This window comes from Calypte anna, chromosome 1, assembly GCF_003957555.1.
Source record: "Calypte anna isolate BGI_N300 chromosome 1, bCalAnn1_v1.p, whole genome shotgun sequence".
Classification (NCBI taxonomy): Eukaryota; Metazoa; Chordata; class Aves; order Apodiformes; family Trochilidae; genus Calypte; species Calypte anna.
Genome location: NC_044244.1, coordinates 92,494,946 through 92,567,034, shown reverse-complemented (window position 1 = coordinate 92,567,034; position 72,089 = coordinate 92,494,946). Strand labels below are relative to the sequence as shown.

Below are 72,089 nucleotides of genomic sequence, written 5' to 3'. Positions count from 1 at the left end.
GACTACAATGTCATAGTTTTGTGTTGTGGTCACTTATGTTTGGTTTTAGTTAAATGAAATCAAATATTTTGTTTAGGAATTAACAATTTCATCTGCTCACCTGAAACAACACTTCTGGTTTGGCAAGGTACTTGATTGCTGTACTCAGTTATGATTTCAGTATAACTCAGCTGTTGATTACAGCCAAGTGAGATGATTCAATTTTCTTGCTGATATACTGAATTCTTGTTATAGCAGGAAACAAACATTTTCTTGGTAAGCTAAACTCATTTTTTACAGTGATGAATGACTCACTGAGAAATCACTCTTGACAGTGGCTGCAGCCATTTTTAAACATAATTTTTCTAAGGAAGGAAGACTGTGTTTAGTTGTTTTATTTTATGGTACAGGCTAGCACATCTATGAGAATTATTAACATTTTACATCTTCTAGAAGAGAACTTTGGCATTCATACTAATATCACAGGATCTCATTTTATTTCCCATGGTAGCTAGCTGGATATTTTGATCTCTTACTAGGTAGATAAAGCACATTTCTTCCAAGGTGAATTTACCAGTTCACAAAAGAAAAAGCATTCTCACACTTCATTAAATCAGTCTTAATTACCTTGTACATACAACAGGCCCTTTCACTCTAAGGGGATGTAAGTAAATCATTAGTCCTAAAAATTGTAGGGTGAATGACAAAAGTTGTCTGAAACTGAAAATTCTCTACACTGTCTGCAATATCAATATTTCTTCTCACAAGCTAAAATTCTGGAGGATTGTTTAGTATTGCATCTTTTATACTGCAGTAGTTTCCACTCCGACACTTTATGGGCCAAGTCTTGACTCTCAGATGAGTAGTCTATGGCCCTAAAATGTAAAACTAAGAGCAGAGATGCTGATGGATCTTGATTTGTCCTATTACTCTCCTTACACTGTTTCTTATGCGTGTGCCAGTAGGTGCTAGGCCTGCACAGAGGAAAGCAGCTCTAAACAAATTCAGAGGTCCTTTTCATGCAAACACAGGCATCACTGTATAATCTATACCATGAGTGTTTCCATACCTATTCGTAGGATCAAGGTTGTAGAGTCTGGCCATGAGTACAGGAGTAATGGCCAATTTGAAATAATTCAGTTTTTGAGAGGAGCTTAACCAGACTACTTCAAATTTGAGAGGAGCTTAACCAGACTACTTCAAATCAGAGGTGAAAATCTAAGACTTGCCAGTTACCACTGTGCATGTAACCACAAGTGCAGCACTGGTGAAAGTTGCAATACCTCCAAATCTGAAGAATTAAAACACTCTCAATTTTTTTAGATGGGTTTCAATCACTTCACCAAATATGAGTGAGTTACTGCAGGAAGTGGCAAGAGGAGGGTGGTCACGAAATCAGGACAAGTAGAGAGGAAGAGACTGAGCACAGGACAGGAAAAGAGGAGGTTTAGGTTGAATGAGAAGAAGGCAGCTAAAGATGGGAGCTAGAAGTAAGAAGATAGAGTTATGTATGTCACAGAGAGTTAAAGGGTAGGTGGGACTGGGATTTAGACTGGAAACCAGAGGGTTGGAGAGGCTTTGCCAACAGACTTGTCCTCTGCAACAAAGCCTGAAAGGGCACCTTTCCCCTGTTGTCAACAGAAACACAATTTTAAAGCTCAGGTTTCAACCTTCTCAAAGATAATTGACAGAGAAACCTACCTATTTTGTAGCATAAATGCTTGGTGCCATTTATTCTATTAGCTCCAGAGGCTCCACAAACATCTGCCACCAAAACTAATTTGTTTGCCTTGCTGTTGTAGAAGCCAATACACTAGATGATGTAATTTCACCTTGTCATTTCTCAAAAACTAGCAAATAATTTAAAAAAAGCTGTATTCCAAGAACATGAAGAAGGCAGAACAGCATACTCAGAGATTTAAGCAGGTTCAGATTATTTCCTTGAGCAACCACACAGATAACCAGGAAGTATATTATTATGCATTGCCATAATTTGCACAAGTGCTTCTGCTATCCTTGCCTAAACTAGCAATGCTGTTTCAACACAGGTCTTCAGTATTTTGTCTTCTCCATAGTTTTTTCCCCAATAGTTATCTGATGCTAACTACTCACCATCTCTGAAGGCAGAATAATTAATTGCTTCACCGTTTTTTTATGGCTGCCAACTTGTAGAAACAAGGTGTTACTTTTCCTGACACTGATATGTGGGACAAGGGTTCCTTTTCCCTTATTTACTTCAGAACTGGGGCTCAAACTAAGGTTCAGAATTATCTACCAGTACAGACCATTTGTCTGAGACATTTGCAATCTCACATTTTTAGCCTACTTAACGATACCAAGTGTGAAACCCAGCTCCCCTTGACTGTGTCTGGGAGTACTCAGTAGGTTCACATAGGTGCATAGAAGATGAGAAATATAAGTTTGGAAGGCATCAAAGTTTGGCCTATCACTATGTATAAAGTCTCTGGTAGAGGCAGGAGTGGAGTTCCATTCTGCAAGGAAAAGTTAAATATTTCAACCATAGCCACAATGTAAGTACCTCAACTATGAGATTATCCTTGCTGGTTTTGATATTCTCTGCTTCATTCACTGCACTGATCTCTTCTTAGAGAAAAGCCTAGTAGTGTGTGCTGGTTGGGGCTTCTGAAAAAAGAAAAAAAAAATTAAAACATATACAATTTTAATTCTGCTATGCCTGCTCTTACAAATACTCGTTTGCCATCCAACTCATCCATTATTTTCTTTTCTGCTCATCTAAATGTGGAAGAATGCAAAACTGTTTCTGCTTATGTAGATTATGCATATATCTTATTTCTTTAATTAAGCATGGTTCTGATGAATCTTCAAGAACCTAAAATGTAATGTTGGACTAATATACACGTTATCGGTGTGACTACACCACAGGTGTCACATGCTATGCCTGATACTTGTGGGTTTTTTCTTTTGCTCTTATGCTTTGTATTTTATTCTGTTCTCATTTAAAATACCAAAACTTCTACGGAAGCTCCTCTTACTCCAGAGCATCCTGACTTTCACAGTCCACCTCATTTTTACTTTCTCATGTAGTTTATATGTTCATGAACTTTTGGCAACAAATTTTTCTCTTGACCACACTCAGTGTGTGGCATAGTGCTGAGTGTACATTTCTCAAGCCACATAAAAAAATCCACTGCCATCTACATCAAGCACTACAGTCTAATGGCACGTGAAGGAGAGCCCAGCAGGTTTGCAATGGGTATTACAGATGCTTTACCTCATCTAAGCCCAGCAGACCCCCACATCATTGGCTTCTACTGTAACCACTTCTGTGTAGATATTACTCCAGCCTCTGCAATGGCAGTACCTTTGGATCTTAGGGGAGATGTCTTCAACATTTTTCCAGTTTGCTCGAACTGTCGTGCTCTGTATTCTGCTTAAGTGTCTCTCTGTCACAGTTTCCAAATCTGAGAACAGGAAAATTTCTCACTGCTGAGCTAGAGGAAAGACACAGACAAGAATTTGTGCAGGAGAAAGCCAAAATGCAACTGTTGTAGCAATAGCAGACTTCTCCAAAGCAGCCAACAAGTCCATTCTAGCAACAGTATGCAATTCTTTGCCTTATTCAGAGTTTTCTCCTGTGTGATTGTACGTCAAGATTGGCGAGGACAATCTTTGTGTGGGAGTTTTGTGGAGGTTTTGAATTAAATCTTTTAAATTCCTTTTTTTTTCGCATTATATTTATTTTCCAGAAGAGTAGGTGGGGAGACAGTCAAGCTGGATGGAAAAGGTGCTACTGACTCATAAGGATGAGAAATAGCCAGCCCTAAGAAGGCATTCTGGATTTATGCTTGCTGATTCATAACTTCCTACATACATGTGGGGAAAAAAAGTGCGGATTCTGCCCTGAGCTATAATCTGCAGGAAACCCTCCCTTCACAAAATGAGACAGTAGTTTCAAAACTGTAGGAGGACTTAACTTCAAGTCCCAGAAGTTGTTCCCATGAAAAATGTTTAGAATAATGGCCTGAAAACACTATCTCCAGCCTCTAAGACCTAACTTCTCTGCTTTTGCAGAGAAGTCCAAAACTAATTAAAGCTCAAATTTCCCACTTAAATCATCAGGTAAAAAAATGTATTACTAAACCAAATAACAGAAGATATTCAAATAGGAAAGGCACTAAGAGTTTTGTAGAGAACTGCAAAGTTCATTTCCATGCAAGTGTTATGAAATCAGTTGTCTTATGTCCCAAGTAATCAAAGAAGAAGATAAAAGAACAAAACCAAGAAGAATAACAGGAAGAAGAGAATTAAGTTCAACAAGTATTTTGTTTCAAGGGTATTCCATGTCTATTTATATCCAAACAGTATATTGATTAATTTCATCTTCATATGGCTGCATGGAGCCTGAAGAGGGAAGATTTAGTAAGGAGGGGAAAAAAAAAAGGTTTTGGAAAAAAATTGAAAAGACCCCTGTTTTCACTTCTGAAAACTAAATTTGTATTGCAGATTATGTGAACTATGAGTATCTGCACAGCTCATCTTCCATTACTTCTTATTCCTTGAATACAACTTCACAATGGAAATATCCAGCTTAAGTCCTCTTTCAGTGGTGTGCAAAATATCCCCAAGCTGGAAATAAAACCAAGGTATTCCAAATTTCTAGCAACATGGGCAAAATTTCAGATGCTATGCCTAGCAATATATCCATGTCCACTCGAACTGAAGTTCTTCGTTAAAGTTGTCTTATTACTGAAAATATGTGTTCAGGGAAGTATGATAATCAGACAGTTTGGTGTTCTGAAGTCAGTTTCAACTGTGTAATATATGCCCATGGGAATAGGGAAAGTTAAATCTAGATTGTCTTAAATGCTATGAAATTATTGTACCGTTTTCCAAGACTCTTACATTCAGTTTTGAGCTTTCTTGTATTTCTGATTCAGGTCAGAAGGATGATCAGAAAAAGAAAATAACAATAGCAATGAGAGAAAGAGTTGCATTTAAGTAGCCAAGATACTGAAGAGATTTTATGTAGCTTGTTCTGGCAGATTCAAAGCAATTACTGCATAACTAAACCAGAATAATCCTTGACTATGGAAAACTCTATGAAGCAATAATGTGAGCAACAGAAAACATTTGACACTGGTGGAATTATAGGGATGAATGAAGCAGAATTTGGTTTAGATGATTTAAATACAGTGCTGCTGTGGCAAGCAATTACACAGGGCACAGTGCAGTCTGCAGGCAAATTCACGGTCCTGTACCAGTTTATTTTACTCAGAAAATACTGTTTTTACAACTGTCCTTCTTGGCAAGCTTTGCTGGCTCCTAGAGAGTGAACAGACGAGTATCAGGGCGATAATGGCTTCCAGCCAGCAGAAGTTGTAGTCAGTGGAGGTATCCTGACCCAAAGGGCCTATTGTGGGCTGAGGCATGTCCTGACACACCAGCTGGTGTGACACTCTGAAGACAATTCACTATTTTCACTGTAGTGAAAACACTACAGTTAGAATTGCTATCCACCTCCTTGCTAACACTTGCCCCTTTTCCTTTACCTTGCACCAAGCTTGGATGTCCTAAGGCCTAATGAAACCCATGTTTTGTGGGCAGGCACTGGTCATTGCCATCTTATAGGGACACAGGGAGAAGCCAACACACACCTCACCTGGACATGGGCACACACTAGGAACTTCCATGGGACATGTGCACCAACCGGGAACCTCATGGGGACATGAGCACCCTGTCAGGATGTGGGCCCCTCCATGGGGCACCTCACAACCCCGGATGCCTTTTCTCTCCTGACTGATATACGCCCATGGAGGGAGAGCAGTGCTCCCTTGCACCACTGCTTGGAAGTGAGTGGGGGCTTCGGGGATGGAGAAGTATCCTGCCAGGCTTTACTTCCTCAGGAAGAACTCCAGCCTCACAGTACTGCTCTGGGCAGCACACTGGGCTGTGGAAACTTCCAGTAGGACCTCCATTATTCTGGGAGGTCCTGGAGGGTTTCAGCTCTGTGGTTTGCTGTGACCCTGGGGGGTGGGACAGATGACTGCTGTGGGCCTACTGAGGCTTTCTTGCCCATGCTGGATTTCGCTTTTTTATTGAACGTTTTCTTAACCAAGGCTGCTGTTGTTCCCTGCTCCTCACAGCCTGGTGCCTTCCTGTGCAACTTATCCCTATGACTCACCTGTCCCTGGTGTCACTTCACATTTTTCCAGGGGCTTACTGCAATCCCAGCAATGCGAAGCAGCCACACCATTTGCCAGGCCTTGCAAAGGAGCCAGGTCTCCATGTCTAGGCAAGGTAGCCATAAAGATGGCCCAAAGGGTAGGGCAGGTAGGAGGCCATACTCTCCGCACCAGTGAGCGGTTGCTCAGGTCCCCAGGAATGATATCTCTCTTGATCTCGTATATCTCTTGATATGTGATATCTATATGATAACTCTTGACCCTGATCCAGCTATTGGTGCTGTGAAGGCCAATGCTGCTGCACCTTTTGGAGGCCATGCTTTCCGTGGCAATGGGCATTTGCTTCAGGTTTTCAGGAAGCAAGTGTGCCCTGACCCTGATCCAGCCATGGAGGATGGAAAGGCCAAGGACACCGAGGAACAGAGAAACCATTCAGAGAGCCATGGGAGATTCAGGGGGTGGACAGAGGGCCCAGCAGGGGAGCAGGACTGAGCCTTATATTTTTTAAGTTGTGTTCCAGACTTCTCGGTGAGGAGCTATGCCCAGAGATCCTTCCAAGAGTTCAGCACTGTGCTCCAGCTGGGCAGCTGTGACACAATTCTGCTCACAGTCCTATTGGGAGCAAGTGACAGCACATGTTAAAAAGAAAGCCAAACATTCACCCATGGTCTGAAAAAGAATCTTTGAAAAAACCTTAACTGTTGAAAAATTAGGAGCGTGATTAGTCTAGAATTTTTCGGGATGGACACGACCCATGGTGTCCTAGGCAGGCACCAGTCACTGCCACCTTGCTGGGACACAGGTATCCTGTCAGGATGTGGACTGCTTCTCCTGGGACACAGGCACCCAGTGTACCTGACAGCCATAACCCAGCCAGGATGGCTGTGAAGGGCAGTGTTGGAAACCTGTTACCCTGCGATAGCGGGAAACTGAACCAGGCTGTGTGAACTCTGTCCCCTACTCTTAACCTCTTAGTGTGCCATATTATGGGGCAGGTGGCCATTAAAGGCAAGCAAGCTTGTCATGTGCCCATTTTTCCTTTAAAAGGGTCCTGGGTGCCTGGGAACGTAAAAGAGTCTTAGATCAGAGATGTTTCTGCTGGATGGAAAGCCTGTGATCCTGCAGTGGTTGGTGTCATGTAGGCTGGTTCATCTGAAGCTTAAGTGAGTTTTTTATTTGTACTTTGAAATCAAGTTCTGATTAATTTGTTAAAATTACTTTATCTGCAGAGAATCTCCAAGATTAGTTTTACAAAATAAACAACAATCTGTAGAGGGTTCATACCAAAATAAATTTTGATTGCAACAACCATTTTTTGTGTCATTGTTCTACCAAGGATCCCCAAAAAATCTGCGTGTCCCCATAGCTTTGGGTGGAAAAATTATTTGGTGTAGTCAGCAGGATCCTTATGTTAGAATGATGACAGATTCTCCTCATAAATGGTATCTTTTGCAAAAGGGTTTTCTGGAAAATGGATGGCAAGATCCTAGGTGAGATAAGGAGTGACTTAAGGCAGTAAGTCATGATCCAAAAGCTATATGGAATGAATTCATTAACTGGGAGGGTATGTGTAAAATAAAGACAGAAGGGAAGAAGGGATGTGCTGGCTGTTAGCTGCAATATGGAAAAATGAGAACTAGCAGGCTGAGAATTAAGAATAAATTAGTGGAAGAATAAATTTTCAACTAACTACTGAGAACTAAATCTAATGTACTAAAGCTTCTCATTTGGGAAAAGGGTATTCTGGAAAAACAATTAAAATGGGAACAGAGCATAGAGAATGAAAAAAACCACTGTGAAATGGTGGTGAAAGGTAGCAGTCTAAACCCATTAAAGTCTGTGAAGCTATATATAATTGTGACTGAGATGGAGACATTTGGAATAGGCCAGATAGATCTGATAAGGAAACAAGTATAGTAAGTGACTTTGTACCAGCACAGCCCCTGATCAAACAAGAAATAACTGCTGAGGAGCTACTTGGAGATGAACCACAGAGATGGAATACACTAGAGTTCATATTTTAATATAGATGATCTGTGAAGAATTCAGATAATGTGTCAAGAGCAACCTGGGGAATCAGTAGTTGAACGGTTATACCAACTTTGCTGTGGTAGGGCAGGAAGAGTGTTAATTTGTGAGAAATGCAAAAGATCTAGACCTAGGTCCTGGAATTTTCCTCACCCTCTGAGAAGATTCCACTCAAAGCTTATGGACTATATCAATTAGATGGGCATGAAAGGTCTGTTATCTAGACATAGGTGAGGAATCATGTTCTTTGGGGAGTGCCCAGGTATATCACAGAGAACATTGTTAAAAATGGCTGTTGTAAGATTGCCTTGAGTCAAAGTCCAAAGTGATGAACATAGTCCTTGAGACATGTATACTCTGTCCCGATTTAGAGATCTGCTGGGAAGGGGGATGTGGCAACAGGAAAATTAGTATTTATGCAGATATATCAGAGGCTACCTGCAGAAATCTTCTTTCCAAAAGTGCTCTGACAGACCATTTTGCAAATGCAAGAACCAAGCCCTGGCAATTAAGACCCTGAATGGTGTCAGGTGTTAAATGTCTTAGCCTGACCCATAAGCTGAATTAGTGCTCCACAAGACCAATGGACTAATCCAGCCAAACAAAACAAGACTGTTAGCAGATATACCAATCACAGTGAGAGCAAGCAAGCCACACAAAACGAGTGTTGGCATGCCTCTCTAGGTCAGAGGTACACTCATAAATTTCTTGATGTATATAAATGACAGGATAAGAGGAAATGGCCTCAAGTTGCACCAGGGGAGCAACTGGATATTAAAAAAAATTTCCTCACAGAGAGGGTTATCAAGCATTGAAAGAGGCTGCCCAAGGAAGTGTTTGAATCACCATCCCTGGAGGTGTTTAAAAGATGTGTAGACATCGGGCTTAGGGACATGGCTTAGTGGTGGACTTGACAGTGTTAGGTTTACAGCTGGACAAGATGATCTTAAGCATCTTTTCCAACTTAACTCATTCTATGATTCTATGAAGTACAGAAGTGTCTTAGGGTCAAATTCTGGTTTTAATTGCATCTGTGTAAAACTGTTACTCACACACTGCCTGCAAGCTACATGAATCAGAAGGTCATGTTTGGCCATTGGGAACAGGAATATAGAGCTGTTATCATCCCCCTGAAAGATTACTCTGAAGCCCGCTACAAGTTCTGCTGGTGCTTTTGCAGGCCCCAAGGGACTGCATTTTTTTCTGGAGTCTGATAGAGACTTGGCTCCTATCACCATCATAATGAGCAGTCTTTTCCCGTATGTAATGACTCTTGGAGCAACTAGAATGGAAACTTTGTTAACTGTGCTGAATAGCTTTATGAATGAACACAGGGAGAAGGATCTGTGGTACTACTTCTATTCTGCAGTTTATTAGAACAGTGTTGCCCTTTACAAAGAGGGAAGGTCGAGGGCAAAATGAGAAGTACAGATCAAGTCTGCAAGTTGTCACAATATCTAGGATTGTTCAAAGATGTTTTCCTTCAGGTACCTCGAGATAAGGAAGTATCTAGTTTACTTTCATCACTCCAGATGTCACCAAACTAGTTTTAATGTTCAGTGGTTAACATGAAAGATTTACAGTGTAAAGCTGTGCCAAAAAAACATTTGAAGAGCACAAGAGCTCCTTCAAAAATAGATATGGATCAATAATGGCAGAGTTCATTTAGACAACAATTTCTTTCATGTTAGGAAAAGGCCTGGTAGTTTCATTAGTAATAAAAGGAAGACTCCTTAAGAGTTTAAATCATGCTGTATTAGTGCTTATATTACTTGTAAGGAATTGATATTATGGCCTTCTTCTTGGCTTTATCCTTGTTGCTAGGTAACAGAGTTGTCTGTGACATGCTAATCTTTAAGGATCGAGATGTAAGAAAATTATATCCAACAAAGATATGTATGAATGATTGCTCTTTTTTCAACCCCTCTCTAGGATAAAGAGGAGATAGGAGAACACAAGCTTAACAGTTCTTGTAAAAACTCTGTTGAGTTTGCAGAGAACTCTACCTTCTCCCCTCTGCTGAAGTTTTAATATCAGGTGACTAGAGACTAAAGTTCTCACCCCTGAAATAGACTGAAGCCAGTGTAAAGGCAAATGACTATCCCTTTAGCTCTGCAGTGGTGGGTACTGGGCTCCTGGGTTCTTGCTGTTCTCCCAGCTACCTTTCCAACCCCAGGTGCCTTGTCCTGCCCGCCCATGGCCATTCCTTCAGGCTTGGTCCCTCTACCCCCTCAATCATGGAGCAAAAGGGAGTGCCAAGGTCAAACAGCACAGCTGCAATTTTGCTTCCTGGTATCCAGCTGCCAGAGCTCAGCTTTGAGATTTTTCAGGTGAGTCAGGTTGCAGTGGGTTTTTCTTTCTCCCACGTGCTCTGGTGGGCTGTCAGTCACCCATCAAAGCAGACTAAACAGTGGCAGAAGCAGGTTTTAATGTCATCAAGAGCAAGTCATTAACCTTAACTAGACAAGAGGAACAGCCTTCAGGGATTCATTGTTATCTCTGAAGGAGACAGAGGAAATGAAAATGTGACATGTCTCTGTGGGGTCTGTAGATCTCCAAGTTCATTTCTTTTAGTGCCTTGGGAAAGGAAAACAAAGATGGATTTCAGCTTTTAGTGCTTTGCTACTAAGATTAATGGTTTGTAGCACTCATAACAACTTTATTATTCCTGTAACAGTAAGAATTATTATCTAATGGTTTTTGCTTTGTGCTCCCCTTGTGCTCTCAGATTTGCTGTATCTCTCACACATCTGCTTGGTTGGAACAAGGATAATGAACAGTTTACTTGAAAAATTACAACTTTCTGCTGGCAAAGAGGAAATGCCTTTCTCAGGTAAAGGGATGAGCACAATGTTTTGAAAGCTAACTCTTCTTCTGTTGATGGCTGGGACCTGAGTCTGCCCCTTCTTCACATTGCTTACAAAGGTTTCTACTAAAAAAGGCAAACTGATTTCAGCAGCTATTTCACCACTTAACTTGCAAAGAGACATCAGTAAAGATACAAGACTGAGGCCATCTCTGAACAGTTCCTGTGTAATAATGAAATGTGTACTCTGTTGTGTCCTTGTAATTGGTTACAGGAGTCTTGTGTCATTTCTGTACCACAGACATAGCAATGTAGCTAAGAACTGTACTACAGTTACAGAGATTTTTCTAATTCAGATAAAAAGAAGGTGATGTTTGGGTTTTTTTGTCAGCTTTTTTTTTTTAGAACACCCTGTGTGTGAGGATTTATGGACATTTACAAGTAAACTAAAGAAACGGGGTAGGAAGGACTAAAGCCAGTCCTCCTATACATTTTTTATTTATATAATATACACAGACACTCTTAGCTAACTATCTAGAGGATGTAACTCATAAAGTGCCAAGGCACATTAAGTCAGGTATTAAAATGCCTGTGCTGTTTCCCAGAGGGAAATTCTAAACCCAGAGTTAGGCATTTACCTCTCTTAAGCAGCTGACATTCATTAAAATGAAACCGAGGTCTGATTAGGCAGTAGCATAAATACAGCCAACTAGAAATTGCACATAAATGTGTCTCAATTCAGTCCCTTTTCAGAAGCTGAGTTCCTACTTCAATACTTACAGCAAGCACCTCTCTCCTCTTGGGATCTGGAGATATCTTTACTTCTTTAAAGAGATGGAGGGAAAAAAAAATCACTATTTTTTTCTGTCTCCCTCCTGCAGTGTGAGCTGAAGATCCTTCATCCCACAAACTGTCACCTAGGAAGTAGGAAGCTGTGACGTGGATCTCTCCTACACTGCCACAGCCCAAACCTCACGACTCTTCTCAGCTTCTTTTTCTTCTGTAGACCCTAAAAAGGTTCATTTAAAATATGAAAACAGCTTTGCTCTCAAAAAGGTGCAGTCAGGGCACTGCTGGGGCTGTATTTCTGAAGCTGGATGAGCCAGATGCCGGGAGAAGAAAGTGGGTGTAGGGGTACTCCTGCCATGGCAACTGGAGACAGCCCTGTGAGGACCAAAGGACCTTTGAAGTCACAAAATCCAAGGGCTTTGCCATGTATCTTTTAAGTGTTAACCCAAGTCACTTGACCTGCAGACAGCAGGATGGCAATCTGGGATTTTAATTAACATCCTCCTAAACTCCAACCAGTTAGAGGGTAACCACTGAATTTGTCTCTTTGTTTTGCATCTAACAGGCACTTCTGGCAGGTTTGAGAGGATTTATTCAGGTTGTCATAAAATTTAAGTACTGCAATAAATTAGAAATACATTTTTATTGCTTTCAGATCAGGCCTAAAATATGCAAAATCTTCCCAATTTATAAAAAATTATAGCAATATTTTTATTTCTTCATAGTATAACCTAAAGGAAATTCCATATAAAATTTCTACATGGATCATTTTATACTGCTTCATTTAAAAAGTCTGAGCGTGTTCTGCTCTATTTGAATTATATTACATTTTAAAATGCCTATGTTGTCCATGCAGATAGATGAATAAATGTACACAGAGTGAATCACACATGCAGAAACCACTGCTTTTTTCCAGTTATAACTATATTTCTTCCTCAGGACTATTATATTCTTTTCATATAAAGCTAGTGCCCTTCCCTCAAAAAAAATTTTCTTTAGGTAGTCAGAATGATATGGAGTGAAATCCTGAATGATTTAACGTACTGCATAGTCACATTCAGTCTGATTCTCCATTGTACACTGCAAATGATGTAAAATGAAGGTGAATGAAAACATAGCCTGAGCTTTTCATGCTTGGTTTGTGGAGAATGATTGTTCAAAGTGAAAAGTCAAAGACAACAGGCTTTTGGCAGAATGAGAACTATGGGAAGGATTTTGCCTGTTATGCTCATTATGATAATGGTAAACATACACAGTCTCCATGACTGCAGCTGCTGATGGGATAAAAGTTGCAATGAATAATAAAGGTGATATTTTTGCATTATCTGGATCTGGAAGAAATTGGCCATTTAAAGGTCTGTAGTTTTGAAGTATAGAGCAGGAGTAGGCATGTTCCTGTAACACGCTTCAAGAGTTTACATCCATTATATTTCCCTTGTTTCAGTGATGATTTCCAATTCAGATCTGCAGTATCCTTGAGTAATACAGCCATTGTAAGCCTTTAAATTTATAAGTATGTTCACTTACCTATGTATCTGCTCAGATATATAAATATGTCTGTCTATATAATCTATCTAGAAGTATCTACCTGTGCAAAGATAGATAGCCACTGTTTTTAAAGGACAGCATGTACACTTGGCATCTATCATCAATCAGGTCTGAACCACACACATCTTCTCAAACTTTGAGACTCAACATGAGAAACCTTTTAGCTTGGAATATATGGAAACACTCATCATCATTTTGAGCATACTCTGTCACCAAAACTTTCTTTTAATTTGAAATTATCTATATTTATCACTAATATTTGCCACTTTTTAACAATTGATGTAACCCTTGTTTATACTCTCTGGTGCAAATACACACAGTGATATAACCACAGCTTGGCCTGCTTACATCTTACCTTCATCTTGCAAGATTCACTTCTTACTCCAGTGAAGCTGTTATACAATATTGTATTTCTCACTTATTTACAGGAACCCTGCAGTACTAGCTGATGGCATCATGTTCAGGGCATGCTGAACCAAATTATTCAAACTCCCATTCACAGTACAGAATGCCACATTCAGTCAAGCTGCTCTGTCATTTCTCAGGTTGTTAATTCAAATGGGAAAGAAAGAGGGGCAAAAGCAGCTACTCTTAATTCACATGGCTGCAACCAGAAGAACTGCAAATATTTTTATTTGCAGACACCACTTGTAAATGGACACTTTTGTGGCCCTTTCATCTCAGAAGACAGAGCTATACTGGAGAGACACCAGGTAACTAATTTTTGTTATACCAGGGGCTCAGAGGAAACACACAGTTGCTATACAATGCCTCCCCCCCAAAAATAACAAAAATCCTCTCCATAAAGCCCTTTGCAAGCACAGAACTTAAAGCTGCAACAGAGACTGTCACAAGGAAAATCACACTCACCTATCAATGCCACTAGAGCAAAGCCAGGCCTTTGGCTACCAGATCTCATCTTTTCAAACCTTCCTTATCCTTGTATAACTCTTCAATCAATCACATCCCTTCCCTGTGCCTACTCAATGTCCCCGTTTCCAAGTACAATTCTTGAGGGTTTTCCACCAATCTGTCTCTCCAATTTCAACTTCAATACAATTTTCTGTAATGCTTCAGTTCTTCTCTTGGGTGATCTGACAATAGCAAACACCGACACACCAGACCTGTGAATCACAGTGGAGAGATGAGAAGTTCATCTATACCTGCTTGGCTAATTTACTTCTTTCTAAAAGCAGGATGAGATAGTGATACTAATAAGAATTTGAACATCTGAATTATTTGAAGAGTAGAAGCTGTGCATAATTCAGTTTTTGGCTCTGAAAAAAGATGAAAGGAATTTCAGGGTTAGATCCTGACATGCACATTCACACCAATACATCACACATCTCATTGGTTTAGTTTCAGATTTAAGAGATTAAAAGGGCAGCCTTTAGCTTGAGAGATACAAAATCAGCCTCCGTTTCTGGTATGTGCACAAGATGTTGCAAAAATGAGTAAGTGTAATCGGGATGGAGGAGCTTTTCCTCTGAAAGAATTGTCTGGTTTTGGTTTTCTATGATTAATGGCAAATCCATAAACCTGACTTCTTATGCATCAAGTAAGAACAAGTCAGCATTTATATGTGATACTGGACAAAATAAAATCCAGCAAGAAACCAGAGGGTTTTTCATGTTCCTAAGGGGGAAATTATTTAAAACATTCTGGAAAGTAGTTCTACCTTTTCCTTTTCATTTGCTTTGACTGATTTTGAAGCTTTCATTCTCCTAATGATGACCAGAGGCAAAAGCAGGTGACAGAAGATTCTCATGTCAACCAGAGCAGGTTCTGCTGATCACAGAAGAGATACTTTAATTAAAGCCCTGTCACTAGTGTGGTTATTTGTCACACAGGAGCAATTTTCCTACATTGAAATATTTGTACAGTCCATTAGTGGATGTTCAGAAACGAACAAACAGCTCTGTATCTGAAGGCAGTTTTTACAGCAAACCTTGAGGTCAGTTCATTGTGAAATCTGAATGCACTCATCAATGGAGTAACAAATTTAAGTCAGACTGTTGTTCCCAGTGGAGAGAGATTTCTGGCTTGAAGGAAGACAAATATTATAAAACCAAAATAATCTGACCCTGGAAACATTTTTATAGCATGCCTGTGAAACTTCTAACTCCAGTTATAATTTTCTGATGAAGAATGAGATTGTTTCCACTTTCAGAAGTGTGAATCTTAAATTGATTCTGGGACTTTGGTAATGCTGCAACTAGGTTTTAAGTCTTCTTTGAATTTTAAAAAGTTATTCTCAGTAAAGTATTTGAAATCGCCAGTTCAGAAACAGTCAAAAGTTTCTGCCTTTGAGACTGTGGAATGCTACATTTATAAGACTTCCATATTAAGTCTGTGTAATACATTGTTCTAGTTACCATGACTACCTCTAATAAATGTTTGTATACCTCAGCAGTGTCTACATCCAGTTAAAACCCTTTATTGACATTCACTTCCTGCTGCATTTGGCACAATAAGATGAATCCAGGAACACTTATGATTTTAAAGGAAACAGATATCGCATGTTCACACTTTCAAGCTTATTTTTTCAAAATCCCAGGTGGTTAGAGTAGCACATACACAATTAGAGCATGCACAATGGTTTCAGTCATTTATGGAGCAGCCAGTAGGAGGGCTGATGCCTGATTTGTGCATACAAAGACATGCTCAGGCAAGCTTTAGTTCCCAGTTCAGTAGTGTTAGTTGTGTTAAAGTACAGGTTCCTATGCAACCTGGTTATAAGTCTTACCCTATGTCTAATTATTTTGCTTGAAGTTGTCACAGGTAATAGATAAAAGCTGAGACTGGACTTTAGGAAAAAGCTATACAATAAGGGCAGTGCAGCAGGCACTGCAAGAAGAGTACCAGAGTGAAGCTGCTCAGGGGAACTCAGGGGTCCACAGGGTTTCTATCCTTGGAGGTTTTGAGGACCTGGCTAAATTAAGTCATGGCTGACCATAAACTTTTTTGTATGGGAGGCAGTACACATTAACCACCACATCTCTTCTAAGAAACATTTTAATGACTTCTATCTGGTTTTTAAAGCTAGAGACCCTACTACATGACCTAGATGCTGTAAGTTTAACATTCCTACATATTCACATAACTGTATAGATGCATGCATGCTTACATATACAGAAATTTCAAGTAGATGTACAACTTCTAAGAACACTAACTACGCATGCATTTTCATTCATACATCTGCAGACAAGTAAGCTCCAACACAGGACCTGTAAATATCTGCTTGACATATGTGTTAGTATGATTTTTGCTTAGACTGTAGCTGTGACCTCCATTGGGGTTTGCAAGATGATTCAAGGAAGGGAGGGTTGCAAAACATAGAGTGCAGATGTCAGCAACAGCTCAGGTCCTCCAGGGTGGAGGCATGAGTGTAACCAGCTGCTGCACACATTTTGGCTGGCTCTTACCCTCCTGCCCAGGAAGGACTGAGGATATGCTGGCTCAGGAGATGGCAGAAAGATAAGCTAATAGTGTGTCACATTTTCTATGAGTCTGAGAAGTACTGATGTTATCTGCCTCTTGCAGCCCAAGACTTCTGAGTTTTAATCTTAAATGCACTGGATAGGTTCATTAGCATTGGACTCCAAGGCTCTCTACGGGTAGGCTGGTTTTGATGGCTAGACCAGGCTGTGAGTAAGGCACATTCTAAGAGGAGCTGCTCTTTTGATCAACCTCAATAAATCTTCGGATATCTGGAACACAATGAGAAGGGGAGTATGCCTCTGTGGAACAAGGCCAATCTTCCATTAAGTGAATTTTGCTGTGCTGGACGGATGCTAATTTGCAGTGTGTATATTTTGATGGAAAGAAGCCATCATTTTAATTGAAGAGCTGGTTTCAGTTTAAGTCTCTCAGGCACCGCAATGCCACTTGCAGAAAAATAAACCTTTGAGCCACAACTTCTTGTCCCTTAGCCAAAAGCAAATTCTTCTAGTAGTCCAATGAAATCTACTCTAAGAATAATACAAAACAGCAGGTTTAACTACTTTCAGAAATACTTACTAGTCTCAAAAGACACTTCAATTGTAGATTTAATCACCTGCGTATAAAGTTTACAGAAAAGGAAACAAATACTGAAGATCTGATGTGTTTAGCACACTCACTACCCACAAGACTGTTGGCCAAATTGTTTTTTTAAGGATCTGTTTTAGGGTCTCCTTATGTAGAAATATTCTAGCAGCCAAGCAAGCAGCAGTGGCAATGCATCATAAGCCTTTTTAAATACTGTCTAACGTTTACTTCTATGACTGAACTGCAGCACCAGATAGAAATATATTGTTAATATATTTGTAAAGTTCAAAATTTACCTAATATTAGTCTCATGGTTCTAAATACTATCTGCTCCTGTCTCTAAAGCCTTCCTCACAAATCCTTCTGTTTCCTGTTCTCTATTCTCAGACAAGATACCACTTGCAAAAGTGAATTTCCCCTCCCTGATGCACACCAAATCACACACCTTTTCATTCACCTTTCCCTGATCCCTGATATTTCTGGCTTGGTGCAGCTCTTCCTCTTTCCCAGACCTCAGTTTTCCAATACATTCCACCTACCTCAGCTGTCTTTTGGCAGAAGGGGGACAGTAGGAACTGGCAGCTGGCATGCACCAGCTCCCAGCAGATGTGCACTGCAGGGAAGGAAGGAAATTCTGCAGCAAATGGTGCAGATGGATCCTGACCCTATTGTGTTCTCTTGGCCCTGCCATTCAATGAACAAATCCTCTCCTTAGCCCTAAGCAACATTTTCTATGGCTGCTGCAAACCCAAGGCTAGTCAACAAGTCATTACAAAACCAGACACTAAGAGTTTGCTTTAAGTGTCAAACTTGCCACAGGTTTAGTCTGACATGAGGAACAGCTTCTGCACATATGAAGAAGTAACCCTTAGAAACAGAAACTTCCATTCATTGATGGGAAATTAATGAGTTACTTTAACAAGGTGTACTAGGTAGGAGGTATTCCAGACATAAATGCCTTATCATTTTTTTTTTTTTATATAAACACAGCTATCTTATTGCCACAGGTTCCCAGCAAGCAAGGTGCACAAGCATGTATTAAACATAACACAGAAAAAGGTATGCTAGGAAGCAAAAAACACAAATGAAAAAGTCTAAAAACTACTTTCAAAAAACATCAGAAAGTATTTTTATATTAAATAGTAGCATTACACACATAAAATTCCCCCTAACACAATTAATTAAATTATGTTTTCTATTCAGCCTTAACCTGCAGCTTCCTGTTTACTTGAATTTGTAGCATGTTGTTTATTTTCAGTCTTGTGTTTCTTTTTTTCTTTTTTTTTTCCAGGTTATTTCAATGACTTGTAAAACCAATAGGGAAGTTAATGAAGGCAGCAGATCTTGATTCCTCACAGAATTAGAAAACTGTGTCCATGGAAACAAAAAGAGAAGTAAAACCTGAGATTACCCTTTTCTTCTCTGCTGTATGGTGTGATGAGAAATAATCAGTGTAGTGGTATCTGAGGACAAATATTTTGTTGTAGCAACTCCAAGACAGGAGGTGCCAGGAAGCATCAGATGAGCTCCAAATGATGACACATGCTCAAAGGTAACACCTACCATTTTCTCAGCTACTGTGTCTTGGCATGCAGCTTTGCAATGAGTACCCTTAAGCTACTGGTCTTATATTTGTATTGGTTTTATAGCTCTTGGTTCTGTATAAAAACAGAAGTTAATTTTGATAGTGGGTCATGGAAATATGCCATGATGTTTCTTTAAACCATGAGTTTACCAAAACTTTAACGTTGCTAATGTCCCAAACATGGTTTGAGTTGTTATATCCCCTCCCACAACTACTTATATTTTGTTCGTTATTGTAATCTAGAAAGTTATAACACATTTTCTTTACCTGGGTTGACTTTTTTCCCTAAGTCTGTTTTTCTTCCCAGATTTTTTAATTGTCTATTGAGAACTGTGTGTACATATTTGTTCTCACTCTCAGAAGAATGCTATATTCATACTACATATATTTTAAGTATTTCTTTAAAGAAACACCATCTTAACAGGATATCTCTCCTCTCTTTATTTATCTCTGACATCACTCCCAGATGCCTTTTACCATTTTCTTTACTCTTCATTTAGAAATGTTGGCATCCCATCCTCTTACTTTCCAAGGGAATACAGACCTGCTTTCCATAACCCTTTTTAATAGACTAGCTTTCCTGTATCGCTCAGAACAGTATACTGATACTTCTCTGTTGCCACAGATATGCTAACCCCTTCTACTTTAATAGTTTGTGACAGCCCTTTAATTTAAAAATCTATGAATTTTTATATCCATTTGGGAAATCTGGAGGAATGATTTGGCAAATATAGCAACAGCTATGAAACATGAGTCACACTGAAGTAAAATATACACACACCCCACACACAGACACATGTATACTGGTCATGAACAGAGCAATTTGACTTCATTTTAGCGACCAAAAACTAAGTCTCAACACTTATCCAAGGTAGGGTTTGCTTTCAAAACTTTCAGTTCTTCTCAGCTGAGACTACAGGAACAAAAGCCCCAAACTACATTTTGACCAGTAGTAAGAAACTACATGCTCAGACTCCATGAGACTTCTGAAAAGCTGCTGGTTTTCTCTTTACTTTTGCAGCTAGTCAACACAGCTCCTTCCTTCCTTCCTTCCTTCCTCCTTCCTTCCTTCCTTCCTTCCTTCCTTCCTTCCTTCCTTCCTTCCTTCCTTCCTTCCTTCCTTCCTTCCTTCCTTCCTTCCTTCCTTCCTTCCTTCCTTCCTTCCTTCCTTCCTTCCTTCCTTCCTTCCTTCCTTCCTTCCTTCCTTCCTTCCTTCCTTCCTTCCTTCCTTCCTTCCTCCCTTCCTCCCTTCCTCCCTTCCTCCCTTCCTCCCTTCCTCCCTTCCTCCCTTCCTCCCTCCCTCCCTCCCTTCCTCCCTTCCTCCCTCCCTCCCTCCCTCCTCCCTCCCTCCCTCCCTCCCTCCCTCCCTTCCTTCCTTCCTTCCTTCCTTCCTTCCTTCCTTCCTTCCTTCCTTCCTTCCTTCCTTCCTTCCTTCCTTCCTTCCTTCCTTCCTTCCTTCCTTCCTTCCTTCCTTCCTTCCTTCCTTCCTTCCTTCCTTCCTTCCTTCCTTCCTTCCTTCCTTCCTTCCTTCCTTCCTTCCTTCCTTCCTTCCTTCCCTAGCAACACTAGTTTTTTAAAATACAGAGCCCAATTTATTCAGCTGTAATCCATTATTGCCACCCTGGTAGTGATCTGATGCCTGACTCTGAGAAGAATCTGACCAGACTAAGTGCATGTCCAGAAAATGGTGAGGAACACCAGTAAGGTCTTCTCTAAAAATCAGACTTCTCTCATTCATCTTCCAAACTGTCTAGAACTGAGCAGGAGATACTGAACTTTAGCAAAAGTGATGGTAATTTTCCATTCAATTTTGCTGGGTAGCTTGAGCTAACTTAGCTGGAAAAATGCCCCGTTACTTCGTCCTAGTCTCAAAACATCCCTAAAGCTGAGTCTAGAATTGGCAAGGCATCAGAAGCATCTTCTAAGTGCACCAAAAAAGCCTGTCTACCCCATGGCAGTGATTAATTTCCTTCGCAGAGACTTCAGCATACATCTTCTGCTGGAAGAAACAAATGAGACAGATATTTATGCTGTAGTATGAGCATATCTAGCTAAAAATGTTCCATAATCATACCTTTCTGAATTCTGAGTGACTTCATCTTTTAGATATCTTTGGGACATCTACAGGAAGGCTGATATCTGTCCTTTAATGGAGATTATCCAAACACTTCTTCACACTATTCCAGCATATTTCATTTCTAACCTCAGAGGGTCACTGTTTCCAGTGCAGTGTTATCCAGAGATACCCAGAGTGGATGCTAGACAATATTATCTCCCAAACTGGAAGTAGCAATGTTCTCCTTGGGCTCATTAGCCCTGATTAAGGGGTACAACACTGTGCTAACACCTGTGTCCTGCCAAGGTCCCCAGATAACTCACATGCAGAGCTAGCTCATGTACCTGTGTTATTTAGACAAAACCATGGTGCAGTTTTTTATTCACACTCCATGGGAAACTTTTTAGAGGTCCCCAATTATGAAGTCCTTGGCTTCCCTTTAAAAATCTTTCTGGCAATTCCTCCAATTAGTCATGCGTGACTTCATATTAAATAGCTATAATTAAATCATAATTTATCCTGTGCTTCAACTGTGATCTACATGAACAGCTTTGCTTTCCCTAATAGGATAGTTACTCAAGTCAATAGTTTCCTGGCTATTCCTTAGAAAAACTTGCATGGTAAAAGCAAGATTAACTTCTGGAGAGTGCTGAAACATCCCTCATTCCAAAGGACGATTAAAGTATTTGAACTTGTTTCTTTGCCTGAGGACAAGAACAAAAAGTCTTCCTGGCACAAGAGCTTTATTATCCCTCCTAGTTTTTGCTTTTTTTTCAGCTCTCTTCTGGTAACATCTCAATTTCTTTGAGTAATTCTGCTTCCTATGGAGGAAAAAAATCTTTCCTGTATCTACTCCTTTTCTTTACCTTATATGGTGAAAATTGCTGTCATGTTTTAGCAATGTCTTTACAAACAAACTGCCACCTTTTGGAAGTCTGATGGCCTCTTTCAGATGTTTCCTGTTTTTCCTATAATAAAAATGAGTGATTTGTTATTGGTTTCTGTGCAGTCTTGCTTTCTGTTAGCACCACCTGGTTTATAGCCATGCCACCATGTCACTGCTACAGTGACACTCTGCTTAGGTTGACTGCTGAAGGGAGAGACTGCTCCTACCTCAAGAAGTGCAAAGAGACCACACAGGGGATATCAAAAGCCATACACACTATGAACTTGATGGTGACTACTTGGGAAAGTCTACTCAAAGCATACCAAATACCCATGTATAGCCCTTTCCATGTGCTATTGCTTTTCTGTCTTTAAGGCCATATCAGAGAAGTTCCAATGTTTTTCTTTATCCTTTGACAATCTGGCCTGAATCTTCATTACAGCAATATGAAAACTGTCTTTCAAATATATCATTGATAATAATTGTCACCAAAGGTACCAAGTACGTAGAACATAGAGTTAAAAAAAAAAAAAAAAAGAAAGAAACTATGACTATTCTTCTACTTTATTTTTAACTTTTGATGTTATTTTTTTTATGTTCGTAGCTTTTTTAAATTTGTCTCAAATTACTCATCCTTCTCATACTTCATCCCCAGCTGCTGGATATGGGTCCTTTCCTAATTTTTTCCCTCCTTGGACAGTTCTGTGCTTTTAGAATTCCCTTTCATCTCTCCTCATCCTTGAAAAAATTAATTAACAGTATTAAGTTAAAGATTTGCTTAGGCATGATTATTCACCATAAGCTTGGATTATTGGGGTACTCTTGAACGAAGTCCATATTTTAACTTCCCTAATATCACTTTATTTAGCTGTTTAGCAACAACTCATCATGAAAAAATTGTTAGTTCAAATCACATTTCTTTGGTTTTTATAAGTTCTTTATTTTGAGATTGTGCATCTTTCGCTTTTCAGTCTGCTATTTTTTTATTTTTATTTTTGTTATTTATAAAAACTTTGGTTGAAGTTGTTTCTTTGGCAGGCAAGGAGAAGAACATTAAAGTATAAGAACTGATGTACTTTGGTTAATGAAAAGCCTGTCTATCCCAAACTACCAATGTTGACAATGGCTAGCAAAAGTTGTTTAAGAAATAGAAGAAGCATAAGCAGTTAATTCAGTGATCTTTCTCCGAGGTATGCAAGCTGCTCCTGACAGTCAGCTTATGGACTTCCTTGAGCCAGAGGTTCCATCCTAAATAGTTGGCAAGGGCTGCTCTTGGAAGAATTTGCCTGATCTGTTTTTGAACGCATATAAACCTCTGGTTTACAGAATATCCTATGACAATGGGTCCCACTATGTATGTATATGATGCTGTGTGAAAACAATTCCTTTTTTGTGTATGTTTTAAACAAAATCACTTCACTGGGTATGTTTCATTCCTAAATTGCTACAAATGTGGATCACGGTTCCAAGAGTTTCTTCTCTTCACCACATATGTCATTAGAACTTCTTCCATAGTCCCCAGCTCCTTTTTAAAATCAAACCCTCATCTATTTAATTTAGGTGAAAAATAGGAAGGAAGTGAAAAATAATTTCCAAAAGGCTCCTGGGAACACCTTGGGCAGATCTGCGGAGTATTCAGTTTGGGGACCAACACTCAGGTCCCAAGCACAGCCGCTCAGTTGTAAGAGAAGTGGTGGCTCTACATCACGCTCCAGCCATGTGCGTGGCTCTCTTTTGGATTTATGAAAATGTCTTTAAATGTCTGAAAAGTGTGGGGCTGTTTTACAGCTTACCCTGTCAGAGGACACAGCTGTAAACTGTAAGCTGTGCATTAGAGCCATTTAGCAAACATTTGTAAGGGGAGAGCACAGCACAGCATGGCAAGAGCCTTCAGATCCAGCACATCTGGAGCTGAACTGAGCTTTTGGGACATGCAGGTAAGCAGCCAGCACCTACTTAGTACTCTACCATGTCTCTGTTACCACATTGCTTCAGAAAAATGTGTAATTACTCCAGCAAGCAGTTTTACATGATATGTAGGCAGACTGTCTGTGCTACACTTTAACAGCCTCTAGCTATAAATAACATTATTAGGAAAGCACATTGCCTTAGATGGAGAGAACAGAGATAATCACCTTCCTAACTGTCTAGAAATATATTTAGATTTTATGTTTAAAGATTAAAAATAGACTCTATAAATGTATTCAGTTTTAGGCATTGGGTTAAGCTTCTTACTCAAATGATACTATTGACACAATAATGCCACCAGTTTATTTAACATTTTAAAATTCCTTAAAATGATGGTCCAAAATCTGAGACTTTGCAAGGCTCTTTAATATGAGAGGTGAAAATTAGGGCTGTGTCAGATTTGTCCCAGAAGTTAAAACACTGGTGGCTGACACAGCTATCCCTCAGCTATGTGTATGTACAACCCTCCCAATGGACATCTCTGCCCTGAACCCGGGACAGCTTAACCACCACAGATTTCAGCCTGAGTTTCCACCCAGTATTGCAGCTGGCTAATATAAAATACCAACCTGCAAATTCTGGCTGATTTTAGGGGGACATTGTATATGCCTCCTTACCACATCAGGGATGTGAGCTAAAGCCACATACCTGCTATTCACCTCTTGGGGCTACTTAACATGACCTGCACTGTTCCTCTTCTTGGAGCAAATCAGAAAAAAAAAAAACCCAGTGGTTTCAGCTTATCACTCACTCCCTTCTTACTCTCCTACCCTCAATCCTTACTTCTTTACATTGTAAAGACCCTCACCCTCAAGCCTGTGCCTCTCCACCACTTTGCACATTCCACCCCCTTCAAGCACCATTGGTCCATGGACATGCTGGCCTGCTGAAAATGCCATATCCCACCTGGCAAAGTCTAACCTGGAAAGCCTGGTGAGCATCCCCAGGAAGCTGTGTACAGCGTTCCACTTACCTTCTGACCCAAAAAAGTGGGTTTAACTTTGTGGCAAGCAAGTTTCCACTGAAGCCAGATGAATTCAGCCTCCCTGCCCTCTTGCAGCGTGTGGATGTTGGTAGCAGAACTTCCACAAGCATTGTTAGGATTCACAGAAAGGAGTGCACTGGGTGATTGTGGAGGACACCATTGGGACCATCAAAGGCTTTTACATTGTTTTTTTCAGTTGGGTCCCTTGAAAGTCCACACAGCCTCAGGGACAGCAGCATTGCCCCAAAACCTGTCAGCCTGACCTGTGACCAGCTGTAGGCTGCAGCAGGAAGTTAGGTGGCATTTCACCAAGTGGATATGTATATCTCTGTGAAAAAAACCAAATTGGCCAGACTTATTGAACTAATGAACTACCTAGCAAACTAGGCCAACAAGGTTGGACTTCCACTTTCTGTTTGTAGAGCTGTTAAATAAATACATGCATACCCTGAACCCCAGTGCCTTGGTGAATAATGACCAGAGACATGATTGTCCTGCCACCCATACAGGATATTCTTTCATACAGGTGATACCTGCTCCTTTTATACATTTTGTTTTAGTTGGTTTTTTTTTTTTGACAGAAAGGCAATCCCACACCCAGGCACACCCCATATGTTCTCAGCAAAGCTGTAAAACGAGCTCTCTGAGCCAGGAGTTACACATTGTGGGTAAATACCCCTGATAACAACCCACATCATCTCCAGAGGCTTACATTCTACAAGGTGCAGGACTTCACTGGCATGCACAGTCCTGCGTACGTGCCAAACACAGATGAGATCTCCAGTGTGAGATAAACTGATTTTATAGTTTATGAATAGTATAAATAAGGCTAAAAATTTGGTTTATCTTCATTATTTGGTTCACCTGAAATGAAATATTTGCACCTTCTGTTGATTATCATTTACTTGCCTCCATTCATCATCTGTTCACCTGGCTGGAATGACTCCTCCTTCATCTTCATGCCTCTCCAAACTTCATAATATCTGGCTGTTATTATGGTTGTTCATCTCACTTATTTCTCTAGAAGGAGAGAATGATAACAAATAGAGATGTGTAAATACAGAAACACTGAAGACCAAAAAAAAAAAAACCAAAAAAACCCCAACACACCTTTATGTTAATGGATATATGACATGTATATAATATTAACTGAGTAGCTGAAAATACAAGTGACATCCAAACTAAAACCAAACATCTTCATTATAAGACGGGCAGTAAACAGACAGCTGACTTCTAAAAGATATTCTGCTTCCTGCTGCTTTCCACATACGTAATGTTTATTTTAAATTTCACCCGGCTTATGCAAACTGGACAGCTCTACAAACTTCTGATTAGATTGTTTAACTTTCTGGTGAATGCGTGGCACAAATCCCTCTTTGTGACAAAACCCAGAGGTCACATGCAATGCAGGCTCTTGCCATAGAGATTTAGCTCCTCAATTTTAACTGTAGCAGCTTGAAGTCCTGGTGTAATGCTGAAGAAAGGGTCATCACCCTTGCTTACACACCAAATTCAGCCAGAGGATAATATTTTATATGTTTGCTTCTTTGATTCTCAAAATGACCACTTTGTGATTGCTAAACAGGGAAATTAGAAGCTTCATAATAAGAACTTTCAATAGATAAACCAATTTCTCCTCAGATGATGAGGCTGCAATCAGACTAAACGCTTCTAAAGTGAGCTACAGTCTTTTTGCATGAACACTTCTCATAGAATTTTCTTAAGATCAGCTTTAGTTGCTATTAACTCCCATGAGTATTCTTGATCTTATCTCCTTTCTCACTACGGGCATGACCCAGCTCTCAGCAAAATAGATGGGAATCTTCCCATTAATTTCAGTGGGAACTACAGTGATCCCTAAAGATCAATTAGCAATTAATTTTTTAGTTATGTGCAAAGCTCTGCCAAGAATGAAATTTACAACTGTTTTGTAAAGAAGCTACCAAGAAACTGGAAGTTTGTTTCCATTTATCCATCTGGTAATGCCGCAGAATGCATTATTAGTGCTAATGTGAGCACCAGCATCTAGATGGCAGTTTATTCACTGCCGTGAGAACTCTTGAAAAGAATATCCCATAAATTCTTAATGATAAGTACCTAAAATAAGTGTCACAGAGATGCACTGGATCAGAGCAGAAAACAAACACGGTAACATCTTCTGAGATCTTATCAGTAGTCTTTAATTATTATACCCGAGGAGAGTACAGTCCTTCATTTTAAAATAAATATTTTTCTAAAGGTTAAATTTACAGAGATCATAAAATGGTTTCCCAATTAGAGTAGATGTGTGGAAGCCAATGCAGGAAAAAAATTGCCTCACTGTTTTGCACTGACTCCCAGCTTAGAGAGTTAAGGCTGGATCCTAACATCCATTTAATCCATCTTTGTCCAGAACCAAATACCAAACTTCTTGTGGTTCTAATTAAAGCAGTGTCTAGATATCATTTTTAAGACATATTAGTTAGAGGTGTGGGGAAAAAACAAAGAAATCAAAGTGCAACATGTATTTAACCTTCAAGCTTATCTAGATATCTTTCTGTTATCACTGTCTTTCAGAATGACTGTAAGGTGGGTAAATCATTAGAGGAGTATCACTGGGAAATTATTAATTCAACAAAGAAAGAATTGGTAACATTGAAGGGGGAATTTCTGGCTAGAGGAAGACTACCAAAGGAGTTTCTAAAAAATCAGTCAGGGTCCATCCTGTTCAGTACTGTCATTGGAAAACTTGGCACAGAAAGAAAAATGAGATAATGAAAGAATTTGTCATCACAGTGAGGGAGAAGTCTATTTTAAGGGAGGAACTGGACAACTTTTAGGTCTAGAGTACCAGAAATGGCATAACATGAAACATCATGACTGCAAAATCTTTCAATTACTAAGATTTTTTGCTACAGCACACTACTTGGAAATAAATGAGTGAGTAATAACTGAGACCATCAGTTGCTCAAAGGATGATTATGATCCATTGATGTGAAATGACTGTGAGGAAGGCAAGAGCAATCCCCATAAATACTTTTTCCAGAAAAGGTAAACTATTAATGTCATTGTACTTGTGAAACCTCTTCTGTGTGTAGTCCTGATTGCTTATGTTCAAGAAAGATAAATGCACACTGAAAGAAATATAGTAAGCAAAGTAATGACAAGCAACTGAAAGTGCTTAACTTGCCTGGCAAAACAAGAACGGTGAGGTGATGTTTGCTTTACCTCAGGGGTAAAACAGAGGAGAGAAAATAAATAGTAGAGCTAGAGGTCAGTGTCAGGATGATTAAGGCCAATTGTAAACTGACCATGAGTGAGCATAGTCTAGAAATTAGGAAAAAACCTTGTAACCATCAAAACACTATGACCTGGAACAGCTTTTCACTTACAAGTGTGGAATCATACTTTTGCAGTGGAGCTTTGTGAGTCTGAAAAGATAATATAATGTGGCCACCTGAGATAGCAAAGATTTCCACTTCCATGCTGAAGTTTTGTACACACTGATTTCAGTCTTCACTTCCCTTTAGACCTCCTGGGGTGCTTTTGATGAGTAGATAGGTGAACCTGGGTCGTTCAGGGGCCTAGTTATACTTTTGCCACCAGGCTGATGACTGCAGCAAGTTCAACAACAGATTAGCTATCAGCCTCTGAACCAGAGGTAGGATGGATGTGATCTGTACCAGAATATTTTTCCCTGCTACTGCATCACACAGTGTGAAGTGCCTTGAAGAGACAGAACAATGTCTTTTTTTCATTCCCTTCCTGTTTGCCCCATATTTACCTTAATATATTTAGCCCATTACATTGACTAATGCGTAAGTATTCCCAAAGGAGAGAAGCAAGGTAATTCATATTCTTGACCTATTCTAGCTAGCAGTTAAATGTAGAATTATTTTCTGTCAACATTAAAAAGGCTTTCCACAGGTAGAAACTATAGTGATATCAGTTTTTCTTCAGTAAAACACTTCTTGGTACCATCAAGATTTCTGTTCAGATCTACAGTTCTGCTAGACATTTCTATGGATTAATTGCAAAAGAAAGAACTATCTTGGCACTCAAGCCCATTAATTTTGGCTCTCTGAATAAAGGACTGTGCTGTCCTGCAAAACAATGCATTCTGTTTCTCTTGTAAAAGGGGCCATGTAAGAATGGAGACAGGCAAATAGACAAGAGATCTTAAAGAAGGAAACCTCTGATGCACTGTGTGCTTCAGATCTTTATCATTGATTTAACTTGTTTGTGGCAAGGAGCTCTTGTTTATAGACCTGATGTTCCTCTGTTCTGAGTGGGTTGAGCTGTGCTGATTTGTAGAGTGAATGGTCTGACTATGTTTTTGAGTTATCTGCTTTGCCTAGTTGCCCTGTAAAGCCACCAAGTTTTTCCAGTGAGATACTCTCTGTGGCTTCTCAAATTTTTATTTACGTTCATTGTTCAGGTCTAAGCACCTATTAGAAATACAGGATGCTGCTTTACTTTTAGAGACATGAGACCTGAACATCCAGTACCAGCTGCTAGAGTTACAGACCTCAGACAAGTAATCTAAGTATCCCATTTACTGAGGCAGTTATTTTGGATCAGTAAAAAACACCAAGATAAAGGTTCTCTTTGAAATCACTTTTTCTTTGAGAGTTAAGGTCTCTAAGAGACACCTGCAAGGAAAGGTTTTGCAGTCCTCATGCCTTGCTGAACAAGTGGCAAATGGATGGATCTTCCTGTGAGTTGGATTTGAAATCTCATGCTAAGAAGGGCTTCTGATATTCTAAAGTAGAAATATAAGCTATCACACAAGAGCTGGACTCCTAAATCCCTCCCTTTTCTGCCAGGCTTTATGCTAGCACCTCAGAGTGTGAGGGGTCTCTCAAGGAACTTAGATGAAGGACCAGCTATTGCTGGTCTCAGATCAGACCTGCATGTTCATTTGCTCAAAAAACATATGTGTAACAAAGTACAGAGATACAAGCCCAGGCAACAGGAAAATCTCAGGTAGAAGTAAGCACATACTGAAGCTAGCAGCTTTTTTCACCAAAGGCTTTTCTATGATGACCTGAAGTTTAGGGTCCTTGCAGTTTTTTTCTACCAACAGGGTTTATATTGTGATTTTAGCTTTTGGGGAGAGAAACACTCTGTTGCTGCCTTAGGCTTAAAAACATCTGTGGTATATAGTCCTTGGCCCAGCCACAGGCATTAGCTGGGTTTTAATCCAAAAGCAAATATAAGCATTAGTTGTCAGCTTATGTCACACAAAAATACTCATCAAAAGTGCAAAAATAAAAAGTTTCTGGAGGCTGTTACCCTGGATATGCACTGTGTCAGATTTTGGACCCTGATGAATTCAAAGGTGTGTGATTGAGAATAGATCTTTGCTGTATGCATCTAAATGGTTTTGCTTTATATGCATTATCACCAGTTAAGTCACTTTAGGTAACTTAAGTATTGACAGTGAAAGTGAAGCTGAAGTGGTAAATGATGTGTAACACTGCTCTGTTACATACCCAAAAAGCTTCTTGGATTAAATGTTTGAACTCTGCCCATTGATAATGGTGATATTGTGATGTGTGTGTCTACCAGACACTGCAGTGACATTTCTTGCAAATAAACCAACCTGTCAATGAAGCATAAAGAAATCGCATTTAGAGGAACTTTGTTTTCACCCTAGTCACATCACATTTTGACAAAAAAATTAGCAGAAACAAGCTTTGCCCTGCTTGGCAGCTGCGTTCTCTGTGCTGGCTGTCGGCAGAGCTCCAAGGTGATCTCACCATCACCTTCTCTATAGCCTCATTTCCTGAGGAACTTGAGCTTCTCTGTTTGTGCTGTCTTTACATTTGTATTTCAGTGTGCCTGTCATTTGCCTCCTACCCTGGTAGCTTTTAAATATGACAGCTGCTGAAAATCACATCGGACAAAAAGGGAGAATTTCTGAAGGGAGTAGAATTCCTACCAGCCTTGTGAAAATCAACAGTTGAGTAGAGGAAAGCAACTAATTTCAAATAAGAGAAAAGAGAAAACCAGAAAAGTTTCTACATGAACTCCACAAGGTGTTGTGGCTGACCATTCACCATGCCTATATTTGCTTTCTGACTGGCATGTGTATGGGCCACAGCATCTGTGCTGCCTCAGCCTGTAGCTAAGGGACATGGGGTGAAATGAGGTGAAGAAAAAGTAGGGAGATAGAGGAAATAGGAGTAAATTAGAATTAATGGGAGGATGTGCATCAGATATGAGGGAACTGGAGAAGTCTTACAGGCTGTTGGGAGAAACTGTGATTATCATGGGAAGGTCAGATGAAAATCCATAGGAAGTTAATCTTCCTTGTCCTGCTTCTCATGAAACAAGATATGTGGCATATTTAGGACTGCACCACCTCAAAGCATAGTAACAAAAATGCAGACCTTCAGAGTACAGCGAAGCTATAAGTTCATCAGATCTTGTCTTTATTCCAGATTAGGACAAATTTGACAGGGGATGTAGATGTCCCTTCACAGTAACTGTGTTCAGAGTGAAAAGGGACTGGCAGCTAATCTTTCAATAAGGACCCTTTCTGAATAGCTTCACTGCTGAAAACTGAGTATTTGAATTTAAGCTAAGGAAATATTGTAGTGAACATGGGTTATTTTCAAGCACAAATGATGGGCTTGTCATGGATGTAACAGGCCCTCATCAAACATCAACAGACTTCTACACTGTTCCATATTTCATCTCCCTGTTTACTGGCAGCATCGGATCCTCTCATCATTCATGCTGCATGTATGCTCGCTCACTCCCAGGCTCCTTCCTGAAGCAAAATGACTAGTTTCCTTGGAGAGGAAGCCTGGACACAGTTGACAGAATAGTATGCTCCAGGCTTCACTCCAGACAGACAAAATGGACTTGGACTGCAGCAAGTTTAACTCCCTCCATCCATGAAGGTTGTCTGATGCTACTCCAATCTCCCCTAGATGCTGTCATGGAATGACACAAGCAGGCAATACTTACATTGAATCAGTAAATGACAAATGCTTAAAAATAAGCTCCCGGGGCCATAAAGAGCCAGAGGAGAACTGGAACAAAGACTATTACAAGTCCAGCCAAGCTGCCCTAAAGAGAGTAAGTAGATGAACAAGGTGAATGGGAGTCATCTTGCACCACTTGGCCTGAAGGAAGAAACTAACCCTTGGGACAGCTGCCCTGGTAGAACAGACACAGCCCCAGAGAAGCCGGAGCAGATACTCAAGCTCCCAACAGAAGGACTTTGCTTCCAGGCTTACGTCTGGAATTTGAACTATTCACATTGATTGATAGGTGCCACCTCTGCCATCAGCTTTTCCTGGGGAGATTCGGGTGGCTCCTCCAGCATTTCTCCTCAGAAGCTGGTTAAATTTTTCTCTCAAAATAGATAATGAGGTAATACTTTTATTTTCCTAGTTGCTTAAGGAGAGTGTTAGAAGAGTTAATCTGGGGATCAAAGGTCTTTGTTAGCAGGGAGTCTTCTGAATCCCATGTGTGCTGGTCACAAAAACAACACAGAAAGTGTACAGATCTGAAAATTACACACAGGGTAGAAACCAAATCAGCCACTACCTTCTAATGGCATTTAGTGTCCTCTAAGAGTTTGGGTCAGGTTTGGCTTTGCTGGTTTATGTAATTTGATGTGGGATTTAGCCAGCTGATGATTCTTTTTGTGTAAGTAAAACTTTCCAAAAGGATCTTAAACTCCAGTGACGAGTACAGTTATTTGTATGTCAACTGCAGCTTCTATTTATAGGTTGATGAAAATATCCCCCAATCAGTAACTCTCTAAGAGAAAGGCATTTCATAAAAATAGACTATCAAAAACAAAGAAGTGGGCATATTTTAGGTTAACAAAAATATTGATATTCCAAACTTTTCTTGTAACCCTTAGATTTAAGACATTAGTAAATTCAGACTAAAACCATTCAGATGCAAACACACCAACTTTAGATAGGATATGGAATTCAGATATTCGAGGAAAAGGAATATTAATATATCATATGGTGAATAAACACAAAAATAGGTGAAGGTTTTTTATGACTCACATAAAATTAAATTAACCACTTTTTTTGATATCCAGTGGAGCTTGCATGAAGGCACTTACCAGAGGTGTATGTGCTTTTAAAGGGTGTTGATTTAAGACCTGATTTGTTTGAAGATTGACTTGAAAGAATTTCAAAGGATGTAGCTTAATTAAAAATATTCCAAACTTCGCATTCCTCACAAAACCTTTTGACCTCTCATGACATTTAATGTTTGAAGGTGAGGAGTTGACTGACTGCTTCTCACTTCACCAAAGGCACTGCTGATCCTTCCCCCAGTGCAACAACCATCATTAATTGTTGATAGGTGCTCATTACACCAACCTAAAAGGAGCGCTTAGAGAACTGGCAGGTTCGTATGTTGCAGGGACCTACTGCACTGCGGGTGCTTTCTCCAGCTGTGCATCAAGCCTAGCTCATCCTTTCAAAGATCCCAAAAGTGCGGCATGGACACAAAGATCTGCGTGTTGCAGCCATCGCAAAGTCTGGCATTCCCACTGACGGAGGAATCACAGGGAGGTATATCCATTAACAGGCCAGCAAGGAGGCATTCGAGGGACTTCTCCGACCCCTGCTGCCTCTGGTGACGGATGGCCGGCTGTCACCCCCTCCGAGGGGGCCTCTCACCATGCAAGCTGTTTGCATTCAGTCAACACTTTGCTTTTATAGGCCTGTGGAGCCAAAGATTGCTAGACTTTTGAACCCCAGGCTAACTTCTGTCTGGCTACAGCCTCATTTTCTGGAGCCAAAATCTTTTTTAACAACTACACAATAACAAGTAATTAGGGTAAAGTCTGCTAATCTTCTCCCTTGGGCCTGGAGGTTGTGTATTCAGAATCTGTTCGGGTGAAGGTAGAATTACTGCCATCAAAGCCTGAGGTTACTTTGTAAAAGGGGTTGAACTCTAGGTCAAGGAAATGTTAACTGGACAAAGAGAGATCGGGGCAGATAGTGTTAAAATTAAAACTGTCCTACTGAGATAATGCAGAATTGACTGCTTTTACTCTGGAATCTAGCTGAATGCAAGATGTGAAGGGAAGGCTAGAGCCTTTCTTTCAAAAGGTGAAAACGCAGTTAGCAATAAAGGATCTATTGACTTACTTTCACTTGGGAATTTATTTTTAGTCTTTTTATGCAGTAAGACAAAGATCTTATTTTTACGTCTCCTTGTATTTGGGCCACCCGGTTTCCTAAAGCTGTTTGATTTACTAAATTAAAATAAGCTACTGCTTAAATATCTTCTCTCTGTGTCTCCCAAAAGCCCCAGTGAAAAATTCATTAAGAATGGAGAAGTTTCTGCTCTTGACTTATGAGTCCTGGGGACAAATGGGACTTGATGGGTGGCCAGAAGGATAAACAAGCCCAGGCTCACACGTGGAGTGAAGGCAACACGCTGCAGAAGAGAGTGATGTCCGTGCAGTGGGTGTAGCACGAGGTTTGTGCCTCTGCTGCTTGCACGTATCATAGGTCAGGGAGAGATTCCAGATTTTCAAGGGATGAGAGCCCGAAAAAAACACCGAAAATCTTTAAACATTCAAAATAAGATCACAGATTTTGCCTGGAAATCCACCACAGAGAGAGGCATCCTTCACTCCACAGCGTGGAGTCGCTTCAAAATTCAATCTGCTGCTGGCTGCGCTCAGGGATAACAAGAACACCGCTACCCCCTCGCCGCTATCAGGGCTGACGGCTCCGGCAGGATCGGCGGCACTTTGTTCTCCCCTCTCCGCTGTGGGGAGGCCTTTTCCTGCTGCTACCAGGGGATTCTGAGCCCCTGTATGGGAGAGAGAGAGCAGAAATGTTGAGGCCAGCTATTTCCCACGTCAGGTCCTGCTGGGCTCTGCCACAGCACCCTGGCTGCCTTCTGCACTTGTGGGAAATGGACAGAAACACTTCGGCTGACACAGGCAAAGGGTATCTCTGGAATTCCTCAGTAGGTGATGGTAATTAGCACAACAGTGGGGTTACCTTGCAGTTCAGTTCTCAGGGCAAAGATGTATTTAATGGCCAGTTGCATTAAGCCAAGCCCAGTAAAGCAGGCACACCTTTCTTTCTGCTTCCAAGCTGAGCTATCAGAAAGATCCTCTTGTGGGTCCTCTGCGAAGTTTAAGTCTCCCAGAGTGGCTGGTAGAGTTACGATGATGACAGAAAATGTGTTTTGTATGAGATCAGTGGTAGCAAAACCAGGTCTCAGCTCTGTGCTAGGACACTTCAATGCATGAGAAGAGAAGTCTCCAGCACGAGAAGAGATGTCATCCACCCAAAGAGGTGGCATGTTGGAGCTCTCCCCTGGGCTGTGGACAGAAGGAGATTTTCTAGTTTATCCTGAAAAAAAAAAAATGCAATAGACAGTCTTCTCTAGTTGCTTGTAATTTTGCTGGTATTTCCCAGGGCTTTTAGGAACTCCAGGATGGCATTACCTTCATAAACATGTAAACTTTCTCCATATATGAGCTAATTGAAACAGGTCATGTCAGTAATACATTTCTTTTATGATTGGTAGGTCTTACATATATTTTATTTTAATTATAGAGTTTAAAAAAAAATCAGTGGTGATGACTTACCATGGACACAAAGCATTTTCCTTTTTTTTTGAAGCATTCTTTTGACTTGGAGATAAAAATGACAAGCACACATTTATGTTAATTGTGACCATGTGAATTACCCCAGATAGATGGCTTAACAGCAATACTAACACCTAGCACAGAAGCAGTGTCCATGGTACAACAGATGTTAGGATATGTGTCTTCAAGGTTTAGATCAGAAATAATTGCTCTTCCGCTGCACTAGCAGCAAAACCACAACTCTCTAACTTTTGCCCAGTTTAAAACTAGCCAGTGTAACTATACCATGAAGCAATTCTGTATTTTTGTGAATATAATGAAATGTTGTTTAGTCAGATACCTCTCATACTGAAATACAAACCTGCTTTTTAATTCAAATGCCTTTATCCATACTATTTTCTGTTTTAACTTAGCAAAATGGCATTTTGCAGCTACCAGTGAAAACTGCCCATCAAAACACCACACAAAATTTCTTCAATGAGGACAGCTTTTGGTTTTAGAATACGTTCTATATGCACATTGTGGCTGTTACACAAATGCCTGCTTAGGATGGGGAGTAGACAGAAAATGATGCTTCAGAATTAAAAACTGGCCTTCTTCTGTGAGGAGCTTGTGGTTTCACATACGGGTGTTACCCTGCAGGGCAGCCAGCAAGCCTGTTTGGGGGTCTTGTGGGCTTCTTTCCTTTAGCAAAGAAATCAAGTGTGTGAGTTTGGTGTGCTTTCTGGTGCCATCCCATTGTAATTCTTAAAGATTTTTTCTGTGAACCCAACAGAAGCACTTTCCTTGCCCAGAACCCCCCCTGTCTTTCCAATTAATTCTATGCCTAGACACTGGGGCCATAGCTAGATTTTACAGCTAAGCCAATCTCAGCTCAAGCTAATGCCAAAAGATTCAGTTCTGTCTGTCCTTCTATCACCACTAATTGCATCCTCCTATTCTTGACACTGCACTGTGTCTGATTTTTCTCTGATCTCCTGGTGTGTTATATGAGGGCTAGATCACCAGAAAAAGATATCAATACATTTTAAAGAGCTTTGCAGACAGGCAAGTGTGTATGACAGCAAAGGAAGAAGCAAGAGGATAGAACTGAAAACTGAGAAGGAGAAATGAAAGAGATGGCCTTTTCAGATGCATCTGGTCACATGATTGCCTGGACTAGCATCAGAGTATACCCTGCATCCTGACTGTCTACTTCATCTCAGTGTGATGACCATGACTGTTTCCCTTATAGTCTGGTGACTTTTTTCTTTTCTGTACAAACAACAGCTTGTGCTTGCATGCACAGACCAAGTATTTTAGTATGGCTCAAGCTTTGTCACGCATTCCTTGCCTTGGGCCATAACCCATGTCTGCTTCCTACCATCTTTGTACAAAAGAGCATTTATTAAACTCCTTGGTACTGAGTCCAAAAGAAGCAAACCCGCTGTCTTTAGCCAGGTTTGTGATTATCAACAGATCAAAGATCTGCCTGAAAAAAATATTGTGACTTCTAGGCAGAATTCCTAGGTACAGAACAAGGCAGAAACTTCTACAGTGAACAAGACAATCCTTACCTTCACTGTAGGTAGAAGGCACAAGGAACAGAATCATTTGAGGCTCACTTTGGAACAATATGAGTTCCTTTCTGTTCCTTTAATAACAGTAACTCACATTTACAAGAATACATAAGACAGTCTATTTTCCCTTTTTTCTCCCAAGTAATGCTACTCACAAGAATAGCTCCTGAACCTGATTCATTACTGTATTATTTCAGCTTTGTTTCAGGAACTCCAATTACAGTCCTGCAAAAGCATGAACTATTAGTTCTATCTGTTGATGCTCTCAAAAGCAAAGGGATAGGATGGACTAGTAAGTGGCTCATGACTTAGGACTCAGTTGCCTAGACATCCCTGTGGGACCAGCTCCCTAGGGTATGAGGACTCTGTACTTCCCAAACAAACTGCTTCTTCCCACCTTAGGCTGAGCAGACAAAATACAAGGGCATTTATCTCATTGGTTAATTTAGAAAATTCCATTCCATGTGAGAAATTGCCCTGCCCTAGAATTCCTAGCTTCTTCAACCATCGGTTGATATTATCAAATATTATGTAGCTTGCAGTGTGCAGTGTTTAGTCACAGCCAAAAGAATGCCCTCGTGTCTGACTTTGAGAATAGTTAAACATGTGAATGACTTTATTACAGGAATAAGCTCATTGAACTCTGTAATAAGACTCAGCAACCCAAGGATGTAGATAAGAACTGTCATTCTTGAATATAGAAACACGCACGTTATTTAAGTCAAGCTACACTGTGTACCTAGCTGTGCAGGACCCAGGAAAAGGGAAAATTTTCTTTTGACCTCAGATAATTATTTATTATTAACATCACAGTAATACCCCATAGCTCTAACCAGCTCTCATTAGCCAAGGTCCTGTATAAACAGAGCAGATAAATAAATCCCTGCCAAAGGAAGCATATACACACACTGTGAAGCATAAAAAATGAGAATCCTGTTAATTTTATTCCACCATAATCAACAGAGTTTTTTAAGACCTTAATACTTAATACTTAATAAAAACTTAAGAGCTTGAGTGTCCTCTCTGCTGCTCTGTAGTAAAGCCATAGGAATGCCATTCATTGAAGCCTCAACAGAGAGGCTGAACTACATACTGTTGGAAGGAAGTAAAAAACCTATTAAAACAACATTATTAAGGCTGCTATGTCAAACACTTTGAAGCACTTTGAAGAAGAACTTGTGCATTCAGGTGCTACCTGAGCCTCCTCAAAGTGTGCAAAGCTCAACTGCCAAGAAACCCCAGAAACAGCAACATTTTCTCATCATCTGCCTTTTCAGCAGTATCACCAGCAACATCACCAAAGTTCTCTGCTTTATGTTATCTTACATGCATTTTCTCCTCTGCCTAACACCAAAACTCTTCTTAGATGACGGATGTAACCCATATTTTTCCTGGAAAAAAGAGGGATGCAAAGGGTATTCACCCCACGCAGTGAAAAGGCACTCGAGGCAGCTGTGATTGGCACTGCTCAGCCACAAGAAGAGTCGAGCTGTACAAACCTTCCGATTTTGGGGTGGACTAACTGCAGTCCTCTGCCTCATGACAGACATCACACATCTTCTCCCTCCTCCCAGAGTGCCATGCCATTGCTGCTCAGCTGGGGCTGGCAACTCAACACCAGGAACCAGTTCAGCTAAATTTTATCACTGCTAACTTCTAAAAAAAGTTCAAGATGCAGTTGTTTGGCATGTGCAAATCACCATCTTCCAGTGGCTCAAATCTTGGGCAAAAGGAGCTTTTCAGGGAAGCAGCACCAGGCACTTTACCAACACCCCCTGCCAGAATTCATGTCCCTTCCTCCGGGTACAGAGTGCCAAAAATGTTCGAGGAAAAAGTAACATATTTTGTTACACAGGCAAAAACCAAGGCATTTTCTTCAGAAAAACAGGGCCAAGTCTTTTAGAATGACATATTCAGAGGGATATTAATTTCTTTTCATCCTTATAGATCAGCCTGAGGCATTTATATTCAAGTCCAAACAAAGTCTAGCAAAGCTGTAAACAGCTGAAAAGTCCTCTTTTAAGAAGAACCATTGGTCCACCTTAATAATAGACTGTCTGGTCTGCCAGTAATTTGCAAACATAAAAAAGCTTTTGTTCACATACAGTAGCTTCCAAAATTTCACTCAAAACAAAACAAACAAACAAACAAAAAACTGGGTGAGGGATTGTAAAGGTGTGTGTGAATGACTAATTTGTTGTTCCTGTTTCATACTTCCAGAAACCAGAATCATTTTGTCTTTATTTATAACAAAAACATCATGCACAGAGTCCAAGCTAATTCTTAATGCTTAAATTGAACACCAGCCCAGTGCTGAGCTTCAGCATGGGCTGAATTTCAGTTCAAATGAGAGTAGCTGTACTACATTACTTCACAGAGGAGGGTTGACCTAGAAACCCCTCAAATAAATTAATGTGTTAGAAATACTGACACAGAAAATGCAATATAGATCAGTGATAGCACAGGAAATCCTAATCAATAGATCAATATTTGAAGTCTCAATGATCCTGATTATTTTTTTGGTGTGTTAGTTGGCTCCCAGGACTAAAATTGCCTTTTCTTTTTTTTTAAACAATAAAAAGTTCTCTCTCACTAAATTGAGACCTTCTTACTTTCTAGCTCTGTTTATTTCAGATTCTTATAATATTTGTGTATGTGGAGAAAAAGGATCTACAAAAATCACTAACTTTCCTAATGGTCTATATAGAGGCAGATCATGTCTTCAAGGGGCTCAGGAGAGTTACAACCACCAGCCTGTGGCAGTCTCCACTGGTAGGCTGGGCTGCTATGCTGATTTACATCATTTGAGTGTCTAGCCTACTAACTGAACAGCTAATGTGTTGTCACAAATACTAAATACTAGCACTTCCAGTCTGGTCTTGTAAAGGACATTATTTCCCAGCAAAGGGAAAAAAATCACCTTTAAACTATAAAGGACCTTTCCCCCAAGCAAACCAAGTGTCAGCCAATAGTATTTTTTTTCAGATGGCTTCATTTGTGGGTGGGAATTTACAAAGTTGAGGTCAGCAGGGAAAAAAGAAAAAGAAAAGAGAAAGAAAAAGAAAAAGAGAAAGAAAAAGAAAAAGAGAAAGAAAAGAAAAAGAGAAAGAAAAGAAAAAGAGAAAGAAAAAGAGAAAGAAAAAGAAAAAGAGAAAGAAAAAGAGAAAGAAAAAGAGAAAGAAAAAGAAAAAGAAAAAGAAAAGAAAAAGAAAAAGAAAAGAAAAAGAAAAAGAAAAAGAAAAAAAAGAAAAAGAAAAAGAAAAAGAAAAAGAAAAGAAAAAGAAAAAAGAAAAAAGAAAAAGAAAAAGAAAAAGAAAAAGAAAAAGAAAAGAAAAAGAAAAAGAAAAAGAAAAAGAAAAAGAAAAAGAAAAAGAAAAAGAAAAAGAAAAAGAAAAAGAAAAGAAAAAGAAAAAGAAAAAGAAAAAGAAAAAGAAAAGAAAAAGAAAAAGAAAAAGAAAAGAAGAAAAAGAAAAAGAAAAAGAAAAAAAGGAAAGAAAGGAAAGGAAAGGAAAGGAAAGGAAAGGAAAGGAAAGGAAAGGAAAGGAAAGGAAAGGAAAGGAAAGGAAAGGAAAGGAAAGGAAAGGAAAGGAAAGGAAAGGAAAGGAAAGGAAAGGAAAGGAAAGGAAAGGAAAGGAAAGATGAAAAAAGAAACTTCTGTAGTGCCCCCAGACATGGTTCTAACAGAAAAACAGAGAAGTTCATTAAAACAAAAGTCTTGGAATTAAGCAAGGATGTTGTCCATTTGGAGTGGTGGAACATCTCAGTAGCAGGGCTTTGCAAAACACTTCTGCCTTTGGCAAAATGAGCAAAGTGCTTCACTATGGTCTCCCCATTATGGTAAACAGACCTCCCACGTAGTATCATTTTATGTTGCTGGTATCTGCAGTACTGGAACAGCCTAGGGATGGGAAACCGCCAGCATTTCTGTGTGCTTCCTGCGTCCTGGGGATCGCAGCTGTGAGGTAGAGCAGGGTGCACATTCTGTTGCATCTCTCAAATATAGTCCTGAATGCAACTTCTGTCATTAAGAAATGTTTCCTAAACAGACTCCATACCCTCACTTTCCATCTGATAATCATCTCCTTGTGTTTGCGGTAAGTCAACATCCTTCATCCTTGCCTTATGAGGAAAAGCTATGGCTTTGAGCACTCCATAGTTCCCTCAGCACTTGCAGATCCCTCCGATAACAAACAACAGAAAGTATCTAACATGCTTTTTTCCTTTCCTTACAGAGACAAGCACTTTACTCAGAAGAGACCAGAGCCCATACCAGCTTTCTGCCTGTGCTATCTCATATACAACCCATGCTTATCGCTTAAATTTGGTAATGAAGAAAGGAGAAGCATGATGCAGCACCATCCATTTCTGCCTGTTGAGAGGGAGGAAAAGGCAGAGTTTGTATGCCCCAGTGTCATCACATGCTATGAGAAAACACCAGTGGGTAGACTGTTATTGCCTTTGTTTCTGAGGTGTTTGGAGCAAACTCAGTCATCTTCCTTTACTCCAGCATCTCACTGGAGTCCCAGGAGTCACTCATATGCATTGCTGGGTGATGGAGAAGTCTGGCCCCATACTTGTGTTCCTGGCATAACTGAGCAGTCCTGAACACACACTCAAAAAGTCTAGGGGGGCACTGAATTGATCTTAGCAATTTGTTCCACCACCTTCACTCAGGCAAAGCTTTCAGTGATTTATAGCAGTGTGGAGAGAGGGCCTAGGCTCCAGACTCATTTAAATGCTCATGTGCAACCCTTTTGCCTGGAGCTCTGAATAGAGTGTCATCATGCTTCTCAACAGGGAAAAATTTTGGATAGCCTTTTCAAGGAAGCTGAAGAAATGCTCTCCAGACAGGATTGTTAAGCCTGGCTTCAGTTTTGCTAGCAGAGAAGCCTTTGACAGCCACATTTTTAGTGTCTGGCCACTTTCTTCACCATTCCCAGCTCCTCAGAGGTCAGTGCCCTTATTGCTGGATGGGCACTGAGGAAAGCAGCTTCCTCATATCTGACTGTCCTCTTATCAGCAGCAGAGTGCTGGGTGCTATTTAGAGAGGACCCAGGGAAGCTATGTGAACCCAAATCTAGACAGCATCAAGGAATGGAGATGGATCAGTGGAATAAGGTCATCTGCTAGGAAAGTGGCAGCGGTATTCTCTTACTACTTCTCCTTATACACACTTTTTCTATACCTCACTACAACTGAGTCCATGAGACTCTTCCTGTTTTTCACAAAACAAACAGGAGCAGGGAGGCTTAAAGCTGGGAGAAAGTGAAGTTGATTTAGGAAGCATGTGACAAACAGCAAGAGAGTAACAAGGAAAAGCAAGAGGGTAAGAAAACAAAAGAAAAGTAAAAAACCACCATGAATCTTAGGAAAAGTTCTGTGGAAGAACAGAAGACATAGGTGGAAGAGCAGCATTAAAAAAGGACAAAAATGGGGAAAGAGAAACTTATGGCTACAACAGCAGCAAAAAACATATCGTTGGAAGACATCTTGAAGGTGTTCATAGAGCGGCTGGAAAAGGTGTGAGTGGGGAAAGAGGAAATGAAAGAAAGGGAACCAGCACAATGAGTTACATGATGTTACTGAACAGAAAATGCAAAGTGAAGTGTTAACATGCACCCAAACACTGAGGGGAGCCTTGGCCTTACCAGAGTATAGGGGACACAGATGCCTCTGGATGCAATTTCACCCTTTGTGTTAAAGGCACAGATGAGTCATATGGAAAGCTCTGATCACTCCTGAGGGTACAGTCTTCCTTCCTAATATCTCCATAGCTTCTGAAGGAATTCAGTACCTCACGCTCCTACGTTATAATATGAAGAAGGCTGTGATTATTTTAGCTGCAAAGGGGGAGATATTCACCTTCTTTCCCCTATACACATCAGGCCTGTCCCTACAGGCACAAAGGATTTATTCTTCCTTTTACAAATTACTTTACCAGTTGAGGATCTGCAAAATAGCTGCCAAACCCCCCAGAAGCCCAAGACCTCTGCTCCATCCCAGCAAGGGTTGAAACAAGGGAGGGGGAGAGAGGAAGTGAGTTATTTTGAAACAAGTGCTGGGGCAGGGGCAGAGGACACGCCAGAGGAGCAAACAGAGCCATGCCTCAGAAAAGATGGCAAAGTGGAGCCATCTCCTTCATTGTACGGGGACAGAGTTACCCTGGATACTGTGTGTGGAGGGTGAGTGTTGCTGGTGACAGCAGCCCTCACTGCTTTTCCCTCACAACCATTTGCTGTTAAGACCCAGCACATGTATGAGTAGAAACACACATCACCTCAGCAAAATCAGAAACTGAATCAGGTTTTGGTTTGGCTCCAGTTCTATTTGGGGTTTGCCTGTGACCAAAGTCATCCTCACCCAGTCCTAGTTCAGGTGCAGCCAGGGTTTGTGACTAAGAGCCCTGGTTCAGACCTTACTCAAGGAAAAATCTGGAACAAGTTTTCTGATGGATTCTGCTCTGTGTGTGAGAGCAAAGCTGGTCTTTGCTTGCTTGTCCTGAAAAAATGATGAATTGCAGAAGTACCCATGTGGTGTTAGTCATTTGGTGAAGCAGGAAGGAAGCAGGAAGCCCTTGTGAGCACTAACTTTTCGGAGCAGTTTGCAAAGAAAGCCAAGGCCCTCCTCCCCTAGGTTACATTACTAACACGATGCTCTTTACCTCCTCACCTTAAGGGGCACCTAGTCACAACTAACATTTGCAACTCATTCAGCCGGAAATATTTGCCCAGTGCAAACAGCTGAGGCATTTCTCTGTGCAGGGTGCATTAAAAAGGGGGAGGGAAGGAGAAGCCCTACACTTGCTGAACGAGAGAGGCCTGATTGCCTTCAACAGGTTCAGTTCACGCTGTGACCCTGCCTGGCTTCCTGCTATTCAGATGTGTTACTTCCCCTTTGCGGTAATGGCCTGTGGCAACCAGCCAGAAAACACTATTAATTTCAGAAGTGGCCTGACAACAAACCCACAGCGAAACGAGAGGAAGTGGCGGGGAGGCCATCTGTTGACTTCAGCAGAACAGTAGGGATGCGGCTATGTAGGTTCTACAAGGAAAGCAGATTAATAATCCACAAAGAGGAAACTGGCTAAAATTATCCACAGTCCATATTAAAAGAGAGAGAGAAAAAAACCCAACAAAAACCCAACAAAAAAAGATAAAAAACCTTAAAAACAAAACAACTTAAAAAAAAAACAAAACAAGGGAGTCACTTGAGCTGCAGCTGGACAGGAAATTGCTAGAGCTGCTTGCAAATCTCCACTTTGAACAGAGCAGCACAGGGAATGCCAAGAGCGGAAACCGTTCAAAACTGGATTAGCACAAGCCAAGTTTAACTGCAACCCACTTCTACTTTCACAGTTTTTGCTCTCAATCTAGGCCACTACTGCATGAGACACTGACTCACTTTTTTCCCATGTTTTGTTTGCTTTTCATTTCACACACTTGCAGTTTCTAAAATTACTTGAAATGTGCTCTGGCTGCCAGGAGTTCTGCAGAACCCCATCCGACAGCCCCAGCTGCAGCATCAGCCCCATCACACTGGTACTGCACACTTTGTCACCACCCTGTCTTGGGACACTTCTCATCAGGAAGGATGTTAATGAACACAAGTTACAGCAGGAAGTTTTGCAATCACTATAGTCCCCCTTTTTCCTTCTGCAGACAGGATTACTTGGAGGGTCCAAAGAGGAAATGAGGTGACTTTTCCTCCTTCCTTGCCTTCACCTGCTAAGTTGCAACATGGCTGAACAGTGACAGAAAAACTATTTACAGGCTGCAGACTGTTGATGGATCTCTGTGAAATGAGTTCCTGCTAGACAGATAAGGAGAGCACAAACCCATCTCCTGGAATCTGTAATTGAATGCTCAAAGCTTGTAAACAAACCCAAAAAACTCAGCAGCTCCTCAATCTTAAAAGAAAAAAAAAAAAAGATTCCTATGGCCCAGGGTCAGGTGCATCCCTGGGGTAGCAAAGAGATACTGGAATGTTTTGCAATTAACCTAAAGGCCTTCAAAAGCTTTCCCGTCCCCAAAGCAAGACAAGAATCCAGCACATGCACCATTTATTCATTTAGGCACTAATAGACCAAAAGGAAAAACCCAAGGCTTTATTTTCTTGGGGGCTGTAAAAAAGCTATTGAAAGCAATTATTACCTTTAAACATAACCATATGTATATGTGCAATTAATCACACCCACTCAGAGGGCAAAAAGGGGAATAAAGCAGCCAGGTTCTCAATAGTCAAAAATAGTTATTTATTTATTAATAATTTAAGGTTTTACATTCTTATAATAAATTCCATCTTAAAACTTTTACACCGTGAATTAGACTCTCCCTTATTGGCAACCATGTATAGGTTCACTGTGCGTACACTCAGGTACAAATGCTCGCACATACTTCCAGTTTTATACAAAAAAAAAAAAAAAAAAAAAAGACGCAAAATATTGCATTTGAGGTGAAGCTCCCTGAAGAATTTGTACAGAGGTAATGCACTGTTTAGCACATCTGAAAGTTTTAAAAAGTGATCAAAAATCTTTCGCATTCAAAGACAAACCTCCTCCCAGATGATCTATTTACAAAGGTAAGGCAAAAAATTAATTTAATTTAAAAATATATATATCATGTGGAAACTACATCAAGAACTTGAGGGCAAAAATTAAAATCACCACAAGGAAAAGAAAGATATATGAAAGAAGAGACTGTACTTGTTCATTAAACATGATTTGCAAACTTCGCCATTCATTGCTATTTCTCCCTCATGGAAAGCTTTTCAATTGAACAATAAAATTAAGCATGCTGCAAATGTATCCTTTGTAATTAAAAAAAAGAAAAAAAGAAAAACAAAAAAGAAAAAAACCCAAACAAAGCAGAATTTATGAAGAGAAAAACACAGATGTCCCTTAGAGATCGATTTCTTGAATACATGTGAATTAAAAATAAAACAAAAACCAACCTGCAAACTGATTTAAGATTAAATATTTACATTGATCAAGTAGAACACTACCAAGCTCCTGGAAAACAAGTACTCCAAATACACTAAGCGGAAATCTCTTTCTTTGGCTCCTCTAAATTAAAACAAACAAACAAACAAAAATAACCAGTCTTCACTGAAGACAAAGATGTGTGTCACAGATCCGAAAGCAGAGAGGGAAGCATGACAGTTCCAGGCTCGAGAGAACACGTGCTCAGCCTGTCCAGCCTTTCCCTAATCCCCTGGAAGTCCTCGGACCCAAGCCACTGCACAAGCTGGGATGAGCACGCTTCCCACCTGCTGCCTGGTTACCACCACGTTCCTTCCCAGAAAGCTCATCATGTTCCCTCCCTTCACAATAGCCAATTCCATACTGAGTAACCTTTCCTAGCCTGCACTGGCTGATGCTTTTTGGTAGCAGAGGCCAGAAAAAGAGAAAGCTGCGTTTTCTTTATCGCTGCCAAAGAGATACCATTGAGGAGTGATCCCATGAAACGGACAGGAGAAGGGAGGCAATGGGAGCTCACGTGGACTGCAGGGAATCCACTTGGAAGACGTTTTGGTTGGAAGGGGTTGTGAAGTACAGCTGCTGGTTCGGCACTCGATTGTCACAGGGGCTGCTCAGCCCCAGAGTCCGCTCAAAGTCCAGCAGCTGACCCATGAAGTTGAAGTTGGGTGAAATGTTGGACTTCTTCATCTTGACGATATCGTAGGCATCATTCATGGACAAGTTGAGCTTCTGCATGAGGTAGGCCACTGTCACTGTGACCGAGCGGCTGATCCCTGCTAAGCAATGCACCAGGACACCGCAGTTCTTCCCCCGTGCTTCATCTGTAGGGAGACAAAGAGGCAGAGAAGGATACATAAGACACAGAACTGGTAACTGATCTCTCAAGCAAGATTAATATCAAGTAGGAAGAAAGGATGATTCAGATCCCAGTGGCAGCACAGCAATGCAAGAGTTAACTTCACTGGCTTAAAACCAGGACAAGAGGAGAAACCACCTCCCTAACATATATGTACCCGAGTCCAAGCTCTGAGAAAACTAAGAATGAGACAAAAGGAGCAGGATACGCTGCATGACAGTTTTAAAAGTCAGTTTTCAAAGACATGATTTCGCCTGGAGATTTGCCTTACATTCCTACAGTCCCCTTTCCCCAGCATGGAAATCCTGCAATATGTCACTGAATGCCTTTTATACAGACCAGCAGACTGCAAAGGTCTATTAAATTATTCTCCAACTGTTGTGCAGCTAACAATGGAGGTATTCAGGCATTTTAAAAGAATGGGGGAAGTCACAGGGGACAGCCCATTAGGAGGAACAGGATGTCAACATTGGTTGAAAATGGGTTCCTTTGTAATAGGAAATGCATTACAATGCCTGGAGATTAGTTTCTTTGTGGCTTCCAGCCCACATTTCTTCCTGCTGGGCTCAGATTACCTACATTCTCCACTATTACCGGTATCATTCAACCGGATTAGAGCTCAGCTTCCCAACAGATAATGTTATGCCCACCTCACCGCACCCCGATGGGGTGGTTTTAGTCCTCCCCGAAACGAAGGAAGAAGGTAAATGTTAACCAGTACTCCTGCAGCCCAAGGGGACGTTTTTCCAAAGCTGAAGGATAATGTCTAACCGCTGCCTAACCGAGGCACCGGGCCCGAGAGGTATATCATTATTACCACGAGATTTAATTAAAGTTCTGACTCTACATTTGCCAGGGATACTGCTTATGAATATTTGTATTTAAAAGCTAAAGTTAGCTTCCTGGATCATATCTTTGTATTATACTGCTATTCACTAACATCGGGAAGCTAAAAAAAAAAAAAAACCAAACAAAAAAACCCCAAACCAAACCAAAAACAACAACAACAAAAAAAAAGCCATCATAAACCCTGGATTCATTTACTTCCCCCTAGCCCCCGCCAGGAAGAGATTTAAAAAGATTCCCCATCCTGCCCACTGCTCCGTCTCCAGCAAAAGGCTCGGGGAGAAATCCCACAGCCAGCCAAATCAGGTATGCAGTTGCAAACCCGCAAAGCTCGCTTACAATTCATCGGGGCTCCTCAATAACACCCCCAAGCAATCTCCACCCGCTCCTCAACTTAAGTCGGCTTAAAAACCGGAAAGCGGGGCATCCTCCAGGGACTGCCAGAAACGCTGCTAACTGCTTCTCGCCCGAAATCTCCTGAATTCTGCAGAAGAAATTGAATTCTGCCACTTGACATATAGTTGTTAGCAAGTAGCCGTGTCTCACCTATAAAAGAGATGGCTTCAGGAAAGAACTGAGACAGATTTTGGCTCCAGTGGTCAGAGATCGGGATCTGTTTGTACTTGAATTCGCCGGCGTTTTCAAAGAGATTAGGAAGGTTGGGAGTAACATTCAAGATGTATTTAATGCCAAACTCTTCTAAAACGTCCAGGTTAGTGGAGTCCTTGGCACAGCCTAAGTAGAGGTAGGGTAAAATCTCCACCGGGAAGGAAGGCTGGTTGTTGGAGAGAGGGCTGCCATCGGAGTCAGTGGCACTATTGGGGTCTCTATCAATGTCAGATTCAATGTCTGATGACGAATCGGAGCTGATTCGGAGGCCTCCCAAGCCCAGGACTGGCAAAGGAGGAGAGCTGCTGCTACACGAACTGTCTAGGTTAGTTTCGCAGTGCAGGGCGAACTCGGCCTGGAACTTGCTGAAACCGCCTGGGAATAAATGAAAAAGAGAGGGGGGGGGTGGTAGTGCAACCTGATACAAGATGGCAAGCCTGACTTCCCCGGTAGAGCCCTGCCTGCAAAGGGGCATCTGTTTCCCACTCTCTCTAGTGCCGGAAAGAAAAAATAAAATAAAAAAAAAAAGTCACACTCGCACACAGACGGACTAATCTAAAAGAATGTTTAAGAAAATCGCCCTCTGCGGCAGAGGAGTAAGCACATTCAAGATTAAAGCTCTGTGCCGCTTCACCCTGCGGGGACTTCTAAGAGAGATGTCTCAGCGGCAATTTCTTCTACCTTTCCCGGCTCATGCCCGTTATCCCTGCCCTCCCCACGCTGCTATAGCAGTTCCAGTCCTCGAGGTCTCTTTTAAACAAAGCGAGAACAGGGATGCTGGGGGGACGAAGCCCCCGGCCCAGATCGGTGTCCTACCAGAGCGTCAGTGTGCAATGACCGGGGGGACGCTGCGGCCGCCCCCCCCTCCCGAACCCCAATCCGCGGGGCTCACCCCCCACCACCACCACCTTGACACCCGCAGCCCCGGTCCCAGATGCAGGCAGCGATCTCTCTCTGCCCCAAACCCGGGCGGCCCTCCTCACCTTCCAGATAGAAGGCTTTGCAACCTTCGTCTTTGAGGCGCTTGAGGAGCAGCCCCAGCACGGACTCGCCGCCGGTATTCTCGTTCCAGTCGCGACTGTGCTCGTCGTACAGCACCACCGTATCGGTACCGCACCGGCGAGCGAAGCGCTCCCGGTCCTCCTCGCTGCTGGCGACGAGTGAGCGCAGGGGCAGGTTGCCCTTCTGCAGCCGCCGCAGCATGATGCCGGGGATGGCCACGTTGATGGCCGACTCGATGTGGGACGACTCGTACAACTCCTGCGGCCGACAGTCCATCAGCAGCAGCCGGTCGTTGCCCATCTCCAGCTGCTCGTTCAGCCACGCCACAGATTTACTAATCGCCATTTCCGACGCGAAAGGGACGGGTCTGAACGTATCTAGCATGAGGAAGGACGGAGGGAAGCGGAGCGTGCTCTGGAAGCGCCCCTCTCTCTCTCACAGAGGCATGCGGCTGGCTGGGCGGGCGGGCTGCACCCCTCCAACTCCACACAACTTATCTCCCTCCGCCCCAGGAAAATGAATCACGCAACCCCCCCGCGCTGCCTCCCCCGCGCCGGGCGGCGGTGGAGTCACGGGGAAGGAGAAGCAGCCCCGGCGTCTGTCTCCGTGTGTGTGTGCAAGTGTGTGTGTGTGCAGTGTGCGTAAGTGTGTGTGCAAGTGTGTGTGTGTGCAGTGTGTGCCTGCGTGTGCGCAGCCAGCCTGCCCGCTCTCCTCTCCTTTTTTTTGTCAATGAATCCCTGAATGAACCTGCCTAATCTCCGCTGCAGCCCCAGCCCTTGGGCTTTTCCTCCTCCCCGAGTAAATGAAATCCAATTAAAGTGCCGCCGAACGGGGTTCGCCCCTCTCCGCACTCCGCTCAGAGCGGAACCCCAGCGGCGGTACCGGTGCCGATGCCGCTGGAACCGGTACCTCCGCAGCGCCCCGCGGCCCCGGCTGCCGGCAGCTCCTCAATGGGTACAACCGCGGGACGCCTCAATGGAGACATTCTGCTGCGCAGCCAATGGGGGAGCGCGGAAGGGGCTGTTGCCGCGGCGACGGGCCGGCTGGAACAGGTTGTGTTGATGAATCGTTAATGAGTTTGTCATTCACAAAAACGGAAAGGAATTTCCGCTCCGGATAAGCTGAGTGCAAACAAGCGGCAGCCGCGGCGCGGCGGGCGGGGGCGGCGGGGGCAGGTGAGGGAGGGAGGGAGGAAGGGAGAGAGGGAAGAAAGGAGGAGGGGGCGAGGCCCAAGCCCAAGCCGGCTCCTCCGCTCCCCGCCGCGGCCACCAGCCGCCAGCGGAACAAAAGGCACCTTTTCTTTCCCTCCATGTTTTCTCTCCCTAAATCCGACTCTTGCCAGGGGTCGGCCGTGTCCCCCTCCCCCTAATTCCCCAGCGCTGATCCCGGCCCAGCTTTTCATTAGGGCGTTCCAGGAATCTCATTTTTAGGGAGGCGGGTAGCCTCTGTCCTCAGCTGATCTCTACGTGGGTGAAGGGTAAACCCCGAGCTAATCTCTTCTGTGCCGCCCGGCTTTATTCGCTGCACGAAGCGCAGACGGGGAGCCGGCACTGCCTCAGAAATAGCCTGCGGGCACCGCAAAAGTCCGGGCGGGCCACCCCAAAAAGCGTGACCGGGGAAAGCAGCCCGCCTCGGCTTGGCCGGTCCGTTCAGGTATCCTGTAGATGAATCGTTCTGGCCCGGCTGAGGCGCGGGGCCACCGCCAGTGCTGAGCCCGCACCCCCCTCCCCCCGTTTGGTGTGTGTCACCCCCCGCAGTCGAGGGGCCGGCCTGGACCGGTAGGGCCGCTTGCACCTGGCAGCTCCCGGCCGCCGCATCGGCTCCTCCTGCGGGGCAGCCTGCGGGTGGGGTCCTGCCGCCGCTGTCCAACGCTTCCCCCGGCCCCGGACAGGCGGAAGGGCACTGCGAGCTTCGCCGCAACGGGGGAGGCTGCGAGGCCCGGCGGAGCGGCGCCGGGGTAGCTGGGGCCGGAGGGGAACCGGGTGGAGCGGCGCCGTTAGAGGGGGGCTGGCGGGATGGGTGCGCCGAGGAGCCGGAGGCTGAGGCGGGCGGGGTTGCCCCAAGGTGTGGGTTAGCAAACGGGTAAGTGAAAAGCGAGGAGCGAAAATAAATCGGGAGAAGCTTGGTCTAAATGCTAATCCCGCCGCCTACTTCTGCCCGGGGGTAAAATTGTTCTGAGGAGGCTAATCTCGTTTACACTGCTGCTGCGCTTCAGGGCTGATTATTTTTAACCCCAGCTGAAGGAGGTTTCTTAGGCAGCGAGTGGCTGGAGAGTGTTGACCCTGGGAAGAGCTAGTGGTATGCACAGTCGTGTGTTTTCTGCGCAAAAAACCCCATCCGTGATGTTAATTACACTTGGCACATCAGTCGCTGCTGTTTCAAGCAAGGCTGACACCCAGATGGCGTTAACGACATCCTCCCCAGCAGGAATTTACAGAGGATCCCAAACTACCTTTTTCAAAGGCTTCCAAGCAGGACTGAAGTGTTACACAAAGGTTGCCCTGCCCTTTAAGCAGCGGGATTTGCCCAGGCTGATGTGCGACTCGGTGGACACGCACCACGTACCTCGTCCCACGGCCCAGTGCGGGCAAACTGTCCGGTCCCCCTTGCCCGCCACGGTCCTGCTCTCTCTCATTAAAGAGTTTTCAGGCTGTTCTTATCCGGTGCTTCACTTGCTGTTCAGCTCTGCGTATTCAATGAATAATTTTTGAATGTTCAGAGCAGTTCCAGATCAAAGCAGGAGCCCTTGATTTTTATTTATTTGCTGATATCCCCCCCTCTCCTACCATCCCGCTGCTATATTTAAGTCTTTCGTTTTTCACCCACGTCAGGGCTCAGGCAGGACAGAAAATTCTTTGAGGCTGGCTCTGTTGATCTCACCCGACATTAGTATGACAAACAGCACAATCCTGGTAAAATGAATATTTAGGCCATAATTTAAAGTGGTGGTTTTTTTGTTTTGCTTTTGTTTTTCTTACAGCTGGAACCATGCTCTTTATCCTTAAGTGTACCAGACAAACTTTTGTTCCGATTTTATCAAGTATTATAATCCAAACTCCATACTTACTAACCATGCATTTCACACTTAAGAAATGAAAGTTCTGGAAACAGAGGTTCTGCAAAGCATGAACAACTGAAAAAGAAATTCTCAAAGCACCTCAGCTGTAGAAATCTTATAAGGTACAGTATAATGTGATGCTTGTCTTACAACCATCACAAACATTTCTTATTACTCACTTATTCTAATAATAACTTTACTTTCTCTATTAACCTTCATCCCAACAGGAGCCACAGCCAGAAGAATCCTCAAGTGATCGACTCCCACCTTAAGGGGCAGGCAGAAAGAGTCCTATTAAAATACAATGAACGTGACCTGAAAGTTAAATACAGAGACAATTTCAGTATAACACTGTGACAGTTCCCAGCAAGCTTGAGACACATTGATAAATACAATTTGTTCATTGTAATCCATTTTATTATTATTTAGTATTGTTCTTTGGGGTTACGTTTTATTTTTATTTCATTTTTTTAAATGAAGAACATCGGCATATTTCAGAGTTAGGATTCAAAAACACTTTGAACAACTTAGTCCAGTAGAAGGTGTCCCCACCCATGGCAGGGAGGTTGGAGCTAGATGATCTTTAAGGTGCCTTCCAACCCAGACTATTCTATGGAAACAGAACAAGCCCCAAATTACTTCCATCAAACGTTTCCCTATTCATACAAGGTGAAGTTGCCTCTCTGATGACTAAACATTTTAGGAAGAAAATATATTCTGATTATCATCTTCAGGGCATTCTCAGTGACATTTTATGGCAGTGGTTTAAAATAAAAATCTTAGTCATTCAGCATTTAACTGGAAGCTACATATTATGAAAGCTGTTTATCAAACCCATTGAGATACCTGCCTAGTAGTAATGCAACACTAAATAATGATAGCATTTAAGAGATTTTTATCATTAGTACTGCCAGACCTGATTGAAATGTTATGAGCATTAAGGTTAAGTATATAAAGGCACTAAAATGTTAGATGAAGCACACTCAAGACAGTTGTATTTTCCAAGTGGAGCTGGGGCAGAGACTTGTCATGGTGATGGCTCTATCCAGCTCATTGCATGGCAGCAGTGTGAGGGTGGGAATTTGTGATTTAGGAGCCAGGCAGGAAATGTTGCACTGCAGCCGAGTTACACAAGTAAAACACAAATTAAACTCTTCGGATTTGTAGTAGTACCTCCCTCAGCACACACCAGAAATCTAATGAAGAATATAAAGTGCATGGGACATAGTAATCACTGTTCACTGTTGCATGCTTGGGCTGACTTTGCTTCTTTCTGTCTGAACCATGCTGTCCTGTCAGGTTGGGGGGTGCTGGAGAGGACCCAGTTAACCATGCTACCATTTGACACTTTGTCAGAGACCAGATCTACATCCCAATGCTCACTGGGAGATCACTTACACTTTAACTTCCAGAAGTTTTTAAACTACCTAAGCAGTAAGAAGAGCCTATTCCTATTAACCATGATACCCTCATTCATCCATTCACTGGCAGAGCTAGCTTTTAAACTCTGAAATATGTATTTCTGGGTGAGGTTTGATTTTCATTTTATACTTCCCTGGCTGCGAATAAGACCTCTTCAGCCTAGCTCAAAGCATATTTATCATGAAAAGCCTATTTGGCTGGATTTTGTACCATAAACCTTCTGCTCATTCTTAGCATGCATAGAGAAAGCCCTGATTAGGTCTCTATGAGTCTTTATAACCTGAGCTTGTCATGGGCAGATATGCAGACATAAAGGACAAGAGGCTTGCATGCTGATTGGGGATTAGTGTTCAGTATTGCTTTGCCCAATTTCTTCATGTCTCTATCTGTAATAGAAACCCTGGCCCTGAATTAGGCAGGCAGGCTATGTGGTGTAATGGAGAGAGATGTACCAAAAAGGCAGGTATCTATGATATTTTGAAACCAGGCCAACTGGGCCATTCTGAGGTGCTCCACAGTCTGGGCTACCGAGGCAGCAGTGCAGGAGCATCATCAGGATAAGTACTGATAAAGTGTTTTCCTGCATTAGACATCAGAAATGGGAAAGTTTCTTTCCCTATGTAAGTACTTCCTTCCTCTGAAGGTGCAGGTTCACTCCTCTCTTCTATTTTATTTAGAGCAGAATTTAACAGGAGTCTTTCCATGAGAAGATGGCGCCTAAAATAAGAAAGATTTCTACTGCTTTGGTCAGACCTTTCCCATGTTGCATAAGGCAGTATTTACAAAAAGAGGGCATTCAGCCTTGGCTTTCCATATCTCTCTGATGACCTGAATCAAAATGCCAAAGACACCTTCTGTCTCGGCATTGCTTGATGTCAGGTGGGTGAGGTACACTTTGGGATTGCCTGCTGGAGAAGGCCAAGGAGCATGAAACATGCTGGCATCAGGATTTTGTTTGAGATGCTAACTCAACTCAACCCTTGAAATGCACTTGATGGAAAATATAGTGGAGACAGGTTTCTCCACCGAAAGGTCACACAGACATGAATTTTGGGCATCTTGACTGTCAGCTTTGACTGAACCAGCATATGCCTGTGATTCAGCTGAGTAGCCACTCAGCTTCAGATGTCAGAAGTTAGGTGTTCACGCTTTATATAGTAATTTCTCAATCACTTTTAGGGAATCTTCAGAGAGGACCAACTACACCCTGGAGCTTCTCAGTTCGATTCACTGCTTTTAAATAGTGCCTAGTGTAACCAGCCCATGCTTTCATACTTTCAGGTATCACCTTACAATCTGTGATTCTTACCTCTACATTTATATGTAAGTCCCTCTCACTGTTCCTTTTCATGTCAGTAAAGGTGAGAATTAATGGTCTGTCTTTGTTGGTTTATTTGAAAATAGAAATACACATATCATCCTAGACCAAGCTGGCCATAAAGTACCATGCCTTTGGTGCAGAACTGGTTAGTGCAGGGTGCCTCAAAGGGAGAAAAAAACCTGCCCTATAAAACATTTTACTTGTTTTATATAAAGCACAAGCAATTTATGGAAATGGCATTTAACTGATCATTCAATGTCCAATTATTCCCCTATAAATTTTCCATATAAAATTATTCTTGAAGTTGGAGAAATAAAACACTAAATTAATCCATTTAGAAAATTCTTTTGACTCAAGTGCTTTCCTTGAAACAGCAAATTGCTGGATGACCTGAAGCACATGTTTAATTGTGCCTTGTAATAAAGTAATGTAATTAGCAATTACTTAGGAATGATGCTTTAAAATACTTAACAACTACTACAGTCATGTGTTTATTCAAGAGGGTTTGTTTTTTTCTTTTGACTTCTTGTAGTACAAACTAAGTTAATTTCTGAATGTAGCTCATAGATGTGTTCTCCAAATAGTTCCTCAGGGTGTGCAGAGGGGAGCAGTTTTGTTGACAGTAAGTTGGTAATGGCTGTAGGGTTCTCCTTTCTTGGAAGATAAAACTAAGCTTGCAGGAGGGCATTGCAAGGGACTCGCTTAGCCAGACTTACATTGTATTGGATGAGCACACAGGCCAGCATTCTAATATCTTTTTTTTTTTTTTCCCTATACCAGGTACTGCACTTGGTACTGGTAGTTTTGGTGGCATCACTTCATGGTGGTTTACATTCTGCTGGCAGCAGAAACACAGCACAGGTGGACAGCTCTGCCTTAGAAATAATAAACACTAAGAGAACAGAAGGCTGCATGCTTTTTCTTATCATTAATTACATGTTAATTTGGAAGCTTTCAGATAAAAAATGGTACATATAATAGAGGCAAAAAAGAGAAGCATGCTAAATTTTTGAAGTGATACTGATATATTGCATAAAAATACCGAAATGCCGTTACAGTTGGTGTCAGCAGTTAAATTAATGAATTAGCTTAGTAGTTGTAATCCAGATTCATATGGTTTTCTTTCTATAGCTGAGGAAAACAGCAGCTCCTAATCAAAAGTCCTGATCCACGGTGCAGGAATATCACTCTATAGGGGCAACAGTGTACTTATATTACCTCTTTGCCAATACTGAAGAGTTCAGTAGTACCTGAAGCATGTTCTCATGTTTTGCATGCTAGTGTGTTTCTCTCTGCTGTTGCCTGCTATTCAGGGACAGCCTATAACATGCTGTACCAGCCACATCTATCAGACCAGATGAGACTGAGGAGAAAATGCTATAATCTCTTTAGTGCTGCCCATTTTTATGAGCTTGGAAGGGCTTACTAGGCACTAACACGTGGGCTTACCTGGAGAGACATTAGTGCTATCCCTGAAGTGTGTTCCTTCAATAGCACTGTCCCACTATCAAACCATTCACTCATCCTTCAAGGAAGCAAACCTGACGGCAACAAACAAGTGCAGAAAGCAGCTCTCTCTTCCCAACAGTATTTTTCCCTGTGTTTATGATCCCAAATCTCTCTCATTCTGACCATGGGAATAAAGCCTGCCACTGGGATGGCTGAAGGCTTGTTCTATACTGTGAAAAGAACAAGCGAGCATTTGCACAGTGCAGGGTAAATCAGCTGTGCAGAAAGCAGAGTAGGGACAGCAAATTACATAAGAAAAAGATCTTCATCCTAGGACAGTTATATTCAGGATATATATGCCACACAGTGACCTTATGTTCTGGTTCCAAAGAGAAGCAATTAGGAATCCAATCCAGGCATGAACAATTCAGTTTCCGCTGTCTGTTTTTCATATGTCCACTGGAATGTGTCCTGGGGACCCACTGGAGCCAAGCACACAGTTTGGCTCCAGGATGTCACAGAGGGAGAGACATGGACAGATATATGTCCTGGCACCTGCAACTCCCATTTAGCACATCTGCTTTGCTTTTCACAGATGTAAGCCTCATAGGGACCTCTCCTGAGCCAGGCAGGACCTTCAATAAATGGAGGAGATGCACTGACAGAGCCAAGAGTTTCCTTATTACTAGGGCTAAAGGTTTCCCCGGTAACCTGCTGCTATCAAACACAGTCTGATAAAACTTATTGAGGAGGAAGCATGAAGCTGATGGCCTTATTTAGGTGCTAAAATGTCCTACTCTGTTAGAAAAAAAAAGAGCTCAAATCACATGCTGAAATTGAAATGCCAGTTGCATTGCTGGCTTTCAAGGGACAGCATGTGACATAAATCTTCATGCCCTACCACATGCAAGGGTGAATATTTCTAGTTTAGTTTACCACATTCTACATCACTGCCCCTGTGTTCCCACACACTTCCAAAAAAAAAAAAAAAAAAAAAGAAAAGGAACAGGTCTCAAGGGGTCAGTCACCCCACAACTCCTAAGTCCCACAGATCAACCTAGTCATTTCATCTGGAAGCTCGAGAGACACTGGTCAACAGGAAAGGGAAACTAATAGAAAGAATTTTGTGTAAATATAACAAATGAGAAAATAATAATGTCGTAAATATGAAGCAGTATTAAAAATGTCCAAGGCAGTGTTGGGTTGCGCATTCAGCATACATTTAAAGTGTACAGTCCTTTTGAAAGGCGTATATCTCATGGTATAGCAGGAAAAGGTGATGGTATTTATTTCTTCATCTTTGTATCATCATTTAAAAGCTTTGTGGTATGCAACATACCTTGAAAACTGTATGTATGTACCAGTAATCTCTGAAAGTATTGACAAGAGAATTACTGCTGTTAATTTTTTCCTGGCTTTAATATTCTTGTATATTTACGAGGACTTCATAGTAGAACTGTCCCATCCAAGTACCACCACTTTGTATGTTAGAGCACAATGGCATGGTGATTACAGTGCTGTTTACAGTTTCTGTTACTTATTTGGCACATTGGTGCCACCAAAGGTAAATTATATTAAATTGTTAGTTTCTCTGAGCAGTTTTGTAGTATAGTTATAAAGTATAAATTGTTTTCACAAAGCTTCATATTCTGGCTAAACTGTGCACATGAACCTCTGTTCAAGTCTTCAATAGAGGTTGTTGTATAGATGCCTACAACCTTAGGCTTTCCAGTGATGCACTGGAGCCTCCCCACTCTTTCTTAGAGGTTTTCCCCATTAAATTATATTTTTAAAATCTAAATTTAAATAATATTTATCAACATAAATTAGATTTATAAATATAATTTACAAAATATAAATGAAATTATAAATGTTGATTCATTATTTTGTTTTTGCCTCCAGTCCCGTTTTGCACAAGTCTGTTGCATTTCTTGTGGCATTCCCATCAGATCTGAATTCATCAGTTCTCGATCACTCCAGAATTTGAATGAAGTAAGACAGAAGTATACAACAAGCAAGGACAAGGACCCTGCAGTGTCCTGTTCCCTCTCCAGCCTGTGCCAAGTCAATGCCTCAGCACAGGGTTAGGATGAGCTGGATGGAGGGGGAGCACCAGCCTGTAGATAAGAAGGTTTATGGGCAGCTGTAATAACTGGATTCAGAAAGGTGAACATTACATAGCACAGAGGTCCAAACTGAGTAGGTTCCAGGTACCGTTGCTTCTATATATTGTTTCAGCAAGCAGAATCTTGAAGACCACAGCCAACTACATCTAATCCGAGCCCTGCTCTTATAGGGAGTTTGGGCAGGATTTTGGAGATCAGAGGTTCCCCGCAGCATGATCATTCTTGGCTGCTTCCTCCGTGATGGGTGGGCAGGATCCCAAAGATAAGGATTATCTTCTTTTTTTTCTCCCTGACTGAAGTGTAAGTTTATTGAGTCAGGGAAATCACATTTGAATTACGCTATAGGTGATGTACTTTAAATGGTTAGGTTTTCAGATACGTAGAGGAACGCTCAGTGAGTCACTCTGCAATTTTTGGTGGAGTAGGTCTATTCCAGCATGTGGGTGTTCGCAGAACAGTTACGTAAGTGCCAGGGTAGTGAGGAACTTTTGACATTTTTGGCAGCTTAACTGAGTTCTTTTGAGTCAAAAATATATGAATTGTTATTCTCTTGAATTATGTGCAAACAATTGCCTTAACGGGATTTGGGGAGGACAAATTTTAAGCCATCAGTTGTCAGGACAAGATATTGGAGCGGTTGTATTCTTGAGAAAACAGGAGATTTTTCACAGTTACAGGGAGACGAACATTTGTGAGAGCCATTTTAAATCATGTAAGAGGGTGTGAAAGTTGCTATGCCATATGCCTGGAACCTACTATGGTAAAGTTAATTACTGCCACTGAATTTAAGGGCCCATCAGCATTTTCGTCATCACACCCACCCTCAACACCTTTTCTTCTTTTTTTTTAATTATTATAATTATTATTGTATTGTTTTTTAGTTCTAGTTTCCTGACTTTTTTGTTCATATAGTTCTGGGGCCAAAGAATGATAATGCAACCTCCAAACTAACCCCTGAAATGCCTTACGGCCTATAATCAAGGTGAACAGGTTTGGTACCCCACTGAAGTGTGGTGGATTAAATTAGGAGGCAGCAGCTTCTCAGTATTACACAGCAAAAGAAAGAGAACTGCTTTGTTTCCCAAGAGCAAGATAACAAAATTATTCAGACTATATCAGTATCCAAATGGCCTTTTCAGAGAAGAATTCTGTCTGAGCTTAAATATAAAAGAAACAAAACCAGATAAATGTTTTCTTTCTTATTTGAATCAAGTTTTGCCTTTGGTATCAAAACCCCCAGTCAGATGAGCCAATGTATTTTTTAAAAAGCTGGATAAATATGATATCTTTCAAATGATCATGACCTTGACCTACTGTCTCTTCTTACACAAGGCACAATTAATGAGCCAGGTCACATCTCTGGATGGTGCTGGGCATCCAGCTGACATGCCTTAGTGAACATCGAGCAAACCAGCATTTGTCCATGGCTCTTGGAACCATGTCATTGGGTCAAACAATGGCTGTTGGAAGTTTTTTACCTTAAAAAGTGTATTTTCTGAAGCCAGTCAGAGAGAAGGGCTCTCTTATGTACTCTGTGGCTTCAGGGAGGGAACTGAACCTACCAGTTGTGCAGGTGCTTGTCCTCACACAGAACACTGGCTGTGTTAGTAAGTCCTTACCAAGACTGCAAACATGTAAGATGAGGGTTCTACCAGCAACAAGATGTGGTGAGGAATCATTGGGATAACCTGTGTTCTTTGGACTCCAACCAATATAATTTAGTCCAAAAAATTTCCTAGTTTGTGAGGACAGCTCTAGCCTGGATATTCTGGCTTAATGATAGGTACGTTATGCCAGCTCAGACTCTCAGAATGAGGGGCCACATTTTATCACTTGCCTCTGAAAACAGCAGACTCAAACTTTGAATATGAAGTCATTGCAATTATCCAATTGTTTCTCCAAAACTTAGAAAATTCTGGAGGTTTTCAGTGTGAATCCATGGCCTTATATCACTCACAGCCTAGTGAAATGAAGGGATTCATTGTTCTGATGTGTGCAGAAGGAATTGCTTAAATCCAGTGAGCAAAAACAAAGGGACTCTCAGTGCCTCATATTTCCTCCCCAGGATTTATGCAAAGTAAATAAAGGAACCCAGCCTTCTGCATTGAGTGCTCAGGATGAGAGCACTCTTCACTTTAACCCAGTGCTTTCAACCACCACTCGTGTCAATTCATGAAGTTACTCAGAGAAAACTGGAGGCAAATAAGCATTAGTTCTTGCATACCAAGACTCTCTCTGCTCACTGATAAAATTACTCTCTCAGATTCAGATGCGGACTGATTGTTCAAAAACAATAGTTTCCACTCCTTTAAGGCTCATTACCAACACATGTGATGCCTCTGCTATGTCAGGTTGACAATAACACCTGACAGGTAGGGAAAAGTTACACACAGGTAGGGAAAGGTCATCTACCTGAATTGTTCAGATTTAGGGCAACTCAGAAACCTACACTAAGGTATTTCCTTTTAAGAATTTTGTTAGCTGAAGTTTTGTGGTTTGTTATTTATTTTTATTCATTTGTTCTTTGGGTTTGGATTATTTTTTGTATTTTTTTTTCTGGAAAGCTACAGAAATAAATATATGAATGCTGTATTATTAATTTGTCAAGTTAAGAGATATGTTTCTGTGGGGGAATACTGATTGTAATCTGATAATTTTCAGATGTGCACCTGTCTGTTTTTATTAAGGAAGTATTGCTTGCTTCAATCATTTTGGTGCTACTTATCTCATCTGAGTAATCAGATTTGAGATCAGTATTCTTGAGCAAGGGACTGGACTAGAAATAAATATGGCAGTAGGTGTTCTAGTTTTAGTGGCAAGGCAGCTGTAGGCAAAGTGACCCAATTCTCTTCATTGATGTGTTTCACTACGAATAGCAACGGTAACATTAAAATAGCAGCAAGAAATAATAAGAGAATTCTTAGCCTTTATAAAAACAGCCTGTGCTGTGAAAACCATTTTAGGTCTAGTGCCTCACTTTCCTGTGAGTGGTGCTACTGCAGTTTTTCCATCAAGGTTAGCTGACATAGTAAGGTGAAAGCAGTGCCTGGAGTAGGACTTATGATGTTGATTGTCTTTTTGATCTTATGGGCATAGCCCATATTGATTTTTCAACTGATTCCTTGCAAAAATATATTACATATTACTTTAGAAAGCAAATGAGGCCAAAATTGCAGAGAAATTAACCAAGGACTTTTGATTCTCAGGGTTTGGAATTAATCAGATGGCTCCATCATCTGTTAAGATGGATTCAGCACATTGCCCTTAGAAAAAAAGAGGGGGAAATCAGCTTCTGACCATAGGGACATTATAGGTGAGATGGGGAAAACATGCCAGAGGGATCAGGTCTAGATATGACAAGTCATGGTTCAAGCAGGGCTTACAAATAAGGTGAAGGTAACCCCAAACTCTTATGCCAAATGGTAGGTTCTGGATCTGTGGAGATCCAGCCCTGTTCCCCTTGCCTCTTTTCTTCCCAGATTCACACCTGACTTCACACTCAGGCCTGCAAAAGCATTCACAATGGGTTGCAGAGTTTGTCTGTGAGGAATTCCTGGGCATTTGTTGTGTGTCCTTTCTGTACTCTTCTGGGGCACACTGATGAAAGATTTACATGAGATAGGAACCAAGAATTTGCTGAGGTTGTTTTTTGCCTAAGGCACAAAGGAGCGCAGGAACCTGTTTGGTACCAGCCAGGAGAATTTCTGCTCACTCGGGATGGGGTTATGAGCTGTGACCGAGGTCAGGTAGGAAGGAGCAAGGTCTAGATAAAATGGGGCTGCTGGACCTGAGATAACAGCCCCCCACGTAACATCACGTTTCTCTCTATCTGAGAAAAGGCTGCCCACCTAATTCCTTCTCTGAGCTCTTCTTACTGGCCTGAGGAGAAAACACCTTAGTTGATGTGTTCTTAGATAGGGACTGTTTTCTTTAGCTATTTATAATCTGCCCAGCAGGGGCATTTATTGAAACTCAAGGTGTCTGTTTTCACTTCTGCTGCTGGGTGAGGGGGCACCTCACATTTCTCTGTGGGCATGGTCTAATTCATTTTAGGAGGAAGTACAAAATGCTTCCTCAGAAGTGTCAGGGAGGACTTTGCTCTCTGACTCCTTTTCTTCCCTCAGGTCCAAAGAAGGGTTTCTAGGAAGTAATTTGGTGTTTGGTTTTGTTTAGAAGACAGAGCTTCTAAGAACCTACACGCAGTATATACTTGGAAGAGAGAAGATGAAGGTATCATTTCAGAGGAATCAAAATAAATTCCTGAGATCTATATGCCAAAGGTTTCCTCCAAGAGTTTTCTATTCTGAAATTTCTCATATGTTTTTCAAGATTTCATAAGAATGTATGGGCTATATTTGCTGTGGAGTGGTCTTTGGACCAGAGTAAATTTAATCTTCCAAGAACTAACTTGCTGAAGCAACTCAAAAAAATTTTTTGCCCCGCTGTCCGTGACATTTTTGGATGACGGAAAACCATCCATATGGCTAAACAGACTATTTCCACTCCCCCACAAGTAGTGCCTTAGAGGATGAAAGTAATATTCATCCTGATCATCTGTTTTGTAACAGGATATTATGTCAAGCTTTCAAGAATGTCATTATTATTGGGGGAGGAGGGGAATGGACAGTAAGACAGGATCTGTAACAGATTATTGATGCTGGGATGTGGGTAAGCCAAAGGGACGGAAACCTGCCTGAATCCCACCAGCCCTGCTGTTGCCCAGGAAGAGGGGCTGTGGGTCTGTGATAATATGAAGAGAAGGAGGAAGCATTCTCATAGTGGTAAATGAGGAGTCCAAGGAGACTAAGTGGTGTTTGAAAAATGAAAGGAAGGATAATGATGACAAATCTAACGTGTGTGAAGAGAGGACTGGTCAGGACAGGGACTAGGGACAAGGCTGTAAATCTGTTTCTAAGAACATATCCTTGAAAGCTAATCCCATTGTCTTGTAGGGAGTCTGGCAGTGGAGGAGGTAGAATCTCAACTCCGAGGCTCTGGTTCAGTTAAGCAAATGGCATGGTTCTGATTGATATTGGCTCAGGGTATGGCTCAGTGGTTGTGGCTGCCTAAAATGACCTAAATTAAACTCCATTTCTGAACTAAGGAGCATGAAAATTTCAAAGCCTTTTGCTTCCAGTCAGGACTTCCAGGGATGGTATTAATAGCTTTGGTAAACAGTACTCCATTGATTTAAAGCACCTGTGCTTTTGAAAGTCAGGACTTTATCAATTTTTTATCACTTACACAGGAAGCAGTGCTGGGCTTAATGCTGTTTATCCAGCTGGACTTATTGACTTTGACTTAGAAGATCAAAGCATTTGGGTTAGGGATTGTGTAACATCTTCCTACAAGAACTGTCAGGGGTAAATTTACCAAAGCCTGAAGCTTTGATTGATGATCATTTTGCATGTGTGTTCAGCATCAGGAAGCACACAATAGACCCTTTCTCTTAATGGAGCTGCAGGCTGAGACACCTTTAAACATACATATTTTGAAATGTGTCATCACCTCCTGGAACATAACAGTACACAAAACCTTAGAGGTACACTTGAAAGTGAGCTTTCCCTGGTCTCCAAGGAAGTGACCTAAGACACTTAATGGCACAGCTTGCTGTAGTGAAAATTTGGAGCCAGTAATGACAATAATTTTTTTTTCTTTTGGCATTGTAGCAATAGCATTTCCCAATAGGTAATAGGCTGGAAAGTGCTAGCTCAGAGATTCAGTCCTCTGTTCCCATGAGTCCTCCTTGCAACACTGCAGGCATCAGCACAGCCTGGCAGACAGAGCAAGGCCTTCCTCTAAGGCTAGATAAAAGAGACTTGACTTCTTGTCCCAGCTTATGACAAGACATATCACCTTCTGTGAACCGACTTCCCCATCTATTTATATGTTAAACACGTTGGCATCTTACATCACCAGTCACTGAGGGTTTACTCACATCCTCTAACTTTGAAAAGGTAGGAACTTAGCTCCCTTCACTGGGGTAGCAAGGAGAGCTCAGCAGGAGAACTGAGCTTCCTCCCAAAAGATAACACCTTCTGCCACTGGCTATAAAGGGAGCTATGAAGAATAATCTCCTGGTGCTGTCTCAGACAAAGCTATATAATGTATCTATCCCAGCCTCATTAGAATGAAAACAACATCAGTGCCCTCAGTGCTGGAGGTGTTCACATGAATGTGCTTTTTGGATAGCTGCCCTTGCTGCAACTGCAGTAGTTGCAGCTGATGGAACTCCTCGTGCTGCAGTTGTAGGGGGCAAGTACAGAATTAAAATAGGTCAAATATGACAGCTCTATCTGAGTTTTTCTCTTGACATCAATTTAAAAACCAACAAGTTACACAAAGGGCATTATACTGGCACAATTACTGTCCATCCATGGGTTTGAGAGCCATGCAGAGCTTTGATCTGCTCTGAAAATTATTGCCATTGTACAAGACAATGTTACTCCTTTTCTGGGTAGGAGTAGCCAGAAAGACAGAGTAGCCTTACACATCCCTGTAGCTGTGTATCCCTGGGGCTGAGTATGGCTGCAGGGAGCTATGCTGGACAGAACTTACCCAGGACTCGGGCACCTGCAGCCAGCTCACTTCTACCCACAGCAGCAAGGGAATTTTGAGTGGTGGTCAAAGGGCTTGTCACTGATGCTTCCTCTTTGTCTTCTTGTCGTGGCCTTTGTCCTGAGTGTACCACTGCCTGTGCACAGCTGCTGCCCTCTGTTACTGCAGCGTGTGGGGGGCTCCTGTTCTGCAGAAGGGAGGCAGTTGGAAAATATTCTGTGGGCTTCTCCTACTTTTTCTTTCCCTCATTTTTTTTTTTTTTTTTTTAGCTACAAACAAACAAACCCTAAATATTTGGAGTGTAGATTGGGTACCTCTAGGGACTGAGGATGATTAAAAGCAGGAGCCACACAGAGACATCCAGAAATGCTTGTTTTTAACAAGACAGGAACTTTGTCTGAAAACAGGATGACCTGCTGCAGAAGACGCCAACTAATCCCCATAGAGCTTTAGAAAAAACAAGCAGGCGCCTGAGTGTGCTTTAAAAAAAAAATAATTTTTTTTTAAAGAAACCTCCTAGTAATAAAAAGGGATGTAAGGGTAAACAGGAAAAGAGCACTCCACACTGTGAGCAGCCCAGAGGAGGAGAGGCTGGTTTTCAGAGCTGATCTGAAAACCTGATACGGAAAGTGAAAGATTTCTTAATATTCCCTGGGACTAACTCTATAAAAACACAGCTTCAATTCAGCTTTGAGTGGCAGCTGCCTATTAGTGCCTGTGTGATTTTTTATCGGTAGTATGGAGGTTTTGGGAGAACAGTACAGGCTCCAAAGGTTTTGTTGGCTGGCTTCAGTGGCTGTAAGGAATTTCATTTCAGATTTGCATGTAATACAAGCTTAAGAGATATATAATATATAATGCATAACTGGTTTTTTTGCTAATGAAGTTACTGCAGTTGTGTATGCTGTTACTGTGCTGCTGCTATACTGCAATATGGCTCACACTCCCAATTATAGTATGAATCTCATGGCGTATGTTATGTATTCTCAAAGGCCAAGCTCCTCAAGTCTTGTAATTTCATGATAATCTTAATTTTCATGTGTCTGAAACAAGTTTTTCTAGCCTTCATTCCTAGGAAAGAAAAACTTGAAAATATAAAGGCAGCTTACCATAATGCAAAGGCTGAAAACCCTATTATTCCTATTTTCTGGTGGTGAATTTTAAAATCAAATACTATTTTGAGAAATTAGGATATGGATATTTAGGCTTGATCTCACTGATAACTTGTTCATGCTGGCAGAATTTGCAGACTCAAATACTAAGTAGGTTTCCCACTGCAACCCACGCACCATCAGTGAGACACTTGTAGAGATAAACGTGATGGGATATGTATGCAACATCAGGCTCAGGGAAAACAAATTCCTTTACAGCAGGTTTCTCCTCAGTGCTGCTCCAAAGTCAAACACTTCCTCAGAACTGAAATAACAGCTTACTGCAGCTCATATGTGGCCAGAAATGGACTAAGCAGGCTCCAAAATCCACTGATAATTCAAAATTAATCATCTGATATATAGGGCATATCCCCCACTAAAAAGCAAATGAGTGGCTTGGGTTGGTGTCAGTGGTTTGGCTTCCTGCTGGGGCTTTTGATGTGGAGGTTGCTCCCGCCCAGGCACCAGAGAGCTCTGTGCAGGCATCTTGCAATGGCAGTGATGCTCCTGCACTTGCCAAAAGAGCACAGCCCTTCTGGATTGGTGGGTCCCCAGAAAAAGCTTACTTCAGGCAAACATCCATGGCTTTACAAGCATTGATGGGAATTACAGAGAGGTTTTTTTATCTCCTCCCCTGGATGCAGCCCTACATCCCTGGTGATGCACGCCCTGTGCCTCAGGTGCTCGCTGTCAGTGTTTACTATCTGTGTCCTGAGAGTGCCTCTATGTCCCTCTGTACCAGGCTGCCTTCCAAAGAGGATCCAACCTTTTTGGGTGGGGAGAGCAGGGAGAATCATAGAATCATTTTGCCTGGAAAAAGACCTTTGAGTCCAGCTGTAAAACCTAACAATGCCAAGTCCACCACTAAGCCATGTCCCCAAGCCCCATGCCTACACATTTTTTAAATATACATGTCCACACATCTCCAAGGATGGTGATGCAACCACCTTCCTGAACAGCCTCTTCTAGTACTTGATAACCCTTTTGGTGAAGAAATTTTTCCTAATATCCAATCTAAATCTCCCCTGGCACAACTTGAGGCCATTTTCTTCTGTTGCCCGGGAGAAGAGATGGATACCCACCTTGTTGCAGCCTCCTTTCAGATGGGTGTAGAGGGTGATAGAGGTCTCCCCTGAGCCTCCTTTTCTCCAGACTGAATGACCCCTGTTCCCCTCAGCTGTTCTTCATAAGACTTGTGCTCTGGACCCTTCACAAACTTTGTTGCCCTTCTTTGGATGCTCTCCAGCACTGCAGTGTCCTTCTGACAGTGAGATGCCCAAAACTGGACACAGTGTTTGAGGTGCGAAGAGCTCCCACTTGTTTGTGAGCTCTCCAGATACTGGAAAAGTCATTAGTCTCCACCCTCTTCTGGGTATTGGTTTAAGGTTGACAAAGAACAACTTCTCCTTACCCAGAAGAGGACCTGGGGAGGGGAAGAACTTAAAGCACAGGGTTGCTCTGAGGCTGAGTATCTCAGACTGGGGGTCCAGCTCTGCACACCTTTGTGACCCCTGCACTTGATGCAGAATGCTTCCTGCTGAGGACCTGCTTGGTTCCAATTTATGATCAGTTCACCAGCACCACTTGGTTTAGCACCTGTTTTCTCAGGTGGCTTAGTCCTTTCAGCACCCGTTTTGTTAATTCAGTTTTTTAAGAGGTAATAGACGTGGGTTTTTTTCTTTGCTTTACTATAAATGAAAGCAGACTTCCTCCAATTAATGAATGTGACTGACCATAGATCAAATACTTATCTATGGCCTAAACCATCCTTCAGCACTGCACTACTTGAGATTGTGTTACACAGTAGACACTACAACCAGAGAAATTTCCCATTTCCGAGAAATTAAATTAAAACTGCATTAAATCTTTATCTCATCAGGATGGATAGAAATATCAGATGCTTAGTCCACTGGCTACCTAGTTATCTGATCCTCACACGCACAGGGACACAAACAGCTATAGCAGCATGCTTTGGTTTGCCTTTATAACTTCCACAATCACTATGAACCCAGAGAATAAGACCCACCTGCAGGGTATAAATAAGAATGTCTGTGAAAGGATCTTGAGAACTGTATTCTTACAAGATGTTCTTGTCCTCCTTGGACAAGCAAAAGCATTATATCATTTCTATTTGTCTGAGGAAAATACATTCTAAGCAAGGTGGTGACAGCTTGAAGCACATTCTCATGGAAAGGGAGATCAGACATCAGAATGGACTGCCCAGGGAAGTGGTGGAGTCACCAGTCCCGGAGGTGTTTAAGGATGTGACACTCAGTGCCATGGCCTAGATGATGCAGTGATGTTAGGTCATAGGCTGGACTTCATGATTGCAGAGGTCTTTTCCAGCCTCAATAATTCTGTGATTCGGTGATCAGTTATACCTGAGCTGAGAGGCATGATGATGGAGCAGCCAGTGCAGGGTTTACTATGGTAAGTATCTGTTTTCTTAACATTACCAAATTACATAAGGATTTCCTTTATAGGAGGCTGGCTAGTCCTGCTAATGGAAATGATAAAAGGGATGGAGCAACTATCCTATGAAGAAACTTCTTCATAGGTGAGGCTGTTCAGCAAGAAGAGAAGGCTCTAGGGAGATTTTATAGTGGCATTCCAGTACCCGAAGAGGGCCTAAAAGAAAGACAGAGAGGGACTTTTTAAAACAGCATGTAGTGATAGGGAAAGGGGCAGTGGCTTTAAACTGGAAGAGGGAAGATTTAGGCTGGACATTAGGAAGTAATTTTTCACTATGAGGGTGGTGACACAACAGAACAAGTTTCCTGTGGAAGTTGCAGGTGCCCCCTCCCTTGAAGTGTTCAAGGCCAGGTTGGATGGGGCTTTGAGCAACCTGATCTAGAGGGAGGTGTCCCTGCCTGTGACAGGGAGGTTGGAACTAGATGATTTTTAAGGTCCCTTCCCAACCTAAACCATTCTACCATTCTATGAAGTAATGCAGATCAGAGAGTTAAAACAGCTCCTCATCCTCACAGAGAGTTCAGGTACTGCTGCTTTATTTTCCCAGCACTCCAATTTCCAAAGAGACACACTGGCTGCAGTGACAGCAAACCAATGCTCCCCAGGCAGGCTCTCTGCTCCAGCTAATAACTCCCCCAGAAGCTGGGCTGGTGTAACAGTGGTACTTCAGTGTCTTGAAGAAGAGATGGCCTGAGTGCTGGTTCATGCTCCAACAGAGTCACAATAGGGACAGCACGGGTCTCTCTGCTCCACATCCCAGACACTTTTCTTTGTCAGGAGATGCTGCACCCATCTCCCAGCCTACTCTATGTAGAGCTGCGAGGCTTGGGCTTAGCCCTACAGGGACACAGCCATCCTACTTGGTGCCTCATTTGGCTCTGCAAGCAGTAAGGCCACGTCTTCTCCCCATGGCCAGAAGTCCCAGCTGGTCCGAGCCATGAGCTCAGTGGCACTGTTTATCCCTCAGGCAGCTCAAGAGCCTAGACTGGGATAGAAACAGACTTGGGGAGACCAGATGGTGCCATTGTACCTCTGTAAGAATTAGAGAAGTTCATTACTCTTACAAAGGTGCTTACAGTACACGGGAGATTGGACTTTGCAGTACTGAGTTCACATGCTGAGGCCTGGACTGTGCCAACACAGTCCCACATGGAAATGGCTTCTTGCCCCTTCCTTTTTACATCCTCATTTCTTAATCAGACACAAGCAATGCAATGCACAATGAAAAATTATCTACTAGGATACATTATACCAGTGCTCAAGACCAATGCAGGAAAAAGAAAATAAACAAACATAGAACTGGATCCACATATATTTTGGATAGGAGTTTTGCAGTAGCACACAACCCATTTCTGAGGTTTTTGACACCATACGCCTTATGACCTTTCCTGGTATGAAATTCAGAACATTTCTTGGCAGTACAGCCAAGTTACTGTTGACTAGATCAAAGTGATGCCACAAGTAGGAATTGATGCTACAAGTGGGAAGTGATAGGGAGTTAACAGCAGCTTCGGAGACACAGACAGATGCATCTCCACTACAAGAGCAGGGACAGATGTGTCTTTTTCAGTCCAAAATTGGTCATAAGTTATTGTCCAATGTCACTGCTGAATGAAACAAAGCTGAGCTGACTATCTGATAGAGAGATACCAATCTTTTTCCCATAGTCTACGTACATCACAGCTCCAGGCTATATCATATGTATTAGGAAGGAACATAAAATAGCTACAGAGCTCAGAAGTGCAGATGACTGGGGAATCATATGTTAATGAGATAAAAATTGTATTTTTCCTCCCAAATGCAAAGGGACTATTTAAAGAGGAGAATTTTCCTTGGGGGAAAGACCATTTTCTGAGGGTTTTTTCCATTGTTTTTCAGCATCATTCTCATCCAATGAAATAAGCCAAGCTACCAAGAACAGAGCGGGATCACCTGTGAGTGATAAGAAAACCACAGGAAAGCAAGAAAAGGAAGATGGTCAGGGATGAGTTGCTGGGAGAGATACCTAGGGGGAGATAACTGGGTGTTAATTGCTGAAGAAAACCAAGCAGAGTTCAGCTGGAGTTGAGAACTGCTGCATGAGGGGGAGGAGGAGACAGTCTTTCCCAAAAATGATCCTGTGATGAGAAAGGACCAATACCTATAAGAAGAAAAGAAACTGAAGGGGAAAATAATGCTTAATAAGGTACAGAAAATGCCAGGTCTTCTCATGGTCCACTGGCTCCCTTGCCAAGCAGCTGTGCACTGTATCTGATGGACAATCCTGGACAGGGAACAACCAGCCAGGGAAAAGCATTTCATGAGTGGGGTATATATGAGGCAGTGCAGTGCTTCATCTCTAGGCCTTGGTGGAGGAAAGTGAGCAGAGATAACTACCTGGTGAGTCCAGCAGGCACTGATGTGATGATCTCTCAGTGTGCTTGTTTATGGTGTGGCGGCTGGGCTGAACACACTCATTTCTATTGCTTTGCACAGGGTGTGAGTGCTCAGCAAACAGAGGCAGGTATCTAAAAACAAGGCATTAGTAAAGGCTGTAGATCAGCAGTGAACTTCACAGTGAACTAAACCTGATCACAAATAAAGACTCAATATTGCACTGCAAGACGGTAAGACCTGCACTAAAAAACAGTGGGGTTTGTGTGCGTGGGTTTCATGCACTCTGTCAAGGACCAACACATTAATGGTCTCCACCCAAGAGGGTATCTTAGAACAGCACAAGGGCTCAGCAAGGGCAGACTGGCTCTCCATCAACAGTTTGAAGCTGAATTTAGGGAGTGAGATAAGTGAGTTGGGCTTGGGACACCCAGTAGCAGTATAAACCTGGCCAGTCATACTGGGTTGCACACCTGGGTAAACTTAGCTTGAGTAAAGAGTTTCATTGGGGTTACCACAGTCTGGGCAGCCTTTTCTGGTGATACTTTCACTTTCTGAAAAGAGTAGAATTAAAATGAGCTGGAAAATTGAAATGAGAAGGGCAATCAAGGAGGAGAGATTTCAGATTTGTCTGTAAAGCATCAAAACTATAGCAACGTGTCTGAAAACATGCTTCCTGAGAACAAATTGTTGCATATTAAATGCTATCCTATGATATGGAGTTGCAGAAAAAAAGGTGATCAAAGATGACTGGTGCCTTTCCAGATGAATGCCCAAAGTGCTGATATGATAGAACAAGCTCTTGGTTTGCCATAGATGTGTAAAGCCTTCAAAGACTGAGCATCAGGAATGAAAAACCTCTTTCAGTTTTGTGGCAAGAGGCAGCTGAGAAGGAGGGGCACTTGTCT

The 72,089-nt window shown here is 41.9% G+C and overlaps 1 protein-coding gene across 2 annotated transcripts; it reads right to left on the bottom strand.

Annotated features, from left to right (window-relative positions):
* Positions 1-45,191: 45,191 nt before the first annotated feature.
* On the bottom strand, positions 45,192-50,203 carry DUSP6 (dual specificity phosphatase 6). 2 transcript variants are annotated; one of them, XM_008503168.2, is made up of 3 exons: positions 49,233-50,203; positions 48,187-48,624; positions 45,192-46,759 (listed from the first exon to the last, which is right to left on the bottom strand). In XM_008503168.2, the coding sequence occupies exons 1-3, from the start codon at positions 49,633-49,635 to the stop codon at positions 46,452-46,454; spliced, it is 1,149 nt and encodes a 382-aa protein (XP_008501390.2). In that variant the 5' UTR covers positions 49,636-50,203; the 3' UTR covers positions 45,192-46,451. The 2 variants fall into 2 exon arrangements, with proteins under 2 accessions (XP_008501390.2, XP_030324990.1); XM_030469130.1 differs by lacking the exon at positions 48,187-48,624 and having other exon boundaries at positions 45,883-46,759; positions 49,233-49,900.
* Positions 50,204-72,089: the final 21,886 nt, after the last annotated feature.

Excerpts from the sequence above, each read along its gene's own strand:
- DUSP6 (XM_008503168.2), bottom strand. The coding sequence starts at position 49,635 with ATGCTAGATACGTTCAGACCCGTCCCTTTCGCGTCGGAAATGGCGATT. Across the intron at positions 48,625-49,232 it reads CAAAGCCTTCTATCTGGAAG|GCGGTTTCAGCAAGTTCCAG; the intron begins GTGAGGAGGGCC and ends ATTTATTCCCAG. Across the intron at positions 46,760-48,186 it reads TGAAGCCATCTCTTTTATAG|ATGAAGCACGGGGGAAGAAC; the intron begins GTGAGACACGGC and ends GTCTCCCTACAG.